Source organism: Carassius carassius, chromosome 23, assembly GCF_963082965.1.
Source record: "Carassius carassius chromosome 23, fCarCar2.1, whole genome shotgun sequence".
Taxonomy (NCBI): Eukaryota; Metazoa; Chordata; class Actinopteri; order Cypriniformes; family Cyprinidae; genus Carassius; species Carassius carassius.
The window spans coordinates 29,441,000-29,513,088 of NC_081777.1; the positions used below are offsets into that span (position 1 = coordinate 29,441,000).

The 72,089-nt window shown below is 37.9% G+C and overlaps 1 pseudogene; it reads left to right on the forward strand.

Annotated features, from left to right (window-relative positions):
* Positions 1-17,842: 17,842 nt before the first annotated feature.
* On the forward strand, positions 17,843-40,369 carry LOC132101830 (zinc finger B-box domain-containing protein 1-like; annotated as a pseudogene).
* The last annotated feature ends 31,720 nt before the right edge of the window (positions 40,370-72,089 follow it).

A 72,089-nucleotide genomic window follows, 5' to 3' on the forward strand; every position in this document is an offset into this window, starting at 1 on the left:
CTCGGCCTTCTGATCGTCTCCTTGTATTAAAGGCAACACTAATTTTAAAATCTATCATTATTTACTTTTATTGTCATAATCTATAGTCCATTAATGCACAACAGTATCCTAAAACTACAACGGAGAAAGAAAGTCATTTCAGCGATAAAGTTTGATCAAATCACAATATGTATTAGGTAAGTAAACGGGATCAGTTCTGATTTCATATGAACTTTAACCTTGTCTATAATGTTTGTATTTCAGGACGACTGTCAAGACAGGGCATTGTGTTAATGTGAAGAGTGAAAACACACCCTTGGATGTCAGTGACAGCATCATCACAACCCTACCCTGTCACAAGCGGCTGCTCTGGCTTGGGCCCGTGGCCTTGTGGAGCCCAACGGGCCACAGGCTTCCAGACCCTGATCAGGGCAACTTTCACGCCTGTCTGATTTCCATCAGTTTCATATTTCTCAATATAATCTCTCACTCTACCAAAGTCTATCTCTCATAGCACGCTTATCTCCCTAACCCCATACTCTCTCTCCCTCTCTCTAACAGTGGTGGGTTTGGAAACCCTGCTGTCAAAAAAAGTGTCTGCTTTGTGAGTGAAAAGGTCACTTTTTCCCGCTTCTTTCCCGGAGCAGTCAGCACTACATGTGTTTTTGCCCTGATATCACATTCATCTCTGGCTGCTCCGAGATTGATGCTTCTGACAATCTGACCCTCGGACTTTGGTAACCTCATGACCCCTCCTCACTGGCAGCATGGTAGAGGTCACTGAGTGGTGAGAAAAATCTGACCGGGATGAACTAGCTTGTCAAACCGACCCATCATGTTGTCACCACAGCAACTATTACAAGGTCTGTATGTCTTTTAACTTTAATAAGCACCATGATGAGGTCATCGCTACATCGCTCCTGCCTCCACAGGCAGCGGTCTACTAAAACGTACTCGGTTACTAACGTAACCTCGGTTCTCTCTAGAAGAGGGAACGAGTACTGCGTCTTAGCTAAGACGCTACGGGAAAAGTCTCTTTTCACGATACACTGAAGCAAAAAATTATCCTTAATTTTGAATTATTGTAAAGCGCATTTGCAGCAGCACACAGCCATAGGCGAGACGGCTCGCTCGCTCATTGGCTGCTCTGCGGAACCCAATGTAAAGCGCCGTGCGTGCGGAGATCACACACCAATAAACCTGGAAGCGACGCCCAGGATTTACAGTGCACAATCACCAGAGGGACTCACAGAGAGTCCTAGAACAGGAGGGGGAAACCCTCCATCCCATATCTAGCAACGTCCGTAGATGCGGCAATATGACATCACATAATCAAGGCAGGGCCTGACTAATGTGGTAATGTGGGTCTTAAGCAATACTGCCCATATAACAGTCGGCAGTGCATATCGCTTGCGATCTCAGAGTTCCAATCAGGACCCTGATTCAACTATACCGACAACAGCTTTGCTTGCAGGGCGGGAACCGCAGTACGAGAGAACTCTCGTAAGAGAACAGCATCCTAACTGAAATGAAACCTCATAAGCAATTGATTTAGAACATGGAAACTCCTGTTTCCTATAGGAGACTTCAGTTATAATTGATTTCCATAGACACTGATGTTAGCATGTTGCTTAGCTTAGGCATAGAAATACATGGCATGCACAGATATTGGTTAACAGTCACTTCAAAGTAACTGAGTGTAAGTGTTTTTTTTATTTTTCCTGAAATATCAGTTTTAAAACCATTCTTATGTACACTGACTATTCATAAGGCGAATGGCTTAATGGCTTTTTTTTTCACTTTCCAGTAGTCTGTTCTAGGATTATTTAAGTTTGGTGAGCTGGTGCGAAATTTCATGAAAAGAGTGGATCGCTTTACGGCAGCAATAAATACTCATGGGCTGCATCCGAAAACTTGTGTGACTTGCTGCCGTATTAGGCAATGACTTTGCAATGCAGCGTTTTTGCACAAAGGTACTTCATGAAACTGATTTTGGACAAGCTTCTGAGTCAGAGTAATGGTTAAATGATCTACAGCAAAATATAGAGAGCTTTGGTGATAACTAAGTGGATATTTAATTACTGCAATATTCATTTCTCGTTAGAAATGACATAAAAAGCGGAAAGCGTAGATCAAAAACATACATTTACACACAAACTGACCACTGACCACAACTTTCAGAGGCCATCTTTATTTTTTGGCTTTATTTTTTTACTTTTCTAAATAAATAAACAGTATGTGAACATGTTGGTGCAAATAGTTTTGCATTTAAACTGTACTCATTTCAGCATTTTTCTTGTCTCATGCATTATCTTAAATAAATAAATTACTCAATAAATAAATAACTAAATAAATAAAAAGTATTTCAGTACATTCTGGGATTACGTTTACTACAAAAAATACATGACACTTCCTAAGGTGGCCAAAAGACCATGTCTTACAAGGCAGCATAACTGAACAAATGAACCTTTGATGCCTTAAAATGCTGTCACGACTATTTTCTTTTATTTTATTTTATAGTTTTTATTTAATGACACTTTTTAAAACAAGATATATAACTGCAATTTTTTTGGAATATATAACATATGTGCTGCACAGTATGTGTGTAAATGCTGAGAAATAGAATGTCTTGTTGATATGGTACATTCGTCGTCCTAGTCAGACTAATGATTTTAAATTATTAACCGCCCTCTGGTCATAGCTCAGAGGATTTCAAAATATTTTAAAATCAGTTGCCCATATGAAAGCCAGAGTTAACAAATGACATTTGAATCAGCTTCTGTGATCGAGGACCTTAATGGATTAAATAGCCCTGACATTTCAACACATGCAACACATTTTACCTTTCATCTGTCACTGTTACACTACATGACCTATGTGCTTTTAATCTCTCTCTCTCTCTCTCTCTCTCTCTCTCTGATTGTGATGTCCGACTCATTTGTATGCTATCCTAGTCTGACTATTTTTCTTGTGGCTGGAGCCAAAGTTGTGGCATCAGAAAGATTTGAATATATTGGAGTGAATCTCACAAAACTGTCAAAACTCGTCCACGCCCTCCTAAAAAGCCTAGTGTAAACACGCCCCCACATGTCTACGTCACGACATGGGAAGACTTGCATAATGCCGCCCGAATGTTTACGCAAAGAATGAAGGTGTGACTTTGATTCTTGCTGTAGTATTGTTGCTGCCACCGCCATGTTGTGGAGGAACTGTGTTTTGTTGTAAAAGTGAAAATACTTTGTTTAGCCTTCCAAAAGAGGTTACAACTAGAAATCAGTGGTTAAGTTTTTATTTAACACACTCTTCCAGAACAGCTCATCCCAAATATTTGAGTGCATGCAGTGCATTTTACGGAAGACAAGAACTGGTTCTGATCCTGGGAGAGTAGCTTACAATGCCGGCTTTTCTGACTCACAGCCTGTAAGTATGTTTCCATATTTAAAGAATTTGCCACTGACTATTCAAACACAGGGTTTAAGCAGTGTAGAGCAGTGGTTATTGTTTGTCGTTTCTACGATCACAAATGCAGATTACGCAGCGAGATACGCAAAGCAATGCATAAAAAGACAGTATACAGTACGTGGAAATTTTTTTTTTTTCACTTTAAACCACATAAACACATTCCATTACACCAAATAATGTTCTTCTTACCAATGTCATATGACCCCCTTTAAAGAGAATGAAGCCAAGTTCTAGAACCACAATGATTTTTGTTTTGGACTATGACATTAGATGCGTTTGACTTGAAGCAGGGCTACAGATGGCGATCAACGAGAGCAGCCACTTGCAGTCGGGGGCGGAGTTGAAAACAGACATGTCAAGCCGGACACTTTCTGCTGCCGTTAGAGACACTCACGCGGTGTTTGCATACTTAATCACAGATGAAGTAAATTAAATACAGTATTTGTCAAATACACAGATGTTTCAGAAACATTTTCATGAGCAAGAAACGTTTTATATACTGCTTAATATAGTGCCATATTTTCAAGAATAAAGTTCAACATAATCATACTATTTAAATACTAATACAGTGGGGTATATACGCTTTTATCGGTGTTGTATGATAAACGTGACTCAATGCGACTACATTACAAATGTTTTTATAGTTCTAAAAACACAGATTTGTTGCCATTATTGGACCTGAAAATGTTGAATGAACCCGGAAAGACGCGACCGTTGTCATGTGGTGGATCTGGCCAATCGTGAAACAGCTGTGTCGTCATCAGCGCTCCTGCAGTCGCTCTGGAGAAACTGCGGCGGAGTCAGCTGGCTGCTCTCGAAACACTCTCGCGGTACTTTGATGCCACACGTGAAAGTCATGTGGCGTCGGCGCCGTCTCAAGCCGGACAAAATTTCTAACCGGCATGCACTGCTTCAAGTCAGACTGTGATCGGTTTGCGCAGTGCTGCGTGAAGTCAAACGCATCTATTGTTACAGCACATGCCTCCCATTTCTTATTACTCAATAAAAAAAAAAAAAAAGTACAAACCTAATTCCAAAAAAGTTGTTACACTATACAAATTGTGAGTAAAAAAGGAATGAAATAATTTACAAATCTCATAAACTTATATTTTATTCACAATAGAATATAGATAACATATCAAAGGTTGAAAGTGAGACATTTTTAAAAATGTCATGCCAAATATTGGCTCATTTTGGATTTCATGAGAGCTACACATTCCAAAAAAGTTAGGAGAGGTAGCAATAAGTGGCGGAAAAATTAAATGTACATATAAGGAACAGCTGGAGGACCATTTTGCAACTTATTAGGTCAATTGGCAACATCATTGGGTATAAAAAGAGCTTCTCAGAGTGGCAGTGTCTCTCAGAAGTCAAGATGGGCAGAGGATCACCAATTCCCCCAAAGCTGCGGCGAAAAATAGTGGAGAAATATCAAAAAGGAGTTTCTCAGAGAAAAATTACAAAGAGTTTGAAGTTATCATCATCTACAGTGCATAATATCATCCAGATATTCAGAGAATCTGGAACAATCTCTGTGCGTAAGGAAGGGTCAAGGCCGGAAAACCATATTGGATGCCCGTGATCTTCGGCCCTTAGATGGCACTGCATCACATACAGGAATGCTACTGTAATGGAAATCACAACATGGGCTCAGGAATACTTCCAGAAAACATTGTCGGTGAACACAATCAACCGTGCCATTTGCCGTTGCTGGCTAAAATTCTATAAGTCAAAAAAAAAAAGCCATATCTAAACATGATCCAGAAGCGCAGGCATTTTCTCTGGGCCAAGGCTCATTTAAAATGGACTGTGACAAAGTGGAAATCTGTTCTGTGGTCCGACGAATCAAAATTTGAAGTTCTTTTTGGAAAACTGGGACGCCATGTCATCTGGACTAAAGAGGACAAGGACAACCCAAGTTGTTATCAGCGCTCAGTTCAGAAGCCTGCATCTCTGATGGTATGGGGTTGCATGAATGTGTGTGGTATGAGCAGCTTACACATCTGGAAAGGCACCATCAAAGCTGAAAGGTATATCCAAGTTCTAGAACAACATATGCTCCCATCCAGACGTCGTCTCTTTCAGGGAAGACCTTGCATTTTGCAATGTGACAATGCCAGACCACATACTGCATCAATTACAACATCATGGCTACATAAAAGAAGGATCCGGGTACTGTAGACTGTTATAAAAAGAAGAGGTGATGCCACACAGTAGTAAACATGGCCTTGTCCCAACTTTTTTGAGATGTGTAGATGCCATGAAATTTAAAATCAACTTATTATCCCCCCTAAAATTATACATTTTCTCAGTTTAAACATCTACTATGTCATCTATGCTGTATTCTGAATAAAATATTGAAATTTGAAACTTCCACATCATTGCATTTTGTTGTTATTCACAATTTGTACAGTGTCCCTACTTTTTTGGAATCGAGTTTGTGAAAAAGAAAGAAAATCTCATTCTCATTACTGTAGACAGGAGAATGTCAACAAATCATTATTTTTGCAATTCCATTTGTTGCAGAGTATTTCACCTTTGTCGTGCAAATAATGTAAAAAAATGCCAAGAATCTTAACAAAACCTCAGTAGCCGCAATAGTATTTTGCATGTTTCGTAAGTATATATTTGAAGATGTTATATAAAGTAAGACCTTATCAGTCAATAAATAAATCTTATTACTGTAGACCAGATAGCATTTCGATTTTTTTGAGTAATTTTTGCAAATCAATTTGTTGCACAGAATTAACTTTAATACACTTTCACACACACACACACACACACACACACACACACACACACACACACACACACACACACACACACACACACACACACACACACACACACACACAAACAGAGATATTCTCTCTCTCTCTCTTTCTAAACTAACTTTGTATATAAAGTATCACTCATAGGACAGGATCCATCTATGGGTCACAAACTCTTTGGTAAGACTCATGCAGGAAGGTGAGAGGGAGAAGGAGAAGGCAAAATTCACCATCAGCCTTCATCTGTGTTGCCTTGAAAAAGGGAGGGCAATGCCTGCTTCCCTCTCTCTTTCGTATTGGTACAGAGAGAGGCAGGGAAGCAGCAAGGAAAGAGGAATGGAGAGGCAAGACCAGATCTGGAAGAATACCTTTGCAATAGCAGATCTGAAAGCTTCAACTGCAGCTGAATACAAATGAGGACAGACTGTGTTGTAAAGTTTCTCTCCATGAGCACACACACGCTTCACATCACCGTACTGGGGTTTAGTTTTCAATAACAAGTGATTATTACATGGCTGCAAATAAATAAATAAACAAATGGACATGAAATATTGATTGGATTTTAAATTAGTTTATTATGTGAGCAGAAAGAGAGCGCAGAGTGATATGAGAGACTTGAAACTAGCACAGATGTGTTGCTGGGACGATGCTCAATTATACAGTTTAGCATCAATATGCAAAAATATTTTGGAATAAAAATTATTCTTAATAATGACAAGGTCCAAAATATCTCCATGTGGCTCTGAGCATTTATTCTGGCAATTAATTTGTTCAAATACATCTGAATAATTTGGCCAGTGATATATACACACATAAATAACAAATAAAAGTGACTTGCAAGTATACACTAATTATATAGTGTGTTTTATTGTATGAAAATGTGTTAATATGTTATTATTTTAAATACATTTGAGGGTGTTCTGACTTGCATTTATACATTTGATGAAGGAAAATAAATATATAATGCTGAAATGGCTGACACAAAACTCTTGTGAAAACAAAACAGTAGACTAATTTTTGTAGACTAATTGAGACATACAGTGCTGACGCTTTAATGAGGGTTCTTATGACTGCAATCAAAACATCCACATGAAATTAGATTTTAGTGCTGAAATGATTTTAATTAGGGAAATCAAGCTGTCCATAATTACAGGAGCAACAGAGGTCTCTCTCCTCCGTGTCAGAAAGCCACAGGACGCTTGATGTACGTCAGGACTTCATTAGCACAGACATGAGTTGCCAAACACAAAGAAAACAGTAAAACTCTGCTATTTATTTTCCATCAAGAAACTTTTTAACAATCCCTCACATGATGTGAGTTCACCCTCTCAGCTAAAAACACCTCAACACCCGTCTTGAGCTCCGGCCAGTAATTTCACTGTTGTAACCTTGTCTATAGACAATAATACATTGTATGGGTCAAAATTATAGATTTTTTTTTATTCCAAAAATCTTTAGGATATTAAGTAAAGATCATGTTCCATGAAGATATTTTATAAATTTCCTACCACAAATATATTGAAACTTCAGTTTTGATTAGTAATATGCATTGCATAGGACTTTTTTTTTGACATCTTAAAAGGTGATTTTCTCAATATTTAGATTTTTTTTTTGCACCCTCAAATTCCAGATATTCAAATAGTTGTATCTCAGCCAAATATTGTCCTATCCCAACAAACCATACATCAATTGAAAGCTTATGTATTCAACTTTCAGATGATGTATAAATCTTAATTTCGAAAGATTGACACTTAAGACTGGTTTTGTGGTCCAGGGTCACATATTATTATAATTATTAGTAGTAGTAGTATACTACTATTACTACTACTACTACTACTACTACTACTACTACTATAAATACTACTACTAATTATTATTATCATTGCCGTTTCTGAAGGTCTGGAACTCATGGCAGCTTTCATTGGCTAAGGCCCGCCCATGAGGCCGTTTGACTGAAACGTGGAAATGGCTCCACAATAAAAGGCCGGTGTGTAAAGCCTGGAACACACCAAGCCGACGGTCGGCCGTCGGGCAGTTTTTGTGCGTCGGCCGACTAAGTTTCCTCAGTGTGTTCCGCACCGTCGGCTGAAATTGGTCCTCGTCGGCTTTTCTTCTGCCGATTCGACATGTTAAATCGGCGTCGGGCCGTCGGTGAAAGAGGGAACTCTGATTGGCTGTTCAGCTTAGTGAACGAGTCAGTGGACGAGAATAATAGCAAAACAGCGAGCAAAGTCAAAACGGTACAGATAGAGGCTGTTCTAATGATATGTCATCTTACCTGATTGTTCCTTGGCGAATATTTCAATATTAACACGAGAGGAGTGGAATAAAGAAAGTGTTTAGCAGGATTAATATTCAAAACAGTAAGCACGCGCTGCTTTGTTTACGGTTTGTATAACTTCAGCCGGCAGCATCAGTTTCCCTTTTTGAATGACGAATATGGACGAATACAGTATATCTGCAGAAATAGACTCATTTACACGCAGGCGCAGAAGGCGCATTCTACCTAACAGTCGGCAGTAGGTCTCTCATGTGTTCAAGTGCAGCTTTTTACCCCGACGCGAGGCGACAACACAGTTGGCTTTCATCAGCGCTAGTTCGTCGCCGTCGGCTTGGTGTGTTCCAGACTTAAAACTCTCTGACATATTTTAAAATATTCTGTGCCGTGAACTTTATATATTTCACATACTTTTGAAAATCCAGCATTTAGTTGATCCTGATAAGTGCTCGCTTCACAGTTGTAAACACCATGGCTTTCTTTTTTCATGAGGGGTTTGGCGCCATGGAATCCTTGTTTCCAGGGGGAACATTAAAGAATGTGACACGCACGTCTCGCAGAAATCCTGTAGAATTCAACCAATCCGATTACGACTTCGACACTCCTGAAGTGTTTCACTTTTGTGTCCCATATGCATCAGACATTTAGCCAACGGTCTGTGGGGGTGACGACTGAGGCTGAGACTACTGCAGGAGCCCATGCGCATGCCCTACTGACAAACTATCGCAAGACACGTTGCTATCATAGACCATAAAAGAAATGGACACAGCGACCCCATTGGAACTCAATTGAGACAAGTGAAGCCCATTTTTAGCGTTTTTTAGTACTTATGTTTCTGACGCGCAGACTCAAACTAAGCTTGATGACGTCAGCAAACTGTCTGACAGATGTAAATCTTCTAGTAGCTGTGCGTGAAAACTGCCATCGTTAATCTTGCAGAGACGGCGAGCTTGAGCGGGGAGTTCTTTGGCGTGAGTGAGCAAGAGTAAGTATTCTGATTAATTATTTTGTATAGTATTTTAAAATGTAACGCCAGTACGCCATATTAAGTTAATTGCCTGCGAGCTTCTCCTCCTGTCTGTACGGTAATGCGACAGAGTCGAGTGGTTATGACGCAATCGTTAGCCTATTTTTACAAAAACTGTTTCTACGGGGCCATAATGTAACATAGAAGGTAATGGAGCCCTTTATACATTGTCGTGTATCTTTAGAAATAAATAATGGACAAACGGAGTCTTTAAACGCCTGAGATGTAAAGTTATTCACTGTCAAAGTGACGCCAAAATGAATGGGAGTCAATGGGAATGCTAACGCAAGTGAAGTTCTGCTACAAGATGGCGGCACGCGGCCGACTTCAATTTCCGGTCGACTTCCTTGCCGCCTGGTTGCTATAACTACATATGGACACAATTTCCCCAAGCGGTAGTTCGGGAGACCAGTGTTGATGTAAGTACTTTTTAAAACCTGTGACATTTTGATAAAGTATTGTTGATAAAGTATGGAAACTAAATACAAAATATAAAAGTTCCTTTTAACAGACCTAGCCTTTGTTTCTTATAGTTATTCTGATGCCTAAATGTGCAGGAGGCTAGACTAATGAGAACATATTTGGCGGGTTTCTCTCTTAGTACATCAATAGTGAGGAATTATGATAATACTATGTTTTACATGTGTAGCATCATATTTTTTGACGTACCTTTTAGTGTCTTGCAAATAACATAGTATTTTATGTCAAATGTACACATTACATTGGTAGCATCGTTCTTTGGCCTTGAAACATGGTGCTAACATGATATTCTTTGACATATATTTGAGTACCATGCAATGCCATGGTATTTTATCTCAAATGTAAATGGCACTGCTATGGTGGTAGCCTATATACTTAAATATGCTAATCATTCAGTACCATGATCTTTTAACATTGCTCCTTTGTCTTTTTTGTCAAACTTTTCTGCTGTTTTTCCTTTCATTGGTCGCTTTATAGGTTAATTCAGTGAAATTGTTCCTATTGTGTGCTGTGCGTTTCTCACTCAGAACTCTATTTTCTCATGACACTTCAGTGGAAATTACAGCCTGTGAAGCTTTCAGTCTGATCAGAAAGCAACATGAATTGAAACAACTTTGTGGTACTTCTCAGCAAGCCCAAGTCAATGAAGTTAAATGTCAGGTTTGAGCTGTCTGTTCCCTTGAGTTTCTTTTCACGCTTCAGATTTTTCACATTATTAGCATGTTACACATAGCTTTTGCAAATGGTGGGGCTTGCCAAATGTTTAGAGCAGTCTATTAATTTTAGCAGTATAACATGATTTTGTATATTGTGTTGAGTAAATTTTATAAGCTGATTGACACTAATAAAACAGGTAAAAGTTGAGAAGCGTTCAGCTTTTCCGTCAACCAATTCTGCCATGCAAATAGCAATCCGCCATTGCGCGAGCGCATCTCGTTCTTAAAGGGAATGGGAAATTACACTCTGATTGGTTTATTGAACGTTACGCCCATTACTTATTAAGAGAATAGGGACAACCCATTCCAAAAATGCACACGGACCGTTTTTCCGTCGTTAAAATAGCAAAAGTAGATTTGGGCACGCACTGAGTGCACCTGCGTCTTGCGCTTTACACTTTGTGTTTAGATCGTTAAAATAGGGCCCATAGTATGTAAAAATTATATTTATGTGTATTTTTCCATCCAGGAATCTCCGGGAACTGGGTATGGAAACAGTGCAGCTGGATCAACATGCCAAGGAGATGGAGAGCAGACTGGAGGAGCTCAGACAGCGTATGAACTAGGAGAAAGAGGAGAGGGAGTGAGTAAAATTAGGGAAGGGAGGGACAGCTTGTTGAATTAATGAATGAGTGAGTAGATGAATAAATTAACGAGCCAAACAATGACTGTGACAGAGAGCGTTGAGATAAAAGAGGAAATGGAAACAATGAAACGGCAATGAATAGAATGAAAAATGTAGGAAGAGATAGCAATTGAAAGAGAGAATGAGAGACTGTGAGGGAAGGTGTGGAAGCAAAGAAAGAGGAATTGCAACAAATAATTCATCTCAAATTAAAATTCTGTCCATGTTTTTTCACCCTTCCAAAACCTGTATTCAACCTGCATTTTTTCTTTAGTTTTCCTCCATATTATGACAGTTTAAAGTAGCTATAGCTGTCAAACTCCAAACAACAACAACAACAAAAATCTCCATAAAAGTAGTCCATATCACACAATTCCTCAAAAAACATACATTTACATTCATATATTTGACAGACTTTTCTCCAAATTGACTAACGTTGCATTGAAGGCCCTCTTTTCTAAGTTGAAACTCATAAATAAGATGTCATTTTAAAGTTACACAAATGTATTTTTAAATATGAATTTGAACAGCAAAATCACATTGGATCTGCTATTTTCATTTCCTGTTTGAATCACTTTTATACTTTGTAAACACTTTCATATGACTTTGTATATATACATTAATCTAACTTGACATTCATCATAGAAATGCCAGTGCCAATCAAACCCAGTGCATCTGTGCTTTCTCAAGGGTGTGGGTCACCTAAGTGCAGTGCCTTGCAGAAAGACACTGACATATAGTTAAAGGTTGCCAAAGACAACCTAAAGTTCTCAAAGACACCATCTGTATTCAGTTTCTGTCTACTACACATCCATACAGTTTTGTTCCGTTCCTTAGAATTTCGCTTTTGACTGATGAAAACGTGTGGGTTAATAAAGGAATAGTTCACCCAAAAATGAAAATTTGCTGAAAAATGTACTCCCCCTCAGGCCAGCTGTAGATATAGATGTGTTTGTTTCTTCATGGGAACCGATTTGAAGAAATTTAGCATTCCATCACTGTTTACAATGGGTCCACTGCAGTGAATGGGTGCCGAATGCGAGACCAAGCAGCTAATAAAAAACATCACAATAATCCACAAGTAATTCACATGACTCCAGGCCATCTATTATAGGGATAGTTCACACAACATTTTTTTTATTTGATGTTTATCTTCTCTCAGGGCATCTAAGATGTAGGTGACTTTGTTTCTTCTTTAGAACACAAACCAATATTTTTAAGTCAAACCGTTGCAGTCTATCACTCTTTAAATGTAAGTGGATGGGAATCACGACTAAAACATACAATAAAACAAAACAAAAAAGACATACAAAAACCAAATTAAACCCTGCAGCTCATTATGATAGACTGATGTTTAAAGACACAAAATGATCAATCTGTGCAAGAAACTGAACAGTATTTATATTGTTTTTTTTTTACCCCTGTTTCACGCAATGTCCGAACTGTTAGAACTCTCCTGAGCACGTTCTCAAGCAGGAGCGTGAGGCGTCTTCGGCTTCTAACTTTATGGCGGTTTGCAGACCTATAAGTGCATTACCACCAACCTATATCTCAAGTGGGCCATTGACACTCCTAATTGAGATTGTAGATAAAGTATCAACGGTCCAATTGAGAGATAGGTTGCGGTAATGCACTTATAAGTCTGCGATCTGCCATCAAGCAAGAAGAAGGTGAAGAAGACTCATCACGAAGAAGAGTCCTAACAGTTTGGACATTGCGTGAATCAGAGGGAAAAAAACCAATATAAATACTGTTCAGTTTCTTGCACAGGCCGCTTGTTTTGTGTCTTTACACATCAATGTATCGTCATGAGCCGCAGGGTTTAATTTGGATTTGTTTGCGTATGTTTTAACAATGAATCCCATACACATTATAATATTGATAGACTGCAATGGTTTGACTTAAAAATCTTGGCTTGTGTTCTACTTAAGAGACAAAGTCACTTACTGTACATCTTGGATGCCCTGGGGGTAAGCAGATAAACATCAAATTTTAATTTGTGGGTGAACTATCCCCTTAACATCTTGTGAAAAGATGCATGTTTTTAAGAAACAGATTCACCATTTTTACCTTTAAACCATTACTTCCAGCTAAAATACTAGTCCCTTATCCATGACATAGCTTTTTCCAGTAAATAAACAAATCTCATCTGAAACAGGAGAGAAATGTGCACAGATCAAGCATTGTTCATAAATGAAAGGTCCAGAACAGTTCTAAACAATCTTACGTCTTGGATGGCCTGAGGGTGACTCAATTTTCAGCAAACTGTCATTTTTGGGTGAATAGTTCTTTTAAGACCTGTCTCTGATATGGTTACATTATGAATTTTGTGTGAACAACGGCCGACTTGTGGTGTGAACATACCCTTTGACACTTCAGATAACGTGAGAGGAAAAGGCATGCAAGTATAGAAGAAGGTAGAGAAGAAGTGGAAATGGAGTGACAGGGGTGCCATTAGCTTTAAAATCTGATTGTCACATGGAGTATGCAGCTTCTGCAGGTAATCTCGGGTGATGGATTGACTTCAGAGCAATCTGGTGTTATCTGCTCTTACTGCACCACCGTGCTTGTCTTCCCATTTCTCCCATACAAATTAAGATTAAGTGGGTCCCTATGCCTAAACGAGGAAGGCAGGAAATTAGTTTTCTGTCAAAATAAAAGAATAGGAAAAAATAACATCAGTAGTTATTAATTTGATGTCTCTCTCTCTTTCTCTTCCCAGCGCCTTTCCTTCAGCTCTTCATTAATAACACTAAAATGTGACCTGTGTAGGTCCACCTCATGAATTTATAGTGGCGGCTGTTTTAGGCTTACATATAAGCTCATAACTCAGCAGGGGAGGGAAACATTACGGTAATGGGATAGATGCAGTGAATACATCATATTCCCATATAAACTTCCCAACAAATGCAAACATATACATACAGTCGGTCAGGATGAATTATGTTGATATAGCATGAGCTTATCCGTAATTTAAAATATTTGTACCCGGATATATCAGTGAGGCGGAAAGCCAATCGGAGACTATAGCATGAAGCTATTCCTGGGATTTCTTCATGGGGGATGCACGGCACCAACTGCACCTGTATCAATAACATAAGGGAGCACTTTGCCATAATCAGATGAATGAATACAGGGAGAATGCAGCTCTAGGTAAGATGTCTGCGAGATCTACACGTACCGGAACTGTCATATTAAGGGATGTGGTACCATATCTAAATTACGATTGCCTCCCTACAGACGTTTTTAAATAAAACTGTTTTAGATTAGCTCTTATCGGCGACCATTAATCAAAGCACAACTTCTGTTGCTGGTGCCGTGTTTCTTTGCGTACTTTGTTGTTGCTTGTCTCTACAGAGCTGGACACAAAAAATCTGCAAATCAACATATTAGAATGATTTCTGAAGGATCATGTGACACTGAAGACTGGAATAATGATGCTGAAAATTCAGCTTTGATCACAGGAATAAAATACAATTTAAAATATAAAACTATAAAATATAGAACAGAAAACTATGGAAGTCCATTTCTGCCACATAATTAATTAAAAAGGTAATTGCAATCTCACAATCTCACAATTCACACTTTTTCTTTTTTCTCAGAATTTTCTAAGAAGCATCATCTCGGAATTGTGAGATATACACTTGCAATTCTGAGAAAAAAGGTCAGAATTTTAATATAGTTTACATCTCTCATATCAGTTTTTTTTTTCGCCATGAAAAAAAAAAGATAATTGCACATTTTTATCGCACAATTATGACTTGTTTTAGAGAATTGTTTATAGTTTATATCTTGCAATTCTCAATTGATGTATTGGAGTTCTGAGATTATTTCTTGGAATGGATTAAATATTAAAATAACAAAAAGGTTATAACATTATGAGCTAAAAAGTTTTTTTTTTATCTGGCCAAAACTGTCCATAAATAGTTCATTATGATGTTCAAAATGATGTTCTTCTCATTTATTGAGAAGACTTGCACATCCAGAGGCTGTTTTTATCATTCTGAAATCTGATTTAACACCAGGTTAAATGTGCAGTAGTGTAACCTCTCACCTGTCCCACTGCTGCCACACCATGAACTCAGTAGCAGAAGAGTCTGATGTCTGTGACCCTGACAGGAGATAAGTGTTTGTCTTGTTGGTTGGCACCCAGTGTGTGCATGATGGTAATCCGCTAGTTGTTAGCACAACTGCCACGTTGCCTGCGCGCTTCCCCATAATGCTGACAGGCAGGCTTGAGCGTGGTTAATCCCCGTCCCAAACGCCCGTCTCCATCAGACTGATAAAGGCCAGCACATAAACAGCCCTTAATGAGAGTGGACAGCATGCAGAGGGAGTGTCCTCTCTCCCTGCTGGCCCCGTCCAAAGTCTCTGACTTTCTCACTTTTTATAATATGAGATTTTAGTGGAGCTGCTGAGCTGTGTATTTTTAGTTTGATCTATTCATGACTTTTCCTGTTGCTTATAATTATGGTTAGATATTTAAACAAATTCCCTAACCCCAAGTATTAAAGTATTACTTTTCTGAGTGATTAGAGTTATTATTTTTGCATGGCAGAAGATAACAGTGTGTTAAATATATATATATATATATATATATATATATATATATATATATATATATATATATATATATATATATATATATATAATATATATATATATATATTTTAGTTAGATTTTTTTTTTTAATAAAATTTTTATGGCTAGATTAAAAAAGAAGAAGAAAATAATACTTTATCCAGCAACAATGCATTAAATTGATATAAAGTGACAGTAAACCTATTATTGTTACAGAAAAATAATTTAAAAGAAATGCTTTTCTTTTACATTTTCTAATCAAAATGCTGAAAAAAATGTATCATGGTTTCCACAAAAAAATTAATAAAAATAAAAAAATAAAAAAATCAAGAAAGGTTAGGACATTTTTCTTGAGCAGCATATTAGAATGATTTCTGAAGGATCATGAGACTGAAGACTGGAGTAATGATGCTGAAAATACAGCTTTGTATCAGAGGAATAAACCACATTTTAATAAATATTCAATGAATAAATAAATTCGAATAATATTTCACAACATTAGTGTTTTAATGTATATTTAATAAATAAATAAAATCCAGCTTTTGTGAGTATAAAAGACTTAAAACTCCTACCAACCGTGAACATTTAAACAAAATAATAAATATCTGCTGTAGCACTCTAATTCTAAAATCATTTTCCATTGTAAGTGTGGCTTGAATGTCTGGACACTTTTGGGGCCACTTTATAATTTTGGCTTGATTTACCCTAGCATTTAAATAAGCTTCACTGTCGTGTACTGCAATAAGAGACTTAACCTTAACATGGTTGCAAGGGGGCTGTCTCTAATTAGTATATGGTATGTTGCTTTGAAAAATTAGTAAATTAGTAATTAATAAAAACTTGAGTGCGTACCCTGCTTCCTCTGAGCATATGGACCTGTTTTTATGTGAACACACTGAGCTGAAGCGTTTCAGTGGAAAATTCACATGACCTGTCACCAACTACACATTCCTCTGGGAATTTGGTATGATTTGGTCTCATTCCTGAATTTTTCAGGCGGCTATCCAAACAGTTTTATGACCGACTTAAGAAAAAGAGACATATCAAAAGCACGGTAACCTATTTACTGCCTGAATGAAATTATATCATTCAGGCAGACACCCATAACATACATTTCCATCCTTTGAACACACTCAAGCTTGCGGCTTTACGCCAACATGACAGCCCACTCTAAACAAACGGCTTCCCCCGCAATCACGCCGTGAATTATTTAGACTGTTGATTTGATGTGGCAACCAAAACAACAAATCAGAAAACAAATGAAGTCGACCTCCGTCTGTCTATCTGTGTGGATTATGTAAGGCAAAAGCTTTCATGTACTGTCTGTGTTTGTTTTTGCACTATTTGATATGTGCTTAATTAAAAGTTAACCTCGAGTTATGCACTAGATTTTAATACTTAAGGTGAGTTTTGTTTTTATAAAGTAAATGATTCACGCCATTGGCTACTACAACTTGTTGCAGTTTTGAGCTGAACTGATAACTTTCTGTAATTATTCCTCACAGGAGGATGAAAGCTTCTTACTTGCGTTCAGCACAGCCCGGGATTCAGAGTGCCAAGACAAACAAGGAGAACGCATCTCACAGAGTAAGAGTTTTCTCACCAGACATCATCATTTCATGCTGATGTACACACAAAAAAAGTCAGCCAGTTTATCAGTTTAAAATATCCAGTCTCAAACTGGCCGACTCCTCCTTCATTCATGCCAGGGATGGTCCAAAACTGTCTTTTTTTACCATATTTGTTTTTGTAAATATTTATGCAGATTTTTGTGTTCCCCAGATTTATATGGCATGTAATAAACCCATGACAAAGGATCCTCTGTTCCCAGAATTAAACTAATGAACAGTAGTCTAGATATGCTCCCATATTAAGTCATTATCTGCTAACGCATGCTATGGACCAGCTCTGTTGGAGTCTACCATGACTGTTAGATTAGTCTCACAGGTTGAGTACTATTTGTGTAATGCACATGATGAACAGTTAAAAGAGTCGCTGCCAATGGAAAACACTCCTAATCAGTCAAATGACGTAAATCTCTCAAAAGGTACCGTCCTACAGGTACGTTAGCAGTTGATGATGAGGTAGCTCACTAAATGTGGAACAGTTCTGAGTTCTGAATTGTGTGTGTGTGTTTGTATAACTGCAGTAGTGCAGAAGCAGGTAATACTGGAACCAGCCGCCAAGGTACATGGCACTAACAGGAAGCTCAACCTGAGGGGAAAAGTCTGTGGACAGTGTGAAGTTCAACTGGAAGAACTGGTGAGTTTTCATCTGTTCTGTTATGTGAACAGAACTATTCTTAATTCCAAACTGTCCATCCCTTTCATTCATCATGCATCTCGGGTATACACTACCCCTCAAAAGAGGTTGGTATCATTTTTCAGTGTGTTTGAAACTCTCTATTGCTCATCAAGGTTGCATTTCTTTGATATAAAAAACAGTAAAATCAGTAATATGGTAATATTATTGCTATTTAAAATAAGTGTTTTTATTTGTATGCATTTTGAAATGAAATGTATTCCTGTGATACAAAGCTGAAGCTTTCAGCATCATTACTTCAGTGTCACATGATCCTTCAGAAATCATTCTGATATGCTGATTTGCTGCTCAAGAAACAATTCTTATTATCAGTGTTGAAAGCAGTTGTGTTTCTTAATATTTCTGTGGAAACATTTTTCAATAGGAAGTTCAAAAGAAAAGCATTTCTACCAACTCTCAGGAGATTTTAGCATGGTAATGGATATGACAGTGTTATTGCATGTGGTCTTGGTGGAAAAGATCTGTTACGCTGCTGCTTAATTGCTGCTAGTTATTTACATTACATTTAGTCATTTAGCAGACACCATGGGATATAAAATAAACGTTGCAGATCTACTGTATACAGGTGGATCTGGGGAAGGTGGAGGGTTTCAGAAGGAACTCTGAAAGCCCTCTGCAAAATGCTCAAGTGAATGCTAATCAGCCATTTAATTTTAAACATGAACCAATCGGCTTGTGCCAAGTTGTTTAAGCCTTTGAATATCATCAGTTACTTTAAGAACCCATCAACCTGCGCCATCTAGAGTTTCATGAAAGAACTTGAATTTACTGTCACTTTTGTGATCAATTTATGCATTCTTGCTGAATAAAAGCATGAATTGCTTTCCAAAAACTTGTTACTGAACCCTAACCTTTAAACTTTTTTGTATGTTTGTTTCTGGGGAAGCTAATCAGAGTATTTGCAGAAATGTACAAAGTTCAGGGTTCTTCAACGTTAAAAGACATGCAGTAGTTTTCTTTGAGCAACTTTGTAGCAAGTAAACAAGATATCCTTGAGCAACAGTATATTCAATTTTTAAAAAAATATCTAAATGTATAATTTCTGCACATACAACCATTTATACAGATTTTTCTGCACAAGACTTCCATGAAACTTCATTCGTATTTTTTTTTTCTCACACTGCTCTAATATAGTGGTACCATGAACTTTATATAAACCCATCCCTGGTCAGACATATTGGTCAATCAGTTTTCTCAACCAGACTTCATACCAATAGTCAAAGTCTGGCTCTTCAAGACTAAAGTGCATGACACAAGGGTTTGTTATCCTCCATCAGTTCGAATATAAGAGCTCCCTTAGCTCCTGACAGTAAGATCCCACTTTTTACTTTGAGCTATGACTGGCAGCCGTTGATTGAACTGCTGCTAAATGCAGTGCTGCAGATATATTCCTACTCATCCGACAGCATAGAAGACACGAACTGCAGATTCTGTAGTCCGGAAGCCCTCTTAAAAATCAGTTTGGGAACAATGCCACTACTGTAATTTATTTTAGCGGTGTCGTGCTGAAATGAGACCTTTTTTATGTGACCATTAAAGGAGCCAGTAATGGGCACAGTTGTAGATTCACAGAGCAGTATTTACCCTTTTCTTTATTCACCGCGAGTCTGTGTGTGTGCGTGTTTGTGTGGCCGTATTAAAGGGGACCCTGTCACCCTTGGGAGATTTGGGACTTTCATGTGCTGCTCGAGTGTGTGTGTGTGTGTGACAGGTGACTTGAGTGCTTTGAGACAGACAGTCTCGAGGGGAAATGTACCTGTGGAAATACCTATCGGCATTTGGCTGTCAAAGACAGCAAGTGTGTTAAAGCGAATGTTCAGTGTGTGTGTGTCTGTCTCAGTGTATTTACGGATGTGCAGAGCCAAGGTTTCCTAAGGATTTCCTCCGTGCTCACTCACACAGCCCTAGAGGAAGCCACAGGAGCTAAAGTTGAGCTGAAAGCTGTTGTTTTGTTCAGGATAGAATTTACTATAATGTTTACTGCAAAATGCCTAGTATACACTGGATACTGCCAGCCTACTTAATTTTGAATAGTGTGTGAAATATACAGTACTTTCAGACATCACGCTTTTAAATCATGCATATTGTTCTCATGACTCACTTATACAGCACTTCCAGTAGTCAGCTAAGTAAGCTAGAAACCAGACATCCACGAGCAGACTTGTACGTATATTGTGCTTTGTGTATTTATCTGTAACTGTCTGTTATGTATGAAGAATAGTAAACATTTGGACAGATCTCATTTGAATGAGTTGGTGTTTACAACTTTAGATAAACTGTTCCTCGAATGGCATGTAAAGCAAAACAAATTATGACTGGTCACATGACCTATAGGCTAATAAAACTGCAAAGTGTGAAACTATGACTGAACTCAGAAGAGCATACCACCTGAATGTTGTCTATCTTTGTCTGGCAGAAATATTATAAGTTATATGCTAGAGTATGTTATATTTAGTTATCTAATATTTAATTATAATTTTGTGTGCTTTGCTAATTTGTATTCATTTTATATATTTCCATTTAGCTTTCGTTTATTCTTTTTATTTTTTATTTTTAAGCTTTAGTAAAATCCACTCAGTTTTAGTTTTAGTTAACAATTACAAAACGGACTATAGCATTCTGCATTGTTGTTGTTTAATGTTTACTTTTGTTTAAAGTCTAATAAGGAAAAGGGAAGCTTCTGGTTAATTTGTCATGCTGGTAAAATAAAAAAAAAGGTCAAGTAGAGCACACTGCATTGTGGGATACAGTATTGCATGCAGTGTGCTTTGCATCCACATTTTGGCAAATGTCAGAGGCTAAATGGATATTCAATGCAAACAAACATATAGACAGAAATATTATTCCAAACCTATCCAAAGTCTGATCTTAGAAATACAAACTCTTCCAAGCATCATGCATCTCTCAAGCTGAAGTGCTGTATCATCATACAGAGAAGACATGCAGACGTTCAGAAACAATTAATCAAAACAGGAGGCTGGATTGATTTACAAGTGGCTCTTCAGCTGCGGGTTTGATAGACCTTCCTTTAAATTCCTGTGCTGCTATGCTGTCTGTCTTTCTACCCATCTGTCCATCAAACGGGCTCTCTTATCGCCCTCCACACTCATTTACAATTGGTAACAAAATAATGAGCTCCCTTAAGATACGTGCAACTCCCTTCTCTCCATATTAATATGTATCGTGTTGAGGAAAAAGTGCAAGATATTTAAATATATATTGCTGATATTAAAGTTTTTGGGGTGAATATGCCTTGCTGTATACATGCTAAATTTATTTAATTGTTTTTGATCTGTTTCAGATGTGTGCAGAATGCGGAGAGGATTCTTGTGTGGGCTGCTTCGTCAGATTCCACCAGAAGGGGCCACTGAAGCGCCATCGTATGGTTCCTGTACAGGTGAGGAGGTGTTCTGATATCCTCCTTCTGTCCCACACACCTACACACGCCCGCAGCAGCGCCTGGCACAAACCTCCAGAATTCAGTCTTCCTTCTCCATGCCATTTCTCAGAAATGTAGAGAGCTGTTCACCATTAGTGACAATCTGCTCACTCTAACCCAACTCTGATTACACACACCTGTTCCCAGGTTAGAGAGCAGTAACATAAACAGTGTTCACACACACACTTGCTCCTGTTAGCTGGAGTTTGTTTTAGAGACTTGGGTGGCTCCGTGGTGAGGTGTTTGATTGAACCCGTTATCAGACGGTCAAAACAGCCGTCATCGCACCGGATCGGACCATCAGTGCCTGAGGAGGGGCTTTTGTAAGGACCATAACAGTCCTGTCGACAGTCTGCAGTCAGGTTGAAAAGGTGAAAAGTCTTTGTGATATTCTGGATTTTGGTCCCTTCTTCACTGTAATTAATATATATATTTAATTTCATTTATGCATTTAGAAGACACTTTTATCCAAAGCGACTTACAGTGCATTCAGGCTAACATTTTTTACTTAACATGTGTTCCCTGGGAATCGATCCCACAACCTTGTGTTGCTAATGCAATGCTCTACCACTTGGGCCACAAATCGAAAATGGGCAAAAAGGGGGGAGCTGGTTGCTTAAGCCACGCCTACCTAGCTTGACCTTTTATTTAGAGGTGTGTACCTTTCCAAATCATACTCATTTGATTGAGTTTGTCACAAGATAACTCCAATTAAAGTGTAGTAACATCTACAAGCAATATGAATGCTCATGAGCTAGATTTCATCTGTCCCAGATAAGGGCTTGTAAACTTATGCAATGGAATCATTGAAGTTATTTATTTTTAGTTATGTTAAAAATGTTTTTGCTTTGCCATTATGGTGTATGGACTGTAGATTGATGTGGGGAAAAAAAATATTTAAAGCAGTTTAACATAAGGTTAAACATAAAACATGAAATAAATGAGGGGGTCTGAATACTTTTGCAAGGCACTGTGTGTGTGTGTGTGTGTGTGTGTGTGTGTGTGTGTGTGTGTGTATATATATATATATATATATACAACCCGAATTCCGGAAAAGTTGGGACGTTTTTTTAATTTTAATAAAATGAAAACTAAAGGAATTTCAAATCACATGAGCCAATATTTTATTCACAATAGAACATAGATAACGTAGCAAATGTTTAAACTGATAAATTTTACACTTTTATCCACTTAATTAGCTCATTTAAAATTTAATGCCTGCTACAGGTCTCAAAAAAGTTGGCACGGGGGCAACAAATGGCTAAAAAAGCAAGCAGTTTTGAAAAGATTCAGCTGGGAGAACATCTAGTGATTAATTAAGTTAATTGATATCAAAAGCTTTGTCTTAGAGAAGCAGAGTCTCTCAGAAGTAAAGATGGGCAGAGGCTCTCCAATCTGTGAAAGACTTCGTAAAAAAATTGTGGAAAACTTTAAAAACAATGTTCCTCAACATCAAATTGCAAAGGCTTTGCAAATCTCATCATGTACAGTGCATAACATCATCAAAAGATTCAGAGAAACTGGAGAAATCTCTGTGCGTAAGGGACAAGGCCGGAGACCTTTATTGGATGCCCGTGGTCTTCGGGCTCTCAGACGACACTGCATCACTCATCGGCATGATTGTGTCAATGACATTACTAAATGGGCCCAGGAATACTTTCAGAAACCACTGTCGGTAAACACAATCCGCCGTGCCATCAGCAGATGCCAACTAAAGCTCTATCATGCAAAAAGGAAGCCATATGTGAACATGGTCCAGAAGCGCCGTCGTGTCCTGTGGGCCAAGGCTCATTTAAAATGGACTATTTCAAAGTGGAATAGTGTTTTATGGTCAGACGAGTCCAAATTTGACATTCTTGTTGGAAATCACGGACGCCGTGTCCTCCGGGCTAAAGAGGAGGGAGACCTTCCAGCATGTTATCAGCGTTCAGTTCAAAAGCCAGCATCTCTGATGGTATGGGGGTGCATAAGTGCATACGGTATGGGCAGCTTGCATGTTTTGGAAGGCTCTGTGAATGCTGAAAGGTATATAAAGGTTTTAGAGCAACATATGCTTCCCTCCAAACAACGTCTATTTCAGGGAAGGCCTTGTTTATTTCAGCAGGACAATGCAAAACCACATACTGCAGCTATAACAACAGCATGGCTTCGTCGTAGAAGAGTCCGGGTGCTAACCTGGCCTGCCTGCAGTCCAGATCTTAGAGAACAGACCTATAGAGAACATTTGGCGCGTCATTAAACGAAAAATACGTCAAAGACGACCACGAACTCTTCAGCAGCTGGAAATCTATATAAGGCAAGAATGGGACCAAATTCCAACAGCAAAACTCCAGCATCTCATAGCCTCAATGCCCAGACGTCTTCAAACTGTTTTGAAAAGAAAAGGAGATGCTACACCATGGTAAACATGCCCCGTCCCAACTATTTTGAGACCTGTAGCAGAAATCAAAATTGAAATGAGCTCATTTTGTGCATAAAATTGTAAACTTTCTCAGTTTAAACATTTGCTATGTTATCTATGTTCTATTGTGAATAAAATATTGGCTCATGTGATTTGAAAGTCTTTTAGTTTTCATTTTATTAAAATTTAAAAAACGTCCCAACTTTTCCGGAATTCGGGTTGTATATATATATATATGAAAAGGTGAAAAGTCTTTGTGATATTCTGGATTTTGGTCCCTTCTTCACTGTAATTAATATATATATTTAATTTCATTTATGCATTTAGAAGACACAGGCCGAGCAGATCAGTTTGATTGTTGATTCCTGCACGGTAATCCCCACTTCACAGGTGCGAAATCTTGGTGTCATTTTTGATTCACAATTATCATTTGAAGCACACATAAAACACATCTCTAAAACTGCATTTTTCCACCTGAGAAACATAGCTCGACTTAGACCTTTTCTCTCTTTTGCAGACACAGAAAGGCTTATACATGCCTTCATAACAACTAGGTTAGATTATTGTAATGCCTTGTTCTCTGGCCTTCCAGCTAAATCGTTGAGCAAGCTTCAGTATATACAAAATTCTGCCGCTCGTGTGCTCACTTGTACTTCTCCTTCCAGATTTTAAAATTCTTACTTTAACATACAAGGCACTTCATGGGACTGCACCTGAGTATCTTTGTGAACTCATCAGCCCTTATATTCCATCACGCTCTCTTCGCTCTACTAACTCTCTTTCACTTAACCAGCCATCATGCAAGCTAAAGACCATGGGGGAAAGAGCCTTTTCATATAAAGCCCCTAAGCTATGGAATGTACTTCCTCTGCACGTCAGAAATGCACCAACGTTGGATGATTTTAAAAAGTCTTTCTATAATGAATTGTTGTATTGCTTTTGGTGTTTTGTTTTACTTTATTTATTACTTTATTACTGTAGCGCTTTGGGTCTAAGAAAAGCACATTACAAATAAAATGTATTATTATTATTATTATATATACTTGTGTATATATATATATATATATATATATATATATATATATATACACATATATACACATTACCTGACCCTTATTCTCAAATAGCATATATATGTATATATATATTTTGGTTTGGTTTTCTTCATTTCACTTTGTTCCCATTTAAATTAATAGTATGTAAAAATAACTGCTCATTAAATTACCTCTTAGCTTTACGTGATTTAACTTTTATAGTATCACTCTTAACTACAGTCACTTAATTGGTAACAAAATGAAGGATGACACTAATTACTCTACCTTCTGTGTACCTTACTATGTAATTAGTACATTTCGTCCAAGAAAAGAAAACCATATACAGTACAGCAATGGCTTTATCATCAGTTCAATGCATCATTGCTGAATACAGTAAGTGTTCTTACCCTAAACTTTCCATTCAGCATATTAGAATGATTTCTGAAGGACCATGTGAAACTAGAGACTGAAGTAATGATGCTGAAAATTCAGCTTTGCATTACAGGAATAAATTACATTTTAAAATATATCACAATAGAAAACAGTTATTTTGAATTCTACAAATATTTCAGTGTTCCTGTTTTACTGTATTTTTGGTCGAATAAATGCTGCCTTGGTGAGCAAAAGTTTCTTCTAAAACATTAAAAAATGATAATAAACTTTACTGTTGTGGGTTAATTGATATTTAGTTAGCTGTGCATTTATATTGTAAAATGCATGTTTAATCTTTTAGTCCACATTTAACTTGAGTTGTTCAGACTGCATTGAGTCAACTGGGAGAAATCAGCTCATTATGGTCTCCATCGCAAGGCAAGCTAAGCGCAAACCCCAGGGCATACAGGGAGAACACTTCTCCATGATCCCATGACCAAAAACATGCCACATAGGCCTACAAATATGTATAGGTGTCATCATGTGTGTGTCCGTGTCGATCGTAGTGTTTGAGGTGCTCCAGTTATAACATACTACAGGTATGCTGAGATTGGCTCTTCTACTGAGAACGTGACCTTGGGTGTCCCACATAAACCTTTCATATCTGTGCTCATGTTTACATCTCATAATGCAGCATTAGGTGGCACGTGCACCACCAAACTTCCTTCTGCCCTGTGTGACACTCACCCTGCACTGCCGCATGCAGAAAGCTGTTAAAGGAGTTACACAAACACAAGCATACAAGACCAGATGGAGGAGAAAAAGAAGAACCCATAGGCTCTATTCATAAACTAGTCTAGTTATAGTTTCCAAAAAAAAAGAAAGAAAATTCTGTCATCGTTTACTCACCACGTTATTCCAAACCTGTAAGAGTGTCTTTCTTCTGTTAAAAAGATATTTTGAAGAATGTTGGTAACCAAACATTTGAGGATAGCCATTGTCTTCCATAGTAGAGAAGAAAATACAATGGAAGTCAATGGCTACCCTTAACTGTTTTGTTTGTATTTTACAATTTATTTTCAGCTTCAAATGCCAAAAATAGTTTTAAATAGTTATCAATTACAACATTGTCTGCATAGGCATCTGAGCATCTAAGCATCTAAGCCTAAATTAAACTGAAAAAACTGAAGTAGACACTTATTTAGAACATTTTAATTTCAGCTGCATCTTACAATTGATTTCAATAGAACTAGGTGTTGGTTAATCAAACGACATTGTACACTAATTAGAATAAATACATACTGACTTCTAACCATTTTTGCTTTCAGTATGTCGTGGAGACGCTGTTTCGTTGTGAAAGTGAAAATACTTTGTTTGGCCTTCCAAAAGAGGACACAACTAGAAATCAGTGGTTAAGCTAACACTGTTCCAGAACAGTTCAAACCAAATATATACCAAATATATTGACTGTTTTCTGATCTTGGGAGAAAAGACTACAATGCTGGCTATTCTGACTCACAGTCTGTAAATACGTTTTCATATGTAAAGGATTTGCCACTGATGATTCAAACACGAGTTTTGAGCAGTGTAGACTCAAGTAGTACTTGTTGTTTGTTGTTGCGATGAAACGTGTAAAAACACAGTATAAGTCATTATGATCCGGAATTATTTCCCCACTGGATGCTACGAATGGCTAGTTTGTAAAGGGTTTAGTATCTTTCTTCTTGTAGTGCTGGTGTTCTGACTGAGACATGCATCACAGTATGGTAAGGGGCATAACTTTTCCATCACACGCTTGAGGCATTCGTCCAACCACAATGAACTGGATATCTGGCCATTCAGAGCACACCTTACAGTATGTGGAAAATGTTTTTTTTTTTTTTTTTTTTTTTTAAATCTAAATCACATAAACACATTTCATTACACCAAATACACAAAATAATGTTCTTTTTAGCAACATCACATGACCCCTTTAAAATGCTGCCTAAGAAGGTGCACTGAGTGAAAGAGAGAGAATCAGAGAAAGAGAAAGCAGTCACAACTTTGCGCTCTGCTTGAAGGGAGTGCGCAGTCTTGGCAAGCCACTGAGAATTGTATTTTACTACGCTCAGCTCTGATGCAGCTTTATGCATCCTAATCCTGTTTAATTTGCTTCCATGGGGGAAAAAGGGAACAAATATTAATATTTTTGTCCTCGGGTTAGTTCTTTATAATCTTGGTTTGTCTTCGTCTGTCTATGACAAAGAGGCATTTCCACATTTGCTTTCAATTCATTCTCTTTTATCTCTGTTTTCAAATTGCACTCATTTCTTCTCCCTTTAATAGTTTCCTATTCCTTTCTGTTGTCTGCAAATCGATATGCAGTGATAAACTAATTAATTTGCTAATATTTACTGTAGTTTGAATGCATAATAAAAATGTATTCACTACACAGTCTAGGTCTTATCTGGTGAGATAAGAGAAAGCGTCATTCAGCAGCCCTGATCACCATAATGGCCACTAAAAATCTTGTCTTAAGGACATAATGTCATAAAGAGGAATTATTATACTGGCTACTGGGTGAATAATGTGATTTAACCAAGCTTTTCTTCATTCAATCTTTTTTCTAAAATTATATTTCAGTTTTAGTTTCAGTTGTTAAGCTAGTTAACAGTTAAGGGGTTAAACTAAATAAAAAAGTGCTGTTTTTAATGGTTGTAGTTTTAATTTGAACCCTGCTGCCCCATAGACTTGCCCCATTGTCAATGCATTGCCATTTGCATGATTGTTTATTGTTCTCCGAACTGACTGATGAAATTTTCATTGGAACCAACAGCGTGCCACAGATGCTGTCAGTCAAGCTTGTTCTGAACACAGGACATACATTCAATGATTTGGATGAATGTTTAACCTATAAAGAGTCTGCATTCATTCGGTTGCATCAGTACATTAGCCGAATCATTAACAGGATGCATTTGTGCACTTTGAATTAAAGGTCTGATTGAAATCTATGCTTCTTCCTCCAGGCAGAGCTCCAGACCCCTGTCAGCACTCGGGATGTGTTGGGCCGCCTCCAGCAGCAGGTAAGCGGCGAGGAGAATCAACATACACAAGGTGTATCCCACAAACCTGCTGATGAAAGTGAAGCCACAGAGAAAATCTCAGCTCCTAGGAGCCTTCAGCCCATGTCTGATAACCAAATACACCACACACAGGTGAGTCACCGATTGTTTTGGGTGGTACATCAAGTCCTTATTATAAGGTGCATTACAAGATATAATTGAAGCGTTAAAAGTACTTTTATAATAAGTTATGTATAAAGTGTTACTTGTTCCTAAATGTTGGCTCAAGTAAGAGCTTTTTATTTAATAAATTAAAAATACAATGCAAACAAGATGATATATTGTGTGATAAAGAGAATTAGAACAAGACAAATAGTATGTATGATAAACAGCAATAACAACAACAGACATTATGAGTGTAGTATTTTTGACAGAAGTTTCTTTTGCTGACTAAAGCTGGATTTATTTGATCAAAACATTTAATAGAGTGAAATAGTTGTAAAATAAACTTTACTTGATGCCTTTATGTACAATGCTTAATAAAGGTATTCATGATGATACATTATACAGTATATTTTCATAAATAAGTGCAACCAAAGTTAAACATTTTTAAATTGTTTTAAAATATTGATTGTGATCAAAGCTGAATTTTCAGCATCATTACTCCAGTCTTCACTGTCACATGATCCTCCTCCAAAAAAAAAAAAATTAACAATAATAATAATATGCTGATTTGCTGCTCAAGAAACATTTTCAGTTTCAGTTATTATCAATGTTAGAAACAATGTTGTGCAGTGGAAACCATTATTATCATTTTTTTAAGGATTCTTATCAGGATTTTTCAAAAGAACAGTATTTAAAAAAAATATAAATATTTGCAACATTGTGAATGTATTTATTGCCACTTTTGATCAATTTAATGGGTCCTTGATGAATAAAAGTATGACTTCCTTTCAAAAAACAAAACAAAACCTTACTCCAAGCTTTTACATTTCTTTAACGAAATGAAGAGCAAAAGATGCACATGAATTAAGGATTTTATCATTCTTTTACTTCCACAGAGAATGATGGGAAATGTAGTTTTACTCCACACATTTATCACCTGCTAAATAACCATTTCTAGCCAGCTTTATCACTGATTGATATCTCACAGACAGTGGCCTCTCTCTTTCTTATACTGTTTCTAGGTAGATTCAATTTTATTAATTGAAAGACTTGAACACGAGACTGCTCGCAACTCTCTGTAGAGTGTGAAAACTTGGCCATGTGCTGCATTTAATTTCATCTCCTCCTCTCGCTCTCTCTGTCACTCTCATTGTGTTCTCCGTGTCTCACCTCAGGTGTTGTCCGTGAATGACGGTGTTGATGTGGAGGATGAGGAGGCTGCTGAGGAAGAGGACTGCTCTCTGCTGAGAGGAGGCTTTGATGGAGAGGAGTCAGCCAGGTCCTTCCAGGAGGCTCTGAAAGAGTGGAGAGAGGGAGGACCGCGTCTGAGTGTGTGTGAATGTGCTACAGTCAAACCGCGGTAATAAAGTGACATGCTGTCAGGTTCATGTGAGCTGCCAAGTATATTCTCTTACAGGCTGTCAGAACACACACAAACAGTCTCTAATAAAGCACACTCATATGTGGCATTGACTGAAATAACACACGCCACGAGTATGACAGGGCCGCTGATTGGTTGCCAGGTAACTACATATATGCATGACAAACATGTGCTCTTTGACACCGCGTGTGTGTGTTTCCAGCCACTGCGTGCGGTTTGCAGAAATGCCTCCGTGATTTGACGACATATGACTCAATAAATTTGAGAAACTGTTCTCAGAAACTTGAATGATGATGCCAGGTCACAAGAAATTCAATCTGTTAGGGATATTAGTCAAGAACAGTGAGATATTTGTTTGCTAAATGAGAGCAGACTTGAAGCTTCCGTGCACTTGACTTCAGGATCTCCTTTAAGAGAATCACTGTACTCTGTCTGAAATCAAATACTATGCATAAAGACAATTCTAAACCTACTATGGTGTGGGAATAGTATATAGTTTAGTGCACATTATGCAGTGATAAATGTCACAGCCTCACCACATCAGTGGAACTTGCAGTTAATTAGTGGCAGATTCACAATAAATCTCTTAGATTAATCAGATGTGAGCTTGATGCTAGACTTCATAAAAGGTAAAATAGCTGAGTAACTTAATTTTCTACTTTGTTTTAAAACAAATGCATTAGTTTTATAATAACTCATAGTACAGTATGTTGTATTGCTAAACTTATGATCAGAAGCAAATTAGTAAACCAGAGACAACCAGAGACATGTCATGAGCTGGCTGTGATGTAATTGTCAGAATTAATAAAATTCCTAGCTATCAATTTTCCCACATGATATTTGCAATCAAAATCATTTTATTTCATACATACAGTGAATAAAGTGACTTGAGTGTCCCTGCAGCATGTCAATAGGAGCAATTTATTTTGATGCATTATGACACACATCTAACATCCAGTGTAAGTAAAATTTGATGATTTATTGATTTATTTATATATTTATTCGTTTTTCATATATATATAGTTATATATTTTATTCGTTTATATATATATATATATATATATATATATGTATACTCTAGATGGTGCAGGCTGACACATTGTTAACATAACTGATGATATCTAGAGAGTTAAATGGCTTGGCACAAGCTGATTGGTTCATGCTGCATATGCTGCCAATGAGCTTACTGCCTTGCATTTACTGGCTAGCATTCACTTGAGATTCCTGCAGCGCGCTTTCAGAGTTTCTCTAAAACCCTCCACCTTCCCCAGATCCACCTGTTATAGACCTGCTACCGGTTATTTTATATGCCATTTGTTCAGCTGCAGTATGTCTTAAATACTCACGGCACCACCATATGCATTGTCAGTAGCAAGTTCCTGTACTTGGTTGCAGCAGCAGCGATAACCAACAACTACAGTAATAACCAGCAGCAGCAGCAGCAATTCAGCAGCAGCGTAGCAGATCTATACTGCCAAGATCAAATACATTAACATTGTCATATCCATCACCACGCTAACATATTCTGAGAGTTTTCATGATTTAAATTAATTAAAATGTTCCAAATGTACAAGTTCATTTAAGGTACAGTACTTCATACACAGTCATTACTTATTTACATAGTTTTCATGATGGAAATTAATTAAAATGTGCCAAAATGTACAAGTTCATATAAGGTAGAGTACTTCATACACAGTCATTACTTATTTACATAGTTTTCATGATTGAAATTAATTAAAATGTGGCAAATGTACAAGTTCATATAAGGTAGAGTACTTCATACACAGTCATTACTTATTTACATAGTTTTCATGATTGAAATTAATTAAAATGTGCCAAATGTACAAGTTCATATAAGGTACAGTACTTCATACACAGTCATTACTTATTAACGTAGTTACATACCATTCACATTCTGCATATTATATACTGCAGCTAAGAGTAGCATGCTAGCCTGTTGTTCCAAACATATCTTTAATGTATTGTTGGGGTTTAAAGCTGAATAGGACAGCTGTTCAGAAACTAAAGTTAGTCCTTATCATGTGTCAGACTCCTTGTGTTTGTTCCTCTCTCTCTCACTTCCCTTTCTGTACTCGGCTAGCAGGAGTCCTGCCCTCTGCAGTGCTGCTTGGCTTGTGCTCACTGTGATAATGACTGCTGTGTTAAGGGGGTTTCAAATGCAATGAAGTCTAACTTCTCTTTATATTCTCACAATACAGCAAAATAACTCTCAAAACAAAGACAGAATTATGTCTATAGTACTCTGCACCAGACAGCTAATTTCTCTCATTTAGTCTCACGAGACTGTGTTTAATATAAATTCTTTAGTGATTTGCTTAAAGCTAATAAGAAATCAGGTTATAAGTGTCTGATCGACTGCTATGCCGCACATACACTGCAGTTAATAGGGGTATTTTCCTGTTCTGTACACACACCGTTTGGACTGAAGACTTGATTGGTTTCTCTTTCTCTCCAGTGTCTGTGATGGAAACACAAACAGAGAAAGGTTTGTGTTAGCAGTCAGCAGTTAATTCATGTGGAGTTCAAGGAGGACACTTTGAGCTACATAGAGAAACTCCTTAAAAAACACTGCAGGTTAGTGCTTGACACCTCGCACTTTATAACCGAACAGACACACATTGAATAAGAGCATTACAAGCTTCATTTACCTTCCCAGGCCCCAATTAAAGTCAATTTAAGATCAATTAATGACTTATGGCTGCTAATTACACAGCCTCACCTTAAAGTTGTGCCACTGTAGAGTCACCTGAATTTATTGAGCTAATTAGCCCCAAAGCAGTCTTGTGGTATTGCTTTAACTTTGTGAAATCTTCTTTAAACAAACACACTGCCACTCAAACCTAGTGAGCTGCCTAGAATGCATTGCGATAACCTCAATTAAAAAAATCAATGAAGTGAGAGAAACGTAATTGAAGGTATTTCAATTATACCAAAATAAAATAAAATATACATGTTAGATGATAAATCCAAACCTAAAAAATAGAAATTGGCCACTAACTGAAATAATTTGATGTTAAAAATAATAAAATGACTAAACCTGAAAATTATTTAAGAATAAATTAAAGCTAAGAAACAAAAACAAATAAATATCAAAAGCACATAACAAAATAACCAAAGTTAAAATGAAAACTGAAAGAATAAAAATAAAAGCTGAAGCATTAACAAAGACTGTAGTAGTAAATAAATAATGCTAAAACAACACTGTGCAGATTCTAGACAAAATCCCTTTAAAGCAAGTCAAGTCACTCGGCGGCCATGTTTGAAACGCCTCTTGGTCATCCAAGTGCAGCTCCTATCTCTTTGAATGGGGAAACATCAAATTCTCCAAAACTGTTCACCAAGCTTACGATTCAGTTTCATATTTGAAATCACCATTGTAATCTGACAACAACTGTGTCATAAATGTTGTTCATTTTGCTCAAATAGCGTTAAAAAAGCAACCGGGACGTCTAACGGCAGCTGCAGCGATGCGCTGACTTCACAGATTAGTGATTGGCTCTTTTGCTGAAAAGGCGGGGCTTTGTTTGATAGAGCGGCCATATTGAGCGTTGCATTTTTCCCCATTCAAAACTATACAATTGATACGTCTTGGGTATTCTATAGTCTTTGATTCTAGATCAGTCATTCTGTTTTAGTTAGGGTGCTGCCTTTGAAGACAACCACCTATTTAGGCAGCACACTAAGTTTGGAAACAGAGTAATTGAAACGTTTATTCTGCACCCCAAAAGATTGCGATTCTTGTCTACGAAATGGGAAAGCCTGACAAAAGCAAGCAAAACACAGACACAGTATCTGTAAACCCTCCTTAGTGCTTTGAACCGCGTCGCAGTCTTTTGAACGTTATGGTATTTGCGGCAGCGATGGTATTTAGGTCGCTGTTCAAGAAGGGTCTAATTGTGAATCCATCAGATTGCCTTCTTTTGAGGCCAGGTGTGTAAAGAATCTCGGAAGAGGAAGCTGGATTTTTTCTGTGTGTGTGTTTGGATTCTGTGGGAGGAGGGCAGACACGTGGCCCAGGGCTGCAGCTCACACTCTGGAGGAATTGAGTGTGTGATAGGGGTGTCTAATCCCTTCATACGCTGACAAACACACACACAATAAGGAAAGCAGGTTGTCCTGCTGAGGCAGCAAGAGTTGGCTTCAGGAAGAGAGACGAGAGCACAAAGAATAAAAGAGAAAGAGACTTGTGTTCAGGAAAAGACAGAGGGTTGATGGCTTTTCTGCTAATGCGTTTATGGTAAACCACCAGGAAAAGGTTTAAAGGACTAAACCTGTGGGTTAGGGGAATCTGGCTGAGCTGAGAATTACTCTGAAACAGGAAGTCTGGGTCATCAACTTCCTACCGCCACTTTCATTTGTTATTGGATTGAAATGATGTCGCTTTCCTTGTATGCACTGAAGAGAGAAGAGAATAGTACACTCTTTGTCTGCCCTGTTGAAACAGCATTTAACTTTAATAATAATTTTGGGGTCAGTATTTTTTAAAGAAATAAATATTTTTTTAAGCAAAGACGATAAATACACATTTAATGATATAAAAGATTTCTGTTTCAAACTAATGCTGTTCTTTATAAATAACCCTGGAAAAATGTACCATGATTTCCATAAAAATATTAAGCAGAACAACTGTTTTTAACATTTATGATTATAGGAAAGTTTCTTGAGAAGCCAATCAGCATATCAGAATGATGTGTGAGGGAACTAGATTAATGATGCTGAAAATTCAGCTTTGCATCACAGGAATAAATTACCTTGTAAAATGTAATAATAATTTTTAAAGAAACCTCTTAGTTTTACTATTATCACAATTAATATGCTGCAAGAGCATCTTGTTTTTTTGCTATACATATTTAAGTATTCATATATAAACAAACTCTGGCAAACAGGTTTTTCTTGCTTTCAGCATAAACCACAAAACTTTTATACCTTAAGATCTCATTTTGCTTCTTAGAGTAAATTTGTTTTGTTTCAAGGATGTTTATACTAGAAAACAAGAAAAATATTAAGAAAATGATTACATATTTGTCACATTCATAAATCATGGTATGTCACTCAGCTACCCTATTCTTAACATCAACATATCGCTAAGAAACTTTGGAGAACTTGATCCAAAACGTGGCCTTATTTTACAGATCTTCATTGACATTGACTACCACTCACTCAGACAGCCCACCAACAACTAGCCATTTGTTTGTGTAGTTGAACACATCCTTAAAATAATGTAGGGCAGGATTTGATTTCAAACATCAGGAATTGTTTGGAAAAAGAGCTGAAAAGAAGTGAAACATGCCAGGCTATTACATTATGGGTTAATGTTATTTTTTCCTACTGGGGAAATATTTTTTAGAGGAGAATAAAGCTATTACTAAAGTGCTGTGCTGTGCTTAAATGTTGTTTATTTATAGTTGCACCATTGAGGAAAGGGAGCCTGATTAATTATCCTCAAATTTCTGAGTGTGATTTATTAGGAACAGCATTATTTTCTCTCCCTCAGAGGACAAATTGAAGAATTTCAGCCCTGGTCTGTCATCCAATGCTGGCTGCAGCCAAACACCTCCACCCGCAGAGAAAGAAAAGAAAGTGAAAGAAAGAGAAAGAAAGTGAAAAAGAAAAGAAAAGAAAGAAAGTGAAGTGACATTCAGCCCAGTATGGTGACCCATACTCGGAATTTGTGCTCTGTGTTTAACCCATCCAAAGTGCACACACACAGAGCAGTGAACACACACACACACTGTGAGCACACACCCGGAGCAGTGGGCAGCCATTTATGCTGCAGCGCCCGGGGAGCAGTTGGGGGTTCGATGCCTTGCTCAAGGGCACCTAAGTCATGTTATTGAAGATGGAGAGAGAACTGTACATGCACTCCCCCCACCCACAATTCCTGCCGGCCCGGGACTCGAACTCACAACCTTTCGATTGGGAGTCCGACTCTCTAACCATTAGGCCACGACTTCCCCTGAGATTGATGAACTGAGCCGAAAACTGACATGAGCGACCCGTTCCATCACACACACATATGCAATTAAACAGTAAACTGATAACAGACATTCACATCACACAATTTTAAACATAAAATCCCAATTGACCATATATGGAACATGGCTAGTTTTCTTTTTAGTTTAATTATATATACGTTGTGGTCAGAATTATTACCCCCTTGGTAAATAAAAGCACTAGAAAATTTAAATATGAATGGGAATATATTATGTTCATACAAATTTCTAGGGGTGCTAATAATTGCGGCCACATTTTATTAGAGAAAAAGTTTTATTTCATAATTAGTTTCCCCCCTACTTTCAGTTGTTTAAAATTCAGTGAAAGGTTAGATTTTTATTGACTTTTTTTTTTTAAATGAAAGATCACAATGCAAAGGATAAACAATGCAATTTTTTTCACAGCCTTTATTGTTCTTGTTTACCATTTACTCCATTTTTTTTGTCTTGCTAGCATTTTAAGGGATAATTCCCTCAAAAATGAAATTTCTGTCATCATTTACTCACCCTCAAGTTGAAATTCTTTCTTCTGTTGAGCACAAAATAAGATATTTTGAAGAGTTAATGGTAGCTATTGACTTCCATAGCATGAAAAAAATACAATGAAAGTCAATGGCTGCCATCACCTGTTAGTAAAGATGAATTCTCCCTCAAAATAGGATTGCTATTTTAAAACATTGTCATATTTTTTTCTTCTTCATATAACACCTGGTTTGAACAAAGGCTGATAAGGAATAGTGGGTGACCGGTCATGTTCATGCTGTGATTTACATAGACCAGTACAAGTGCATCTCCAAAAAGTTGGAGAAATGATCTGTAAGAGTCACTGCAGATGCAGCTTTCCTCTCTCAGCCGGCAGCTCGGATCCATCACTGCGTCCCTGAAGGGTAATCACAGAGCTCTTATTACACTGGAGGGAGGGCGATGGTCTGACAGAGCACTCCAACAGCTGATTGAGAGAAGTTTCTGGGTGCTGCTGGGAGGCCGGTTGATCACATCTGTCAAAGAACTGACCACCTTTAGCTTTTCCCAAACAGCCCCATGATGAGCGCCGTCTCTCTTCATCGGCACCAGCCCGAGCCTGACGCATCTTTTCTAAAGCCCATATCCATGGTGCTCACGTCCAAAACACTCTTCAGTCACTTTTTCCAATGCAAAGCCGTCTTTCTGGTGGTTCGTCTGATTTGGACTCTGCTCGTTGGTCATTACGTGTTCTGTCTTTCAACAGCCTTTCTTGATTCATTCTGCCTTTAAAAACATGACACTACATTCACAAAGCATTTCACTTTTGTAATGTGACATTTTTCTGATTGCAACACTGTAAAAATGATATGATCTTTAAGTTATGGCAATTTATGTTTACATTACTTTAGCTGGTCAAAATAAGCAATTGCAAGTTTTTAAGTTGTATGAAATTCAACTTGATTTTTTTTTGGTTGGTTTAATGTAATTTGAGTTGAAATGACTTGTGAAACCAAGTTGATTATACTTTAAAATGTAAGGCAGCAACTGAACAGGGCTGCGTTCCCCAAAAGTATCGTAAGCTTAAGTTGATCATAAAATATATATACAGGTACATAGAATATCTAAACTGTAACATTATCTCTTTACTTTTGTTAAAAGTATTCAAATCTCACTGACTCCAAATCTTGAAATATTATGAAAACATTTAGTTTTTCTTTAAGTAATATGCATGAATGAATTATGCACAGATAGGGTATTTATTCAGAAAATAAATAGCCCAAATGTTTGATTTAATGTCTTGAAAAAATACATTTTCACAGGGCATGGACTGAAATGTAAATGTAGAGATCTGTCACTCTGTATTATGAATAAGTACGTTCATACTGATCATTGAGCTGATTTAATTTCAGTGTTTAACTCTTAACATAAATCTGTTTTACTGCATCTCTGATTTGCAGCAGAGTGGATGGACTTGCATAAATACTTTACATCTCTCTTCACGATCGCTCCTGCTGAGGATGATGGGAAAGTGGACAGACCTGCAGAATCAGATGAGGTAATTCTGAACCCCATCACCCTAGTTTCTGTAATGGACAACTGGGCGATAGCCAGCGAATGACTCCTCAGTGATGTTCCCTTGCACTTATCATTCTGTCTTCTCCAATTTCTTCTGCCATTGTTTGTTTTGTTTCTTTTTTTGTCACTTTAATTTTTCCAGATGGTTGAAGACTCTACAATGTACAGATCCTTTGGAGTCGAGCAGGGAAATGAGAGCAAAATGTAAGAAAGACAAGATCAAGGCAAAAACCCAAGTCTTTTTGAAAGGAAGTGACAGTAAAGTTCACAGTAGGAGTGTCATCTTGAAACAACAACATAACTAAAGTAGCTGCGTTTTCTTTACTCAGAACTGACACAAATACAGTGTCATCTCGACACTTACATTTATATCAGCCACAACTAGACTTAAAATAAGGCTGTTTTCTGTGGGTGTAAGTTGTTAGATGTTATATATGCATGTCTGTTTTCTTTCTTAAGGTTTGCAGCTATTGGCAATGCAGGAGATTTCGGAGATTCGGTTTTGCCTTTACACCGTGCTTCTCTGAGATGACCAAAGGATCCGTCTGTGAATGTAATTCTGACATAAAGATCAACTCTTCTCCTGAGATGTGGCCGCTGTCTCAAGAGGCTGAAAAATCTTTACCATCATTGCCAAGATCAGAAAGGTTTTCTCCACTTCAGACGAGGCTTCAGAGATGACAGCACCTGTCCACTGCCTCCGAATCCTTTCTGTCAACTTCACGAACAGGAGGCCAGAAAGTGGAACTCAGTGAATCTCCAAAAACCAAGATCTTCTGCAGCACAACAGGACAAATTCTCAGAGCTTCTGCCAACATCATCTCCTTCACTCCCAAAATCCAAATTAAATCAAACTCCCCCAGGCTTTAAGGAGCATATTTCCACTGTCAGCCTCTCTCCTGGTGGAATACCATCTGTTAGGCCTTCTCAATGTCATTCTCCTGCTTTTTCTCATCTCCAAACAAAGTCCAAAACCTCCAGATTCTCCGTCCCCAAGGTTTAGATCAGTTTCTTCTCCAGTAAACCCAGTCCAATCCAGACCTGCTCATTCAACACCTGCTTCTGAACCGAAATTAGCTCAGCTGTCTCCAGAACGTGCCATCACTTCCCCAAGCACTGCAGTTCCGTCATTAAAGCTGTCACTTAGAGAATCATCACAGTCTGGATTAGTCTCAGATAGAAGTATATCTACAATGCCTATCTATGACTCCTTCAGTTCCTGTATGCCGAGGGACGAATCTTCTCTTACTGAGGGTCATTGTTCACTTCTGGCCTCTGAATTGTTAAAAGACTCACGGAGATAACCCAAAACCACAGTGCTCTCCTTAAACATGTAAGGTTAGTATGATTTCCATTGGTAAATTTGAATTGAAGCTGTCTGAACATTAAAAATGTTAGTTAGCTGTATCTAAATGCAATTTTGTGCATGAGCAACTGTTTTTAAAACATCAATATGGTAAAAGACACCAATGTACAAAAAAAGAATTAATTAATTTTGAGAATAATATATATATATTGAATTGAATTGAATTGAATATATATATATATATGATAAGAAAAGTAGCAGTGTAATATATATGATAAGTATGACATTAATTAAAGAGGACAAGGAGTGACAACAGAGACATGAAACAGGTGCAGTGCTATGAAGGATATAAGATGTGTAGGATGATTATACAGTTTATCATCTTTGTACAAAAATATTTGACAGTCAAATGCATGGTTCACCAATCTAAATCAAGTATTCCAAAGAGCTGTTTGATAAACATTGAAAAAAAAAAAAAAAACTGATTTCCAGCATCCCTTGGGGTCCAGCACATCTGCATCAGAGAGTAAAGATGATGAGAAAACACCAGTGTAGACATCAGCCTTCATTCACACAGCGGTTGCTTCTGCAGTATTTGCTGACTAGCAGAGTGATGGAAACTTCAAGCTGTGTGATAAGCATTATTAATGCAGGAGGCAGCAGACTGGAAGCAGGGAAGAGAAACACACCAGCTCTGCTAGACCATGTCCAGGCGACTCGCTGCGAGCGTTAGATAAGGGTGCGCGTTTGCTTCCTCACTGCCGGCCTCCTGCTGGAACGTATCCTCTCTGCCTCCATGTTTTCTCTCCTCCTGTCCTCAGTGTTTCTCTTCTCTCACTATTTGTCACTGCTCAGATTCAGAAGAGGAAATGACAGGTGAAGATGCTTGCCTGGTGCCCAGTGAAGAAGACTCATCTGATGAAGAACTGAGATGAATCACAGATGCAGAATTCCCAATCATTGCCGGCCTCCCTCCTTGTTCCCACGTCCCTCGGCCCCGCCCCACTCGCCACACTCTTATACTCACTAAGTCAGCCTTAGTTTAATCAAAAATACAGTAAAACTGTGAAATAGTATTACATAAATTCTGATTTGCTTCTCAAAACATATCCTTTATTATTTTCCATGTTTAAATATCCAGGATTCAAATGTATTTTCTTCCTTTTTCTCTCTCTTTTTTTTTGTGTGGAAACCATGATAATTTTTTTCCCCCTGGATTATTTGATGAATAGAAAGTTCAAAAGAACCACATTTATTTGAAATATAAATCTTTTTTAACATTATAAATGTTTTTACAGTTGCTTTTGATTCATTTAATGCATCCTTGCTGAGTAAAAGTAATTTATTTAAAAGAAGTCTTTCTGTTCCCCAACTTTTGTGAGTCTGTAGATTTTATGAAGATGGAAATGCAGCCACAATGATACAGTGAAAAACATGAGCTTTCACAGACTCTCTGCTGGAGTTATAGTATGAAAATAGAGTATGAGAACAATGAAATGAATTCTTTAGTTCATACTGAATGGCCTTGCTGGAAACTTTCTTATACTAAAGACTTGATCAATTAGATATTTCTTTTATGTGATTTAGTTGCAGATTTCATGCTGTGTTAGAGGTAATAGCAGGAGAAGGCGAAGATTACTCAGCTGATGAGGGGCGAGAGGAAAAAGAGCCGTCAAGTCAGCCGCAAATGGACTATCAGAATTTAATGGTGTAACAGAAAGAATTATATTAAACACCTGAAATTAAATGTCTGATCAGAAAGCGGCCTTATCTCTGCTCTTTTGTCTGGAGATCAGAAAATTTGTGTCCTAAATCACCACCCACTGATTCTTTTTCCCCTACCTCATTTTCCATTTAAAGGACACCGACTGGGACTCAATCAAATCACAATTGTTTCTCATTTAATTTCAGTTTAAAAATATGATTTTTTTTTTTTTCGTAAAAAAAAAGATTTCTGTCTGGCTCCATCTGAAATTGCCAAATACAATTTGGCCTAATTTAACCTCCATAAGAGAGAAGAAAAAAACATAAAAAAATCATGTGTGCTTAAATGTCCAAAGGTGAGCAAAAGATGACCATAAAGAGGTGAGAGAATTAGTTTTATTCCTTTAAATGAAATGAATGGTTTTATTTAGCCAGGATGCATTATACTGATCAAAGGTGATGGTAAAAATGTTTACGTTGTTACAAAATTTAAAATAAATGCTGTTCTTCAGGACTTTCTATTCATTAAAAAATCATGAGATAAATATCCTGGTATATTAAGCAGCATAACTGTTTTCAGCATTGATAATAATATGAAATGTGCATTGTGCACAAATACAATACATATACACAATACAACATATTAGAATGATTTCTGAAGAATCATGTAACACTGAAGAATGTTGAAAATTCAGCTTTTTATCACAGAAATAATTTCATATTTAAATAGATATGCAGTTGTCTTTAAAGTGTAATCATATTTTACAATATTACTGATTTTACTGTATTTTGTTTTACTGTAAATAAATGCAGCCTTGGCGAGCGTGTTAATTGGTGAAATTGTTACTGTAATAAAATAGAATTTCATTGCATGACAACATATGACATGGATATATGATATAAAATAATTATTTAGGTTCTTATTCAGTAACAAATAGCAGTTTCAGAATTTACACTTTTAATATATATTTAATATATTTTGCATAATGCAACGTTAATAATTAGTAAAACTATAATGTAAAGAAAGTAAACTTACTCATACTTCAGTCTTGCATACTACTTCAAATACTAAAGCTGCAGTCTTGATGAAAAAGTCTTCCTCCAAAAACATCAAAACGTCTTTCTGCCCTTAAACTTTTGAAGTTTAACGTATATGACACCAAGATAAATGTGATTGATAGCAGATCATTACAATTTTAGCCTTCTGATTAATTTTATTTCTTAGTTATTTATTATTTATCATGATCTGACGACAATTACCATGCAGACATTTTTTTTTTTTAACTTTAAGCCTGTTTAAATTAAAACTTACATTTTTGTTTCAAACAATTTTTCTTCTCTTCTACGGGCCGTTCATTCTGTAGTCCAGCGACAGGATACCCAGCCAGGGCAGTACCAAGACCTAGAGGGGATCCTGACTCTGGGACTGGACCCTGGAGACCTGCAGCCCAGCCCAGCTCCAGCGCAAAGCTCTAGAGAAGAGCAGAACCACACAGGGAGTTCACTAGGTATGCAGAGAAGCAAGATAAAGTTCTGGCAAAACAAAGCCATATATTGCTGAGGATTACAGGGCAAGATACAGCAAGATCAAACAAGTAAATTCTATAAAATCAGTCAATCTGCTTGGAGCCTGTATTTTTGAGGAATCTCCTGACATTTTTGAGTGTAGTACACCAGAGACTGTTGGGTCAATATGCTTTAATAACATTCATAGAGACATGAAACATTGTCTACAGTGTGTACTGGTTCATAATATTCAAGTGTTACAGTAAAACAGCACATTATACTGTAAGAACTGACCTCATAGCAGATTATCTCCTTTACACACAAGCATGCACAAGTATGCTTAATATGAATTTTATTAGAAATGACGGAGCTCTTTTGAGTAAAGATCCGCATGATCTGACACAGACCAGAGGTTAGCAATGTCACAATGAATTTTGCTGTGAAATCTCTTGAAATCGACAATGTCTGAACCCACCTAATGGATCAGATGCCATTATAAGAACATATGCACTACTGTTCAAAAGTATGTGGTTGGTAAGCTTTTTCAATGTTTATAAAAGTCTCTGAGTCTCTCATGCTCAACAAGGCTGCATTTATTGTGTAAAAACAATACAGTAAAAACGTTTACAATTTAAAATAACTGGTCTATTTGAATATTTTTTACAATGTAATTTATTCCTTGAGGCAGAGCTAAATTTCCAGCAGCATTCCAGCCTTCAGTGTAACATGATCCTTCAAAAATCATTTATAATATGCTGATTTGCTGCTCGAGAAACATTTATTGTTATTATCGAAATTGAAAACAGTTGTGCTGCTTAATGCTTAATATTTTTGTGAGATCGTTTTGTTCAAGATTCTTCAATGAACAGAAAACAGCATTTATTAGAAACATTTATAAATGACTGATCATTTTAATGCAGCCCTGCTGAATAAAATAATTTATTCTTACAAAACAACTTTTGAACAGTAGTGTACACTCTCCTCACAAGTCATGCCTCTAAATCCTTGCTTACCGCAAATGCAATACTAGGTGTTAGTTAACACATCCGCTGTGCGCGATTTACATCTTTCCCAACACAGATACATCCTTTAAAGTTTAATAATAGAGGTAAGACATTTGGAATGCAGCGCTTATGTGGTTCCAACACTAATATATGACCATGCTTTATTGGAAACCTCAGACATCTTTCTTAACAGTGCATTTTGTGCCACTCGTGTTATTTAAATACCTAATTATTGCATACTTAGATGGATTGGCCATTGAAGAGAGCTGCTAGCTTAGAGATGAGTGTAAATTATGCCTCTTTTATACATTCATTAATTTCCTGGCATTATCCTTTAGCTCCTCAGTGTTAATGTGCTACCTTGGCGAGGCCATTAGCTTGACTCTATACACTTGTATTTCTTTTTAAACAGCTCTATTTAAAGACGTTATTTGAGTATGCAGAATCTAAATATGCAACAGGCACTTTTTTTCTAATATACCGTAAAAAATGAAGCATCTGTTTGGTTCGTTAAGCTTCAAGGTTAATGAAAACAGATGACAAATAAGTCCCGGTTTCATCTCTGTTTTTATTGGCTGGTGAGTCTCTCCATCAGTTTCCTGCAGTCTTTTCCTTTTCCCATCTTTTTTGTCTCTGTCACAGTCGAGCTGTTTTAATCGGCCTGTCTGTGGATTTGCAATCCCTGACGTGCACTGACAGGGGCAGCGGCCAGTCGACTGGAAAAGGCTTAATTACAGCAGGCGTTTAAGATGACGATGGAAGGCACACATGTTTAACCTTCAGCCGCTCACTGTCTGCATGTCAACTCAGGCTTCCACAGGCCCATGAGGTTTTCCAGCTAAAGTTTGGAGTTTGTTACTGGTTGCTGGTTTGAAGCCTAAAATGAGTGAGCCATGAAATACTATTGAGTCCCTGAGAAAGTCTCTTAACCCCAGGGTAGATCAGCCCCTGTAAAGAGTGTACTGCAAGACACTTATGATAATAGTGAGTATCTAAAACCTGTCAACAACATGCCTGGGTCACATTTTACACCAAAATCAAAAGAAATAATAATGCAAAGCCTGTTTCCATTAACATTAAGATAATTTGTACTTTGTCACAATTTTTTATGAAAATGAAGCACATCGTCCCACAAAATTATTATTACTGTAACCAGGGTTATTATAGTTAACAAAAAAAAAAAAAAAAAAAAAAACTGAAACCGAAATGAAAACCATAAAAATTAATTGCTTGAAATCAAATAAATTAGTTACTTTTTTTGTAAAAAAAAAAATAAATAAATAAAAATAATTTTCTTTGAGGATAATATATTTTCTTACTTTTTCTTTTAGCATCTAAACGTTGCATGAAAATGAAGCGGCATATTTTCATGTTTCATGCGGTGCAATTTCAGCTGCTATTGTTGAAGTGAACTACTGTATTTATCATGAAAAAAAAATATTACCAGTGTAATTCTTACCTTAGCCTTTCTTGATGGTGGGGAAGAGAAGTGGATGCAGAGGTCAGATAGCTGGTGCACTGTGTTCACACGAATGCTGTTTGTAGGGCTTTGGAAAAAAGGACTAACTTTTGCAACTTTTGTGTTTGTCTGAAAGTGAAGTTGAATTCCTTTAATCTAAGTCTGCATCTACTGGGATGCTTTTAGACCATTTGCATGTTTAGAACTGTGATGTACAATAACTTATGGACCTTCTTCAGTAAACTGTGTGTTAGCTCTGATAGTGGATTATCTTCAAGACCACATGACGATGGCTGTCTTGCTGTGTGGAGTTCTCATTGTTGCTTTTATTTGTAGTTGTAGGGCAGGAGTCTTGGAGATCCAGCAGCCGTCTTCAGCATCACCCAGAGGAAGAGCTGGTCGCTGCGCTGATGAACGCTCGGCCCGTCAGGAGCACCCCTTGTCCCCTCACACCAGGCTGTAGCAGGGTGTCATCACACAGGCTGTGTTTCTCAGGTAATTTGCTTTCTGGTACAACACCAGACACGGGTGTAGACACCAGATTGAATTTGATGTGAATGAAAAAAAGGCTGTGAAGAATATAACTTCATTTTGTTGCATATGTCATACTGGTATTTCAGTCTTTCATAAAAGAAAACACCGAAAATATCATTCCTGTTGACATGTGTCAAATCTTGTTTCTCATCATTTTCTGCCTCCTCTCAGGCTGTCTATCAAAAAAAAAAAAAAAAAAAAGCAAAGGCCAAAAATAAACATTTTGAAATGAAATGCTCAGAAACAATTCTGGAAAACATGGGATAGGACATGCAACACCATTCAGAAATGTGATTTTTGAAAAATCTTTTTATGCTCTTATGCTAACCAATGCTACATTTGATCAAAATGCTGTAATATTGCAAATATTATTATATGTTTTCTATCTTAATATATTTTTAAATGTCATTTATTTCTGTGAATTGATGAAGCTGAATTTTCAGCATCATTATTCCAGAATCACATGATCCTTCATAAATCAATACAATATGCTGATTTGCTGTTCTAGAAACATTTCTTTATATTATAAATGTTCAAAATTGTTGTGCTGGTTAATAGTGTTGATCTTTTTTTTTTTTCAGGATTCTTTAATGAAAAAAAAAAAATCTTTTGTAACATTATAAATGTCTTTACTGTCACTTTTGATCAATGCAGTCAGCCTTGCTGAATAGATTAATAAAAAAAAAACAAACAAAAAAAAAACCTTATTGACCCCAAAGTTTGAAAGAGTGGAATCCCAAATGAGTTTAATCTACAGAATATGAAGTGTTTGAGATGAGCTTTCTCTTTAATTGAAGCAATCAATCGTATTTCCCTTAGAAAACAGACAAGAGTAAAATAAAACCTTCATCTCTCTTTTTAACTTCCCTTCTGTGTTCAGACTTAATCCAGACTTGTACGGCTAAATCTGTGTTTAAAATGTTGCCATGTTTGCCATGACTAAACGATAATTTCCAGAGAGCCTCGGCCAACTCTTCGGACATGGCGTTACGGCCAATGGGACATCACTAACATGGCTGTAGAAGAGTTGCGCCGATGCTTGGCCATGGCGTGATTTATTGGCTCGCGCGCGTAATTAAAGCTGAGCTGATTCCTGAGCTTTCTGCGCCAGCACACACGGCTGAGGTTTCATAAAGAGATTACTGTGTTTCCACGTGCGGGAGTGCGGGGAACGTGGCCAGCGGCGCGCTCCTCAATCTCTCGGCTCAGCTCAGATCAGCTCGTGCTTTCTCTACCTCTCCACACGTCTTCCTCTCTGTCTCTCAGCTCATCACTTGCAGGTCTGCAGAGGAGGGAAAAATAATCTGTTTAACAGCATGACAGCTGTGATTTCGGCTGGTGCAAATCAAAGCATCAGATACCCGTCCATCCTCTCTCGCCTGCATTTCTCTTTCTCTCTCTCTCTCTCTCTCTCTCTCTCTCTCTCTCTCTCTCCCGTTCATTCTCTGTATATCTCATATACTTGTGTCAGGTCCGACATGCTAGATTGAGCCTTTTGCATCAGAGGATACTCAAAGCTGTTGGCCTCCCGAGTCCAAATCGTGGGAAGTGAAATCAGCGAATACATGATCTCTCCTGCTATATTACCTGGGCATTTCACTACTCGGTTTTTAAATAAATCTTTTAACAACATTTTCAACAACAATAATAATAATAATAATAAAATGCAAACCAGCATGCTGAAAACTCAGCTTTGCATCAGAGGAATAAATCATATTTTAAAAAATTATTACAATAAAAACCAATTTATTATTATTATTTTTTAAATATTTTTCTTGGTGAGCATAAGAGACTTAAGACATAAGAGATCTTACACAACCCGAACTTTTAAATAGTTGAACAGTTTAGTTAAATCAACTTAATAAATGACTAGCAATCCATTTACTTCACCTATAGATGTCCTTGTATTGCTTGATAAATTTCACAAGTTGACAAAATAGTACATCTGCCGATGTGGAAACATGAAGAATATGCTTATGATACTTTAACACTGTTTGAAGGAGTCTGATGAGTAAATGATTTGATTGACTCCCAATTTTATGCATTAAAACTCACTGGTGTAATGATGTAACCTACAGAAGGAGTCACTAAACTGAATTGATTCAAAAGATTCAAAAGTGTGAATCGTTTTCTTCACCACTACTGTAATGTCAGCTGAGCACTGCTCAGTGAATATAGAGGTGTCTAATTGAGTTCACAGCAAGAAAAAGATCACACAAGACAAGAAGAAGCCGTGTGACAAGAAGAGAAGTGTGTGAGTGTGTTATTGTGATTTGCTGGATCAGAGAGCATTTAAAGCTCCGTGTGATTGAAGCTGATTAGGCCAGTGTGTGACAGTAAATAATACTGACCCGCTAACTTAATTTTTCCGTCTCTCTCTTTCCCTTTCCCATCATCTCTCTATTTCTTGTTAGACACAGTTATTAGTAGAATAACTGTAGGAAACCATCATTATTACTGTTGCTCATACTAGCGTTAGAGATCTGTACAAACCACTAACCATAATTATTAAACTTTGATCTGACATGAATGATTCCTCAAGTCAGAAGATGTGTTATTTAGCAGCCGTTTTCTTCTCGTTTCTCTCATAATCTCATTTAACTCTTATTATTCTTTTTTAGGCACCATAAGCAGATGTTCTCCCATCCAAACTAATATTATGAAAAAGTATATTTTCAACATTTCTAACATACTGATTTGCTGCTCAAGAACATTTCTGAGTATCAATCTTAAACAGTTGTGCTGCTCCATATTTTTGTGGAATTATTGATATATCTGTGATATATTTATATCTGTGTGTGTGTGTGTGTGTGTGATAGATATTTCAGAACATTATTAAGAATTGATGTCAAGTTTGAAAACTATTAATGAAGGTCCTCATAAACTGTTACGTACAACATTAACAGGTTCTGATAGTTCCCTAGCACACACTTATGTTCCTGACCACCCGTCTGGTTCAGAGAGGCATGTGTCCCGGAAAACAGCACACACCACGCGCCGGGTACCTGCTACCGTGGCAACTCGCTCATTAGATACCCTTATTAGAGTCAGCTCATTAGTGTTCAGTCTGCACACTCATTAAAACAGCCTCTCTAGCCCAGCACACGCGTTCAGCCTTGATTCATTTGCTTATTTCAGCATTCATTCGCATCCCGTAGGTGAAAAGACACACTTATAAACTTACACACAAATACAACTGGTGAGACCCACCTCAGAGGTGCAGTTCTCTCTCTCTCTCGCTCTCACACACACACACACACACACACACACACACACACACTCACTCACGTAAATCCAGCTAAATCTAGTCAGATCTGAACTTCTCTTACAAGATTACAGCTGATAGCTCTGAGTTATGGTTCTCATTTGCTTTTCAACCCTAACCATAAGTGATTCAGTAATTTAATGAGCTAGGAAAGTAAAAAACCTGAAGTGGGAATCTTTGCATAATTTTCATAACATGTTTTCAAAGAGATTTTTATAACCAGAGATTATTTTGATAAGTTGGATTTTTATAGCTGTGTCAGTTGAAGAATTGGCAGCAAAATTAAAAACATGAACAATGTTTAATGGTAAAATGCTTCATTTTTAATTGGAGTGGGCCATTTTTGGCATCAATATTATTATCTATACAAGTATTTGTATATATGCATACAAAAAATACTGACCAATACTCAACAATAGTTTCATTTATATTCTTCATCTTTGATTTTTTTTTTCTTCGCCAAGCTTATTGCAGTGCATTTTGGGATTGCTTAATATACAGTATGTAAAGAATGAATGTGATGCTGCCCTAGACTTCTAAATATACTATCTTAGAAGGTAATCTACACTAAATACTCTAAAATGTTGTTTAGGTAGGAAGCCAAGCGCCAGATTCACCAAACGTCTTGCCGTTAGCCACGTTCTTGAAATTCAAGATTGCTACAAGCATTTGTTAAAGCATTAGTTGTAAACCTTTAACCATGACAGCTTGCTTTGAGCAATAATGTAAGTGTTATTATATATCTGTGTGTTTGCTGCTGTAATGATGGTGTATGCTACACATCTCTCCTCCAGCAGTGTTACTTTACCTTTCCTGACAACATTATGCATGTAATGGAATATTAGCATGTCTAAAGGCTTTGGCATATTTTGGGAAAGCGTTTTGTATTTCCGCTGTGGCTCAAGAGCTGCCTGCAGAACAGCGTTATCTGTGAGCCCTGGTTGTGTTTGTGTATTTGTGTGCTTTGTGTATGTGTTTGTGTGCGATTAGACAGACAAATCTCTGCTGGAGGCTGACTGCTGCTTTGCTTTTGGAGCCCAGTATACTGAATGGTGCTGTAACGGGATTATAAGGCCTACTGAACACACTCTCTGTGTGTGTGTGTGTGTGTGTGTGTGTATGCACAGGAGTATAAAACTGGCCCACAGCTGAGCTCACACAAAACACATCTTTACTCTTATATGTTCTCTCTCACTTTCTGTAAAATTTCTCACAAACAAGAACATTCATATCTGTCACACACATGCTTCATTCATATCAGGGCAGCGAGAGCATGTGTGTGTGTGGGAGAATCTCATGAAAACTGTAATGTCCTGGTTATTTCACTCCAAAACCAATTGCAAAATTACAGTTTGCATAATGAACAACAGGTTTAAGCTGAACTGAAAAATTAGGATGAATTTGATGTTTTTTTTTTAAGACAAACGAATCCTGATAATCATGTTCTCCAGCATGATTTGAGATGATCCAAAGATAATTCTGTACCTTAATGGAAGCAAGACGATCTGAGTGTCTGTACAAAGAGTCATGTGATTAGTGTCAATAAGTATGTTTAGTTATTAGTTTTCTAATTTAAAAAAATGTTTTCACAAAATTTGGATGTACCAAAAACCCCACAAATTTAGAAGAAAATGGTCATGTTTGCATTTTTTAAATTCTGATTTCTATATTATTCTTATTCTTAATTATAATTAATATATAATAATATATATTTTTTTAATTTTCTCTGTGCAAAATATATTTCTCCTTTGCCTTTTTTGATTTTGAGGTGACATGGCATTTCTTTGTAGTCATATCTTTGCCAATGTATATGTGTGTGTGCGCAGGTTTTTCGTTGTTTCCAGGTACCGGCGGCTCAAAGCCTCGTCTCTGTCTTTGATGTGGAAGCAGTATTGACAGGGTCACACAGATGAAGAGGAGGAGATCTTCATCAGGAAAGCTCTTACTATAGGGCGTCTGATGACCTGAGACAGATTACAGCACTATCACTATCCTCCTGAAATCCAGCCAATCAAAGTCAATCCCTGCAGTCCGCCCGTGTTACCATACACTTTATATTCATTACAGTTTTGGTTGTAAATTGCGAAAATGTTCAGTTTATTTTCATAGAAACTGTTTTGAGCGATTCACAGGCTGGATTCCTCCTCCCTCACCGCTGCGCTCTGGAGCACTGGATGCTGGGAAAGTGCTGCTTTGACCACTGGTAAAGTATTCGCTAAATGACAAGAATCCAATTGCCGTTTTAACTTTTCTAATTAGCTGCTTATGGCTTGACAGGGTTCGTGAAGGTTCTGGGGGAAGAGAAGATGAAAGCGTTGAAGACTGCATGAAGCAGCAGTGTGCAAATGAAGGCATGGAAAGCAGAGGGATTTCCCCTACAGAGAAAGAATCCGCCACTGGTCACTGAGTGCAGACAGCAAACCATTAGCGCTGACATAAGTGCTCCCGCCGGACACACAGAGACAGAGACATCAGGCGAGCTGAACAGAGTCAGTGCTAGATGGGCCTTGAATTCAAATCGGCTGCATTTGCAACGGCTATATTCAATATAAAATGTCTTTAAATTTTACATTTTGAAATGTGTTATTATTTTGCCTATTTATTATATTATTCAAACCAGGGCTTCTGAAATATTTTTGTCATCTGATCCTATTAGATGTAAAATATTTACTTGAAGCTCCCACTGGGATTTAAAAAACAAAACAATAATTTAAGAAACATTCACATGTTCATGGTTCTCTGATGCTGGTTAATTAATTATCACACTGACATACAAATAAACAGATAGAATATTGTTTTTATATTTGCATATCTTTTAAGTAGAAATATTCATACTTTATTTTTATATTTAATTTATTTTATTTTAATGTATTATTTTTTATGTTTATTTGTGTATTTGTATTTAATTGTCTTTATTATATTATTAATACATTTATTTCTTCCTCTTATTGTTATACTGTATTATTACATCTACTATAGGTAAATTTGTTGGTATATTATCAAATTTACCTACAGTAGATTTTACTTAGTGTTTTGCTTAGTGACATAAAAAATACAGTATATTTTAATTGGACACAGCCACAACAAAAAATGTTGGAAACGTTTTTGTTTGTTTTTGAAGTTCATTAGCATGCATATTTTGCTATTCTAACATTTCTAACGTGCACTATTATTTTCACAGATATCAAGTGACCAATTTTACATTCATCTTCTCCATATACATAAAAAAGAATGTTTAAAATTAAAACTCACTCATGAAACCAACCAACATTATAACATGTAAACATTTGAAAAGAAAATAGCAGGAGACTGTTTACACGAGGATAATGAATGGATTAACTACTCAGCCCATGAATCCAGGGTCCAAACTTGACTGGTTTCCATTCCTGCCAATGCAAGTAAACTGGTAAAAAACAACAACAAAAACTATAACTGTAAACGTCTCAGGTTACGACTGTAACCTATGTTCCCTGAGAACAGGGAACGAGACACTACGTCAGAATGACGCTTTGGGGAACGCCTCAGGCGTGACAGGTGTCTGAAATCACTATCAAATCACGGCAATCATAATGACCGGCGACAGCCCGTGAATCATTAACGTGAATGATTAACGTGCGACCTGCAAGAATAAAAGGGAGCCTTGCAAACATGACAAACATCCTATCGTCTGAAGGGACTGTTGCAGGCAGGCCCCGAGGCATGGCAGGAAGACGTAGTGTCTCGTTCCCTGTTCTCAGGGAACATAGGTTACAGTCTTAACCTGAGACGTTCCCTTTCGAAAGGGAACTCTACACTACGTCAGAATGACGCTTTGGGGAACGATATACCAACGCCACCATGCTAAGGGGAGTGCCTGCCAAGCGGCAGTGACAACTGACAGAACTAGCAAATTCAAATGAAACGCTAGAACCACTCACCCTCAGGTCACACTGGGCTGTCAGTGACAGCACTCCCTACGGTCATAGCCCAAGCTATATGATACCACAGAAAAACCTCCATAAACATAGTTTTAGTGAAAGGTCTACCTGGGCCTGCTCAAGGGCCTAGGACCACAACTTCAACTTCTTAGAAGGGGTCCCTTCTAGGGAATGTGGCTAGGGAACCTGAGGGAACCCCAGCCAGTCACTATTCAGGGGAACGTGCCACCTGAAATGCCACCAGGCAGGCCTGACCTGGTGTCACCATACAAGACACTATAGTCTGGCCACTTCCTGTCTGTCCGAAGACAGAGCCTCTGGACACTTGCCTTTAGGAAGGCATCCAACCCGAGGGACTGCGAAGCAGGCAGTGAACCACTCGGACCGGATCTCAGAGACGGGATATCCTGGAGAGTATGACTCAGCATAGTGCATTACAACCCTTGCCAGCGAGGGGAGTTTCTCTACTCGATCCACGGATCAACCCAGTGTTTGTGTTTCAAAACACTAAGGAGGCCTGTGAGGGCCTAAGGACTGATCTAACTGGGAGGCCTCATGAGAGGCCTACGACCGACTGATCAGACTCAGGAGACCACATACTCATACTGACCCTCAGTGAGGGGAGCATTAGATCTACCTGGTAGGCAACCAGGCTGTAGCAAGATAAAGAGGTTCCAGGAGGGAACCCGTAGCAGAGAATAAAAACTTGAGTCGAGCCAGGGCGCAAGCTCACCTTTGGTAGCTGCCTGATAAGGTCTGCTAAACTGAAAGTAAGCGGCCACTAGCTTACAAAACCCAGCACCACTGTGAAACTACTCAGGGAGACCTGGAGAGGCCTACTACCTGACAACCACAGTATGTGGGAGCTCACCATCAGAGAGGCCTGGTGCAGCCTACTATCTGATAACCATAAAACGTGAGAGCTCACTTTCAGAGAGGCCTGGAGAGGCCTACTACCTGAAAAACCATGCTCAGTGGAACACACAGTAAGTGGGAGCTAACCTTCCAAGGAGGCCTGGAGAGGCCTACTACATGATAACCACAGTATGTGGGAGCTCAACTTCAGGGAGGCCTAGTGAGGCCTACTACCTGATAACCACAGCGCATGGGAGTTCACTTACAGAGAGGCCTGGAGAGGCCTACTACATGACAACCACAGTATGCGGGGGCTCAACTTCAGGGAGGCCTAGTGAGGCCTACTACCTGATAACCACAGCGCATGGGAGTTCACTTACAGAGAGGCCTAGAGAGGCCTGCTACATGACAACCACAAAACCTGGGAGCTCAACTTAAGGGAGGCCTAGTGAAGCCTACCACAGTACATAGGAGTTCGCTTACAGAGAGGCCTAGAGAGGCCTACTACCCATTACCAGAAAACCCACATTAAGTGGAAACTCAAAGTATGTTGGAACTCAACTCCAGGGAGGCCTGGTGAGGCCTACTACCAGAGAACCATGACATGAAGGAGCTTACTTTCAGGGAGGCCTGGAGAGGCCTACTACCTGAAAACCACAGCTGACAGTGGGCCAGACTGGCAGTCCAGTTGACTGTCTATGGGGCTTTGCCTTCAGGGAGGCCTTATGAGGCCTACTACCTGATAGTTCAACCTCAGGGCCACTTAGTACCACAGTATGAGGGATTCAGCCCTCAGGGAGGCCTAGTAAAGCCTACTACCTGATCTCCACAAAAAATGTGGGAGCCCATCTTCAGGGAGGCCTGAAGAGGCCTACTTCCTGAAACGGTCTAATCAGCTGGATGTGTACTGCTGCTGGGGACTCGCCTAACAGGGAGGCCCGGTCGAGCCTACTAGCTGATAGCGAGTCTTTCTGCTACTTTAATGAACACTGCTGGAACCATACTAATAAAAAACTTTCCTAAAGTTTTGACCTAGTGTATGCTCCACAATGTTGTGACCCACCTCCGAGGAGGCCTGTTAAGACCTACTACTCGGTAGTGAGTCTTCTGCCCAAACTACCAGGGCCAACCACCAAAGGTGAGCTGGCCTAGGAGCCCTATCTTAGGGGTTACCCAGTCAAGGAGGGCTGCTGGGGCCTACTACCTAATTGTGCAGCCTTCAAGGCAGAAAAACTGTTACTACAGCGCTTACAGCATCCTGGTACCTAATCACATTGCCAAAGGCAGTGTACTCAGCAAAAAGCAATACCCTCATAGCAGGGGAGTACAACATACGCCACTCTGCCTAGTGGAGGCCCCATTTTAAGGGCCTACCTACTAAATGCAAGGGCATCAGCTCATGGCAATGCTCTGGCTTCAAGGGAGCGGAGTTCAAATACCGGAATGAAATGTAGTTAGAACTCCCTGCTCAACCGAAGCCATCATGGTGTGAGGTAGATAATACAGAGCTGAGAATGGATTACTCAAAACTACCATGCGTTAGCGGGGGAGTAACACCATATGCCCCTGAAATGTTAGACAGGGAGCGGGCCTGCAAGTGGCTCCAAAGGGTGACAGGGATTTGTCCTGTGCCCAGCCTGGGGGAGCGGAGCTTGCTTGCAAGCTAACCAACTTTCACCCATCGTCCGAGCAGTTCAGCTCAACGGGCTGAGTGGAGCCAGCTCTAGAGGCCTAAAAACAAGTAGCTCTGTTCGGCAGGGTCTGGCAAACTATCACATCGCAGAGCGAAAGACAGCCTGACCCGCCTGAAGGATCATACCTCAACTACCACCCTGCATTACTCTATCACCCCTGAATGCAGTGAAAGGGGCGGGCTTTGGCCAACAACTCCCATTTAAGGGAGGAGGCTGAAATCTCGGGGAGGAAGCCTACACATAATAAAATGCGGCAGCTATACTTAGCAAAACGCCTCCAACATCCCAAACATAGCTTAGGCCAGCTACAGAGGCGGCCCGGGTTAGGGCCGACCTACAAGCATAGATCTACCTGAGGGCTCGGAGGAGCCACAGCCTACTTGATTGAGAGGCTGTGAAACACTCAACCTACTGCCAGGGGAGCGAAGTACTCAGGATACCAATGTCACAAACCGAAAGGTAGGACATAAGATCTATCTGAAGCGCCAGCGTCAGTCTAAACCTAAAGTAAAAAAGTTTTTTTTTTTAGGAAGACCAACTACTCTACCCCTAGGCGGCTTAAAGCCCTGAGGCTAACATAGAAATGAGTGGTGGCCCACCACGCATAAAAATGTCATGACAGGAAGGCCATCACCTACTCACACGGGAGTCAAATCTTTTTTTGAGCTTCTCCCTAAATCGTTCTAGCCACAAGCTGGGGGGGGGGCTTCAGGGCCCTGAAGTTCCAATACCTTACCTCATTGCTCCTCTAAGAATGACTCCCTAGGTCTATACAGGGAACAAGGTCTGTAGAGAAATACAAATCAGTGTTAGTATACACACAGAAATTATATTAAAAACCAACCAGTTCACCTGCGGCGTGCAGAGTGAAGACTCGCCAGAGAGTTCTCTATGAACCTGGGGGCCATCACTTTACATGCCTGAAAGAGGCGCTCTCACCAACCAAGCCGAGGCGGGCCATCAGAACCTTGTTCTCATCATAGACCCAGCCCCAGGCCTGGTGTAAGAAACGCCTGGGGAGTCGGGAAAAAGAGGAGAGGGCTAGGATAGTAACAGCCCTCCAGGAGATGATCCATCACTAACGCTGTGATCGTTTGTACTGGATCACCTCCCTCAGATCCTTCTTTTTCCTGCGGGAGTCACGCCTCCTCTGTGACCTGCTCCTACATGGAGGGGGTGCACGAGAGGCGACACTAGCTCTCTGGCCCTGTCTACGGCCCTCAGGTCGTGAAGGGCCAGGCTCTCCCGCCTGTCTGGGCTCGGATCCGGATCTCAGCGGTATACAGGTCTTAAACGCCGCTGAGCGCGCCTTCGCCTCCCTGAACTTTCCAACCACCGCCTCCACGGAGGTGCCAAAAAGTTCAGAGGGCGAAACCGGTGCATCAAGGAGAAAGGCCTTCTCTTTCTCCCCGATGCCAGCCAGGTTCAACCACAGATGCCTCTCCGTGGCCACCATTGCCGCCATCGATCGACCGATCGAAGCGGCAGTCTGTTTAGTGGCCCGGAGAGCAAGATCTGTGGTGCGGCGCAGCTCAGCCACCGCCTCAGGGGACAGCCCTGCCCCCTGGTCGAGATCCCCCAGCAGGTCGGCCTGGTACGCCTGCAACACCGCCATAGTGTGCAGGGCAGCACCGGCCTGACCCGCTGCCGTGTATGCTCTGCCATTCAAACGCGCTGTGGTCTTGAGCGGTTTGGATGGCAGGGCTGGAGCACTCAGTGTCGACGCCCGCCCAGACACGAGATGGTTCGCAAACGTCTCGTCAATGGGCGGCATCGACACATACCCATACTCGCCGATCCCCTCAACATCAGCGAAACTAGCCCGCTGATGTCGGTGGATCCGAGCAGAGTATGGGTTCTTCCATGCCCTCTCGATCTCAGTATGGAGATCAGGAAGAAATGGAAGGCTCGCCTGAGCTGGTGGTCTATGGCCGGGGAGAAATCGATCGTCCAGCCTGCCACGAACAACTTCTCCCCTAACGCGCCGCCATGGCAGTTGCAACCTGTCAGTGGCGCGTTCCATTACATCCAGCAGCTCAGCATACACGGGGCAGGGTGGCTGAGAGGGTTCAGGGTCCACCTGAATGACCTCCTCATCATCCATCACCTGCCCGTCCTGAAGAGCATCCCCAGACAGAGAACGCACAGTTCGTGTGAATCACCCGGCGTCAAATACCTTGGGCACGGATCCGCACACTTCCTGAAGCTTTCAGCCTTCTCCGTGCGTTTCATTTTCTTTGCCGACTTTTCCAGCGATATCAAACAGACAGTCCCTGAAGACGAAAAGATGTTTGTCATGTTTGCAAGGCTCCCTTTTATACTTGCAGGTCGCACGTTAATTATTCATGTTAATGATTCACGGGCTGTCGCCGGTCATTATGATTGCCGTGATTTGATAGTGATTTCAGACACCTGTCACGCCTGAGGCGTTCCCCAAAGTGTCATTCTGACGTAGTGTAGAGTTCCCTTTCGAAAGGGAACTGTATTTTGTAGTATCTTCTTGCATTATGTCTTATCTTTGGATTAAACTTTTTTCAAAGAAGCAAAACATTTTTAAGTGTAGGAATGTGCAACAAGAGAGAAAAATAAAATAAAATATTGGTCACATCAGACAAAAATTAGAAAAAAACAGGCCCAGCCATATTATTATTATTAATTTTAGGCCGTACAATAACACTTTGTACTTCGTTTTTTGTGTGTGTGTGTTTTTAATGTATTTTGCTATATGAAAATATTACGCCTCTGCTAGCCAAAAACCCTGTCATGGAAATCACTTCACTGTGAATTTCAAATTTCAAATTAAATTTTTTTACAATTGTTGTATTTTTTATTTTTTATAAATGAGGTTCAAGTCTAACATTGTATGGTTTCAGAACATTCAGAACCTTTCATCTCTCTTGAAAGGTTCATACATTAACATTACAAATCAATCTCTCTGTGGTGATTTTGAATGACATGTTTACTTTCGGAACCCTACTGATGTTCTCTGAAGCACTTTAAAAAAACAAAACAAAAAACAAACAAACAGAAAGACATGATGATCCCAATAATAACACATCTGGAGGTTCGAAATGACCAGCTTTTTCTTTGCCTCCCATCCTGATGCTTTCATAACCGCTGAAAGTGAGAATGAACTTGGTCAATGTTCTCCCAGGACAGCTAGTTCCTGCAGCCGTGGACTTGTGCTCTCTGAAAATAATGCCTTTTATTTTTCTCACCCTTCACTTGGTCTGTTTTCTCAGAGCAGACACAAGAGATGCGGCCCTTGACCCGCTTCATTGATTCCTATCAGAGACGGGCTTGCAGAGGTAGCGTATGAAAGTGGCCGTTGTGACAGATACATGCTATTACATTTTTAAAACATACTGTTGTCTTTTTTACTCTCTCTAAATGCATTGTGGGAAATAGCTGCTGGGGTTTTAGCACTCATTCAAAGTTTTGCCCAGAGGACACACACACCACAGAATATTTTTACTCCATATTTTTGTCCTGCCTTGTAGCTATTCCACTCCAATGCAGTCAAATTCATATCATGTGTAACAAGAAAGATCAAGGTAACACAATGAAATTTAGATAAGACATTTAATAAATGTCTCTCACTCAAACTCACTTTGATCCTTCGCTAAGACCCGCCCCTTCATTAGCTGTTGCTCTTTGTCTGCTCTATGTCTTCAAACTGTATCATTTAACTTAAAGCCTGCAAATGAGTCAATAATGTGTTCAAATACTCCATTTGATGTCAAATAACTTTACAAAAGAAGCAAAATAAATGTTTTCACAAAATTTGGATGTACCAAAACTTCCACAAATTTTGAGGAAAATGGTCACGTGTGCATTTTTTTTTCTCTGTCACTGGGCAAAATTTTAACCTTAAAACCTGGATTAGACATAAAATAAAGTATTCAGATTCATTCACAAATGTGAAAATGAACTGAGAGTTGAACAAATAGTTGTAACCTGACAGAGGAATAGAGGGATAATGTTACAAATGGTTGTTAAAAGCCAACATGCAATGAAATGCATCATATTTTTTGGATTTACCACCCAAAAATTAGTAAGAAACAAGTATTGGATTTCATTCTGCAAATATGATGCATAGCGATTTAATCAATTAATGCATATGTTTGAAAACGAATGTTTATTTCTGAAAGATGACTGCATGGAAATGGCTGGAGCAGCGGCAGCGTGTCTAGAATAAAAGCGATGCATTTGTCAACTGAAATGTGCACTTATTGCATACTGGTAAACTGAAATGACTTATTTGCCGTCCAAATGCATGTGTAGTTCCTCTGTGAGTTTATGAATACATTTTTCCTGTGCTTTGTCGCTCCAGAGCTGATCTATCATTCCAGTGACGGGTCTCCAGCTGGACCCACACAGATTTTTCCACTTTGTGCATAATCCAGTCGCTGGAGAACAACAGGAGGTATTACTCACAATCCCACTCATGCCATTACATGTCACAGGGGATTTGTTGATGTATATGTTTACACTCAGCTACGTGTTTATGTCTGCATTCATTCATGTTTGCACGTATGTGCGTGCTTGTCTAAATGTGATGCAATGAACAAACAGTGTGCAGCCAAGTGTTAATTTCTCCAATCCCATCCACAAATCCAGAATCAGACCTAAGCGATGGTCAAATATGGACAAGAAATTGATAAGCAGAAATGTAGACAGCAAGGACATGGATTACGATCAATTATGATCAAAGTAAAATTGCATTATTGCATTAAAACATTTGAACAAAAATGGACAAGGAAAAGACCTGTACACAAAATTAATAATACAGACATATATTTATGATATGTGAAAACCTGGTTCTGTCTAAGGAAAAAGGTAACTGTGAGATAAAGTTTAAACTAAGAAACCACAACACTTTGTGAGATCTAATGTAACAACACAGTGAAATATATCTTACTGATTATACAAGATGGAAATTAGCATTTTTGATAAATAAAGTCACAATCATAAAATATAAAGCTGTGATTTTCCCATTTATTAATTTTCTGGAATAAAGGCTTTCATATACATGGACTTTTTAATATCATCGATGTGATTCAGTAAAGCTGATTAAACATATATTCGATGAACATGAAGAAGTCTTAACTCCCTAAAGATCATCAACCAAATGTCAACTAGTTACACAGTGTAAGATCAGAGCATAGAAGAGCCAGACTCATTCTGTTCTTAATTATTTGGGCTTGTCTTGTAAAGGCTAATCAGGTCTGTCTGAGATGTGAATTGTGGTCTGAACAACAAACTCTCTTTAAAAGAGAGAGAGTAGTGGATGGAAAAAAGAAAATAAGGTGGCGAAGGAATGAGTCAATGTCCTTCAGAAAGACCTGTGAGATAAATGAATATTGGAAAATTTGCAGTGTAAGTGATGTATGCTAAAACATCTGTATTCAGATGCATCAAATGTTTTCATGTTTTTACTGGCAACTTTTATCTCATATGCCTTTATCAGAGTTTGATTACTTTAGAACAAGACTGATTTATTTATGCACCAACAACAAGTTTGGTCGCATGAACAAACAATCTACGGGCTAATTGAGGCACTCGCTGTGCTTTCATTAGACCGTCGCTTCATGTACCTGAAGGTCATGTAGGCTGTTTATTTGTCACGTCTGATTGTCCTCCAGTCAGGTGTGCTGAGATGGATGAGCTAATGAACGGGGTGTGTGGTGTTTTCTCGGTGGGTGGGAGAGCTGAAGCGGACCACCGTAATGGGCATTGAAGACAGAGGCCAGATAACAGGTGCTTCTCATTACTGAAGACAAGAATGCAAGAAAAACAAATGAGGGAGCACCACTGAACGTGTTTCATTAGCGACTGTTAAAATGACTGTTAAAATTAGTGACTTTAAAATGGAGCGAGAGTTTTACAAAATACACTACTGTTAAAAAGTTCGGGGACGCTATGAGTGTCTTTTGCTCACCAGGTTGCATTTATTTGAAAAAATAAAATAAAATAAAATATACAATAAAAACAGGAATATTTTTATAATTCATAATACCTGTTTTATATGTGAATATATGTTAAAATGTTATTTATTTCTGTGATCAAAGCTGAATTTTAAGCATCATTACTCTTCACTGCCGCATGATCCTTCAGAAATCATTCTTAAATGCTGATTTGCTGCTCAAGTAACATTTCTGATTATTATCAGTGCTTTATACTATCAATTGTTCTGCTTAGTTTTATTTTTTTCTTTGTTTTGTTTAGTTTTGCTTTGTTTTGTTATATTTTGTTTTGTGGAAATCTTGATATCTTTTTTCCCCATTTTTTAAAAACCAGTATGTGTGCTCCTGGGAATCAAACCCACAACCTTTTGCACTGCTAACAAAATGCTCTACCACTGAGCTACAGGAACAACAACAATGTGTATACAAACAAACAAACAAACAAACAAACAAACAAACACCAACAAACAAAAATAAGTAAATAAATAAATTTTAATTTAATACACTTGATGCATTTATCAAATTTTACATTGCAACTCTTTTATTCTGTTGTGTCTGATTTCTTTCTTTTTGTGCAGTCATTTTGAGTTAAGTCATTATACACAAATATTTGCTATAATTGACCAATCAGAATCAAGTGTTCCAGATAGTCATATAATAATCTGTCTGTCCAACCACTACTGTAAATTTTGCTGTTAGAAGCAAGAAACAATCCTCTCTTTATGCACACAAATGATGCACATCGAGTCACAGGATGACATTAGGCTCCCATCATTTCATTTGACCTGATTTTAATTAGTCTGATGGATGTATCCTGCGCCAAGAAGATGGGCTTCTTATTAACCTTGTATTCCCCCAATTTGTAAAATTCAGTATTCAAGATTTAGATTTTTTTTGGACCCTCAGATTCCTGATTTTCAAATAGTTGTATCTTGGCCAAATATTGTTCTATCTTAACATATCATCATAACCATACATCAATGGAAAGCTTATTTATTCTGCTTTCAGATGATGTATAAATCTCAATTGACCCTTATGACTGGTTTTGTGGTCCTGAGCCACATTTAGCTGATGCTTTTATCCAAAGGAACTTACTACTTATTTATTACAGAAAGCTGTGCTGACATATTTCTTTTTGAAACAGGAGTTGTTGGATAAAAGATCTAAAAAAGAATATTAAACATTTACTTTTTTTAGAATTGCCCAGGCTAAAGATGGTCCGGAAGGTTTAGTTTCCATTTGATTTTATGTAAATATCACTCAGATATCATGCAGAATATCTTTGCATGTTACAAATAAATACATTTTGATTAAAATATTTTGTAAGCCTGTCACAAACAATCAGTTCCATATTCCAATTGGACTTCACTCTGCAAAACAATAACCAGTAGTAGTATTATTGTTACAATACCATTTATTAGAGTACAATTCTGTCAGTGAATATATATTTTTATTACACATTAGCATGTGAGCAACCAGTATTGCCAACCTATCACAATAAAAGCTGATTAATTTTGACATTCCTGGCATAAACCAAAAATGACTCGCTGTTCGATAAAGGGAGTCAATAACAGCCTTGAACGACTGAGTGAGTGAGCCAAGTGAGTCTGATTCAGAATGTTCACCAACGAGCAAGAGTCATAAGAGTCATTTGTTCGTGAACTGGACATCACTTCATGTGCTGTGCTCATTTGAGCGCGAAACACTGCTCCGCAAGATCTGATTCACGGACACGCACTAAAGTTTTTTGACTGTATTTTATTTCTTTTCTGTGATTTATTTTATTATTTTTGTTGTGTTTGCTGCCATTTTAGCTGCAGTCTGGATTTTTGAGGTATTATAAAGCTAATTTATTTACTTTTTTAAGTTCGCTTGTTGACATAGTGGCATAGGAATTAGACAGATTACTATTTATGCTAGTAGGCTCATTAAAAGTTAATTAGATCAGCTGACTGGAATTTAATTGTGATCTGTAAAATAACATTTGTATGCAATCTATATAAAAACGAGCTCCCTTTGATCTCTGATTGGATGAGTGGACAGCAGATGCATGGAGACAGCAGAGGCTTTGCTTTATCATTAGCAGCTAATTTGTGCTCCTTCTTTTCACTATTTTTTTTGTTTTGTGGTTAAGAGTATGCCATCTGTGTTAAAGATAGAATTTAGATGGAAAAACTATTGGTTATTCAGAGAAAAATAATGGATTTTAAGAATTTTCTAACTACAAAACCTCAGAACGCCACAGAATTACTGTTTTTTTTTATTGCTACAACATTAGTTAACACCTCTCATTCTCTTATTCTTAGGATTTTCATAGAAACAGCCAACAGCACCATAATCAAGATCTACTGCTGCTGCACCTTCTTGACTTGACCAGTCTGGTCTTTTGCATCAGCCAGAGCCACATGAATGGACGGACGGCTGAAATCTGCGACCTAATTTGATCCGACATGCTTGAAACATTGACTTGGAAGGTGGGAAGGTTAAATGGCAAACAATGTGTTAGATCCTCAGATTTATCCTGGATGGATAGACAGTCATCAAAAGCATGTTGCTGTCTCACCAAATTCAATAACTTCCCCATCATGTCATGAAAATCTCATTATCTGCCACTGATCAATATCTCCAGATATCGATTTCTCTGATTGCTACCTTCCTTCTTTCTGCTCCTGTCTGGCTTTGTCATTTGTTTTTAGCTTCTTTATGAGCTGTATGAATGGGCAGTGAGTATGTTAATTTAGATGAAGGGGAAGCAGACAAAGCACTTCACATTGACAGAATAAGATCATAGACTTATTCTTCCGTGCTAATAGAAACAAAGTGAACAGATTTGTAATATGGACCTGCTATTGATATACAGGGCTAGGCTGGGCAATACATCAAATATTTATGATTTCCTGCAACATCGTGAACATTGTAATCATTAAAATACATTTTTGTATTTTGTTATTAAGTTTCCTAAAGACATTAGATTAGTTTTGTGAACCTTGTTTGTCTTGTGAGAGTCTAGACAGATGATTCATCTCTAATTTAAACTTTAGTAGAAGTTTGTTTTTGGATGGTTGAGAATTTTTTCTTGAAATTTTTTCTTGAAAACTTATTTATTTTGGTTTCTGACCCTTAGACTCAACTAGCCTCTGCAATTCTCCTGCAGCTCTTTGGCCACTCAAACTCTCCTCCTCAGCGTGCATTAGGACGATATAGACATGTCCTGTTCCAGGCAGATTTATAACATCTTTAGTTGATTGAAACTTCTTAGTTATTGCCCTGATGATGGAAATTAGGTTTTTCAATCTGTTAGTTTTTTTATTTTTTATTTTATGAAAGCTCAACAATCTTGTTCTGCACATCAGAACTACTCCTTGTGATGGATTACTAAGGGATCTGGATTTTTCTTCCTTCATATTATTATTATTTTCTTTAGATCTTAATTAGGGTGATGGTATTGAACCAATAAATGTAAACCAAATGTAACATCAATAAATTAAATAAAAACATGCTGGTGCACATGCTCAGAATTAACTAGTTTCCAAAACACATCAGTGGGACCTACAGGGCCTCAAATGAATCAGTAAATCTGTGATTCATTTTAGTGAATCAGCTTATTCAGATGGTTCTTTGAAGCAGCTAGAATTACGTGAGCCATACAAGTGAACCAGTTTCAACATTTAATGTGACATATGAGAGAAGGAGGCCAGTTTAGAAGATTAGACCAGCACAAAGCTGAACTTTCTCTCTTTCCAGAGCAAATGTTCCAGCTGTTATTGCAGGATTGTGCTTTGATCCGGGACATACTGTATTATGTATACTGTATGATGATGGCTTTGGAGAGACACTTTCTGCTTCTGACCGCTGCTTTTTCTTTCGTGGTTTGACCTCTGTGGACAAAAAACTCCAGATAAAAGAAAAATGAAAAGAAACAGACACTCTTCTTAAAAGCTTTAGAACTCCAAATGAACTTCTTCTGAACTTCCATTCGACATTATAAAAAAAATAAGACAACTACTGCACGCCAACCTCCAGAGGGGTGTTTTAAAAATGAAATAAAGGGTTGTTGCTTTTTCATTTCACAACCTCGGTGTTTACCCTCAGTCCAGCAAGTTGAGTGTGAGGAACAACAGCAGCGAAGGCCTGCAGCAGCGTTTCATTCACTGCCGTGCAGCTTTCATGGCTGCGGCGGTCTTGTGTTGTCGAGTCTCTGGGGTTTGTCATTTCAAAAACACATCTGCTAATTAGCGGCTTCACAAACTTTTTAAGTCTTTATACTGCAGGCTAGGGTTGGGCTGTATAGCTAAAAATATTACACTTCGAAATTTGGTAGCCTTTTTGATAATATTTGGTATATATAATTGTATGTTTTATGTTTATTGATATGTTCGCTCTTTGCCTAGTATATTCGTAATGCTTCATATAAGTAATGCTTAAATTAAAACTAATATAAATCGTTTTATATAAAATGTGTTTAAAATAGTTTAAAATAAAATGTGTTGTTCTGAAGTGCTTGAAAGCAGATACAATAGTTTGGGGACCTAAGAGTTTTTAATGATTTTTAAAGAAGTCTCTTATGCTCACCAAGGCTGCATTTATTTGATTAGTGAAACATCAACACTGAGAAATATTTTTATAATTTGAATATATTTTAAAATGTAATTTATTCCTGTGATCAAAGCTGAATTTTCAGCATCGTTACTCCAGTCTTCAGTGCACACGATTTTACCATTTTAAATTTTTGAACATTTTCACTTTAAACATTAGCAGACATAACACAGACTATATCCAAAGTGACTTTATTCATTCAAGTTATATACTTTATATACCAAAGTTAAACACAATGACTCAACTCCCGGTCTGTTTTTCTTTCTAGATTGAGTCTTGCTTGCAGTTACAGGAGGGCAGCTTATCTTAAGACGTTCCTAAGCTCGGGGAAAACTGACTGAAATTTTGATTGAGTTTTAACGTTGCATCCGAATCCAAAAGATGCAAGCGACAATGTTCCAGTCTCTCTCTCTCTCTCTCTCTCTCTCTCGCTTCTTTTTTTACTCTGGGGGTAAAGCTAAAATAATAGAAAGGCTTTTGTAAATAAAAGTCGTGTTTTGCTTTTGATATTCATTTCAGCTCTGATGGAAACTCCCTGCTGATGTGGCAAAGAGAGGATTCACATTTTCACTCTGCATGTTTGGAGGGGATGAGAATGACTAAGAGAAACTGCATGAACCTCCGTGTTAACCTACCGATAACATTACTGATGACAAGTTGACAGAGGTTGTTTGGATTAGGTTTTTGGATTCACAGTGAAATTAAATGAATATATGACAAAACATTGACTAAATTGAGAAGTTACATTCTTAAACATAATTGGCATCAGCGGTTCTATGAAGTAGATTCTTTATCATTGAAAAAGCTTCTTTAGATTTTTTATATGTTCTTCAAATGGTTCTTTTAGGAACTATTCACTGAAAGGCTTTTGGAACCTTTATTTTTAAGAGTGTATTTTTGTCCAAACAACATTCTAAATTCCATATGTTTGCTACGAATGGGAATTTACAATAGTAAAAGCTGTTTTAAAATTTCCTTATTGGGGGCCTTGTGGGGGGTCAATATGATATTTTATTTACAAATTTTTTTTGCAGTTTATTGCAAACATAAATACTTTTAATAAAAAATTTGACATTTTTCTTTATTTATTTTTTTACATTCCAATAACCATTTTATTTAAAACTTTGAAAAATAAGTGTTTGACACTTTAATCTTTTTCTCGAATACCCATCACATTTGTTGCTTCTAATGAGACTGGAATATTGAACTTCAGCCACCAGAGAGCATCAAAATCGTATTCCATTTTATCTTTCTGTCTTTGTACTGCAACTTATATAAAACTTTGCATTTGCATATTGCATTTTTATTTTATTTAAAGACCAAAGAGGACTGAACATGTGAAGACAAACTGTAGGGCTTTTAATAAAGTGAATAGGTTTGAAAGAAATGAGAACTGAAAGCTGATAAAGACATATAGCCTACCTGCCTTGTGTTTTACTCTTCAAATCAGTGCAGATGTTCAACGGTCACACTTTGTTCTTTAAATAATTCCTTACCATATAAAAATGGTTTTCTTTTTTCCTTGCTGTTAAATCAATTATCCTTTGTCACTACCGCCGAGCTATTTTCAGCACGTCACTATTATTTCTTTTAAGATTGGTTTGGCAGACTCAAAATCTCTCCACCTGCAAGAAAAGTGATGAAATAAGTCTTTTTGAAGAGAATATTATGGATTGTGTCTTGATGTAGTGCATTTATCTTTCATAGACGGATTCATTTATAATCAGTTTGTCATTAATAACTCTCTTTCTGTGCGGGGGATGGCCGTTTAATGATTGTCTGGACTTTTTCAGGGAAATTTCAGCCTCTGGGTGCTTACATAGGGAGCCGATGCAGACCGGCCGTTCCGCAGACATCAGATCGATAAATCTCTATGTATTTCTTGATGTCGATCAATAGAGTTGCCCTCTCAGCAAAATACTGATTCTGTGTCTCCCATCTACCTCGAGTCACCTAAAGGTTGGGAGAAATCCATACTGCCTTGCTGTCAACAACACTGCAGTTATTTTTATAATTGTTGAGAACAGCTGAAAGACTATACTTGCGAAAACTGCACTTTTGCATCAGCCATGAGCTCCTGTCTGAAAGTGTGAAACTTTATAATTGGATTCATGCCTGGTTTTAACCTTGTGCATGTGCTTTTTCCTCTTAATGAATTGTTTAACCGTCGCACCTTTAGACAGTGTTTTGCATGCAGCAAAAAAATAAATAAATAAAATAAAACAAAATTCACATGGCAACAGGGATAGTCGTTAACCATGGTAAAAAAATAAAATAAATAAACAAAATGGTTGAAATTGAAATCTCACAAATAGATTTAGATTTGCCTCTGTTAGTTAACATTTGATGTACTTTATAATAATCTATTCTATTCCTATCTAGTTATGTGTTTAATGCATCTGCGGACGCCGCAGTGACCTGTAGCTGTCAGATATGTCTCAGAGCAGAGCGTTGTTGAACATCTAGCTAATATGAAATGCTTTTGATGAAAAAGGTCTAAAAAAGCTCTGAGAACATTGGAACAATTCAAATGAAATGTTGAACCTTACCTAGGGACAATGCTTTAAAAAATATAATTTACTGTGAAGTGATATTTTGCACATTATTTACAGCTATTGTATTAGATGTTGCAGATAAGCATATTGCTCTGATTGAGAATAATAGATTTTTCTGTTTTTAGTGTGCACAAGACCACAGGTTAAAATATTCCTATTGAACTTTTTTCTAATTTAATAAAATGTATAAGTTACAAATAATATAATATTATTGTAATTACTGTATACACTTTTCAGTGAATTTAATTTAATAAAAAAAATTGACATTCATTTCATATTTCCTTCTTTATGATTTACTTAATCTATATTTTACACACCTTTCTTTGATCAAAATCTAAAACTTTTTTTTTTTTAGGTTTTGGCCCAACCCCTGATTGTTAAACTTTTGGACCTTGTATGTGAAACCTGTCATACGTCATGAAGCAGTGGGTGGTATCGGCACACTGAGTTTCCGGATTTTGTTGACTCATCGGGATCTTCATGTGGCTTTATGTCTTTATATGATAAACAAGATCTGTGACCCATCTTCCTCCACAGCAAACTGGGTGTTAAGGGCTTGTTACTTGGTGTTAAGGCAGTGACCCTTATGTCTGCAGCACCCACGTTTCAACAAGGCTTTAAACACATTTAGATATCTTTGATGGCATCTTTCATGAGTTATTTTACATCAGCTGAGCAAAGAGTGCAGTGCCACTTCCTAGTTTTCATTTTCACACATGTTCAAGCCATTTCTACAGATCAGATTATAACAGAGACTTCGAAGTGGACTCTTTTGACCTGGACTAGTAAGCTAAAAGTTTTGCAGGTGCAAGCACCACTTGCATTTTCTTTAAAAAATTTAGTTTGAAATATATGAAAGTGTCCCACATTGGATGGTCCAATTTTTAATGGTCACATAGCAGTTCTGATTGGTCTGGTTATGTATGGCTTTGATTGGCAGTTCTGAAGAGTATAGGGCTCTTGACAGATCTCCCATCAGCCTCTTCCATCCAAAATCCATCAGAAAGCAGTTCACTATAAGAGGCCTAAAGGAGAGAGGAAATCTAATTAAAAGCTCCAGGGGCATCAGAAGAAGGTTCTGTGCTAACAAAAAGGCAAAGTTTAATTCAGTCCAGTTAATTGAATCTACAAGCCCTCCGCCACTTTTTGATGCTCAGGCGTTCTGCGACGTTGGCTCTAAAGGACCCTTCTTTCTGCACTCATTCCTTTCCTTTCCACTGCTTCTCGGGGATAAAATCAATTTCGTTCAGGGGCCACTTTTGAGTGCCCTTCTGGAACATACACGGAGCTGTTTAGTAAAGGGTCACCGCTGACATTTTTAGTGCATGTAATGGGAATGTTTTTGGTTAGGGACGACATGAACAGTGAAAATTAAAAGGTGTCATTAATCACCTTTACTTATGGGTCCAACGTGTGGCTTGCTGTGAAAGGTTCAGACCTGAAAATGCAAAAAAAAAAAAAAAACTGAACAGACATACTTTGACAAACTGTCATGCCTGGTTCATGTTTAAAAAGAAACAGGGGACGCCACTTTCATGATAGTCAAATGAACCAAACTGCAATGTCACTTTGAAAATTTTACTTTGAAATAATACCAAAAACTGCAGTGACAGCACCATTTCACACTTTTGAGATTATCGCCAATGTAAAATCAAAATTAACCTTGTTTTTTCTTTCGTAATGCTAATTACTGGTTTTATTGTGGATGTTATTCCGAATACCAAATTATCACGTGTTCAGTCTATAGGTATGGCAAAGGTGTGTAGTTTTTCTTTATAGAAGTTTTTTGTCACTTTCGCAGATCCGTTTGAACAGGGATAGTTTTAACGTTTAACGTTGTCTTTACATGAAAATGATTTTTGACAATATTTGACAAAGTTTTAAAAGTAACACTTTTAGGCTGGTCAAAGAAGGCGAAAGAGTGGAAGGTACCATGTAAGTAGCTAAACAAAGTCCTTTACTTGATTCATGTAGCCAAATTAATAACTAAATGTGACCAGAAGCATTTGTTTTCAGCTATGTATCAGTCACTATGTATTTGTATTAGTCATACTAGTAAGATTGAATGTGTGCATTTTTTTTAATGAAAATTCTTTGTAAACATAGCAAAAATAATTGCTTTACAAACAAATTATTTTACTTTTCTAATTTATTTTCTTTATTTCTCCCAAACTATTTAAGTCAAATTCTTTTGTTTATTGAATTCTTAAAAATAAAGAGATCTAGCCTTGACCTATAGCCATAGCCAAACAGCTGTTTAGTTGCGTTTAGCAAACTTTCATTCTGGTCTGTCTAATTCTGGTTCCTAACATCCAATTTCATAATCTAGTCAATTCCAAGTGGATAAAAATCAGTCCAACCTTTTTTTTTTTTTTTCAGTCAAATATACAGATATTCACATTACATACATTTCATTTATTTTTTTAGTTGGCAGCAAACATCAATTTGCAATGCCTTAAAAGCTTTTTAGCATTTTGATTTCAATACTGTCTTGCTCTTAAACACAACAAATATACAACCTGAGCTCTTTTCCTGTCATCTTATACTTCGGCATGAAGTGGATTCCATACAGCGCTCTCAAAGTTAAACCTTGAATATCATCCATCTGCACCCCATTCTCTATTGAATACACCCCCATGCACATTTCCCTCTGCGCCACAGCTCTTACTGCATGAAGGCAACATACTTCACTCTTTCACTCATCTGTATATCTTCTTCAGAAAGGGCCTTGCATTGCATTACGCCTGTGGCTCATCGATTGACTTTTACTCTTAAAGTGCTATTGACTAAAGTACACATGCTCAGTAGTGCAACTCCTGCAATCATGCACTAAAACCCTTTGATCTCTCTCACCTCCACACCACTTTCACCTCACATTCAATTATAAATTACCACAGATGGTTTACCCTCAAAACCAAATCTCTTTCATCTGTTTGCTATGAGGGCTGTTTCAGAGGCAGGTCGAGTACAGTGGTTCTCATCTGGTTTGGCTTCAGGATGCAGATTTCATGTTAAGCATCAAGTGCAAGTATTTGAGTAAACAAAAATGTCATTACAACATTGACGTGTTTATATTGTTTTATAGCCTACAGCAGTTGATTTTTCCATGACTATTTTTGCAGGTTGCTTGCTTGCGGTTGTCCATCGAATCTGATGATGACGTCCACTTCTGTAAATGAATCATTGAATCATTCATTCAACAGATTTGTTCAAACAATGATTCACCTGGTTCATATAACAATGATTCATAACTAAACATTGTTATTTTGTAAAAAAGCTTTATTGGAAGATTGCATATGTAGGATTAAAACCATTATAAGTTATGAATGGCGCTAGGATTACACGGAGGAAACAAATTTGAATAAAGTGTTTATTTGACCCAAAATTGGGTTGAAACAACCCAGCATTTTTTTTAAGTGTAGTTTTATGCAATATATACAGTCGTGGCCAAAAGTTTTGAGAATTACATAATTTTGGAAATTGGAAAAGTTGCTGCTTAAGTTTTTATAATAGCAATTTGCAAATACTCCAGAATGTTATGAAGAGTGATCAGATGAATTGCATAGTCCTTCTTTGCCATGAAAATTAACTTAATCCCAA